Below are 56,507 nucleotides of genomic sequence, written 5' to 3'. Positions count from 1 at the left end.
ATGTATGTAGGTCTGTACAGAATGTATTATATAACAATGGATAGTACGTTCATTTTCAATATATAAAATTTAGATTGATTTATCGTTTATTTTTCTGTTTGCAAAAGGAACAATGTAATTTCGTCTATGCAACTCGGCGCCGGTCCAGTCCTCGAGCCTTACCGATTCCAAATCCAGGGCGTTTTTTTTTAAACACGTTCACTCTGTCGTGACCTTCCAATATTTCTAGGAAATTTTAGATTGTTCTGTGCAATCCCTCACACCACTAGCTCTCTTATAACCCACGGATACGTTGGGGAAAGGGGTGCTGTTTTTCAGAAAATATAAAAACCTTAAGAATTCAAACCCCTGTGTTGATATAGCGTACCAAAATGTCAAACCAATGCATTGTTGCATAATGTACACAAAATCAATATATATCAAGAAACCTGTTTGAATGTTATTAACCATACCATTTAAAGCACTTAAAAATTCGTTTGAAGTGCCAGTGTTCAAGTAGCAAATTTGTTTTTTTATTCAGGCGCGAAAGAAGAACACTTTATTTGTAGTTAACGCTCTCCTGAGAAAAGATAATCATTAAAGAACAGTACAGTTTCCCTGCAGCCTGTGATTTAACCGACGTTTTTGAAACGAGATACCCCACTGACACCCCATCACCACTCCGTCTGTATGTCTTTGGTATACCAGCTAGAGGACTCTTAGGCAAAGAAGTCACTTTTTCACGAAAACCATTTTCAACAGTATGAAGCTTTGAAGACTTCTCCTCATTATAGATATCACTTGCATCATGCCAACCTCTTCAAAAAATGCAATTGAGAGTGTAAGTAAGTTTGACACAATTAAAAAAATACTTATTGCATGTATATAGGGGAGACCGGGGCTAGTTGGCCCAGTTAGACACTTTTGGCCTTGTAGAGCCAACTAGGAGTGGGTTAGAGTAACAAAACCGGTTTCAAAGTAAGCCCCATGAACTAAGCAACGTATGCAACGTCATTATTTTTCAAATATAATGCCAGGTGACTCACAATTTGACAAAAAACGCAGTTGATGTCAGGGGGTCCAACTTGCCCCGCCATGGGGCAAGTTGGCCCCAGGTTCGGGGCAAGTTGGCCCCCCTATACGAAAATGAAGTATATATCCCATGTAAACGCCTTGAAATACATATTTATAAATGTTTAATTTATTCAATTGATTTTTGAGAGTCTTCGATGAATAAACAGTTCAAATGAGGCAGATTTATTGAGGTTTCCGTACGTCACGTTGTTGGGGGGGGGGGGGGGTATGTGTTGCAAGAACCAAAATATCTATCAATAAAATGTGTTTTGATTAATTAAGAATAAATAAATAATGGTATAAAGAAGGTTTTTAATGAATGAAAACGAATAATAAATTTTCTTTTTAAAAGAAAGTAACAAATCCAGTTTTAAACCATTGAGTTTGTTTCAACAATGGTCTCTAGCTAGGGAGGGGTGAAAAATCCCCTTGGGGCCACATATAACACTATATATACAAAGGGAATCCCCTTACAATGAATTAAGGCAAAATAAATGTTTTCTACGGAAAGTCCAATGGATTTGCTTTTAAATACTTACAATCAACAGAATATTTCTAATATAAATTTTCAAAAAGACACCAGAGAGAAAATTAAAAAAATCAACCAGACGGTAATAGACACCGGCAAGCTTTGTCAATTTCACCAACATGTTTATTTCAAACAGCGTTGCGCGCAAAGGTTTGTGGGTAACATGAGGGTCCAACTTGCCCCGAGTCAAGGGGGGCAACTAGCCCCGGGTGCACATTATTTATTTTAAAGGCTGGTAGCCATTTATGGTGCTAGAATGAGCAACGATGATACATCTCTGTGAAATTTGAAACAATGAGCTTTAGTTTGATGCCCTATACATATCTTACATTCGATCAAAATCCTATGATAAAAGTTTTTTAAATCTCTTAAATAAATTTACTTTTAGGTGCAAAAATCGTTTATTTCGACTCACCGCTTAAGTAAAACCTTTTAACGTCCGACACTTCCTTAGCATTGTAGGCTACGGTCACTTTGCAAGAGTAATATGTGGGCAATTTTTTTACCTCGTAGTTACTTTTTCATAAATTGACGGGGGTCCAACTTACCCCAGGGTCCAACTAGCCCCGGTCTCCCCTAGAATAGCAATCATGCAAGATACAGAGCGACAATGCAAAACCCTTCAACATTTTCTAGTGTTAGGCAGTGATAAGTAAGTCATGCCCGGTGAAGGTCAGGGAAAGCAGATGTTGTTCTAAACTCCTGGCCAGTCATTAAGAATTAAACTATCAAATTGAAAACGGAGTGAAAAATCTTATATTAATGTTAGAACGGGTAGACTAATGGTTCATGTGTAAGTAATAACGGGCATATTCCTAGAAATCATTTAAGCGGGTAAGTCCAATGCAGAATGCTTTTGTGCGGAATGAATGAATACAATAAATTCTGATGGGCATCATTATATTTACAACTTCCACAGTCATCACCAATAGCCCCTAATAATTTAGGAAGGAAACTCGTAGGAAACTCGTTTCTTTTATCTGTGCCAGTAGAAAAAAGCTTGCAACCCTAGTCAACACGTGGGTAATTGGTTATTATTTTATCATCAGTCTACATATGACTTTGAATTATGCCAATTATACCTCACGTAGCAAATGGTACTGATAACAAAGGATACATCATTTAAGGACGAATAATAAAATTGGTGTACATGTAAGAATGCGTTTCTGGTTTTAAAAACTTCTTTATCATAACTTATGTTATATCGTCTAAAATCTGTATATAAGAGCATCAAGGTAGGGCGTGATTTAGTAAGAAATACCGCCGTGGCTGACACTGACCAACCTCACAATGTTTAATGTCACTGGTTTTCAGTTCTACATGGCGCGACCGGCAAAGGCGCTTTCATCGCCGTCTCGGGAGATCCTACTTACGCTAGCTATTGTCGCCGTAACGATGAACAGTGTTTCTTTGGCAGCCTTGGGGCGCTTGAAAAGGCCCCTTACAACATTCCAAATCAATTTGGTGAATTTGGCAGTGTCAGACCTAATGCTTGCAGTGACCATGGCGGTAGCAATATGCCTCAACATCCACACCCGGGTGATGATTCCTCATTCCCAGAACCCTAGAGACTCAGAAGACGGTGTGACTGTCCTTCTTGAGACGACCAACTTCACTGAGAACGCTACCAGTGTGGCATTTGGTGAAGACGCGATCGTCCGTGATTCCGATGGGAATGTCCAATTTGGTTTAATAAACTTGGCTTGCTTTGAGAGGTTTATGGTTACTCTCACGGCCTATTTTACTTTATTGCCGTTGATTTCCACCACCTCCCTCGTCTACCACCAACTCACCACTGTGTGGCATCCCTTGAACTTGACCGGGAAGTACAACAAGAAACCAACGGCGGTTTTTGTGATCTTGTCCTACCTCATCCCAACGGTCTCCTTCTCCTTGGGAATCATCTACAACTGTATAAAGAGACCCCAGGATGGTTGCTTAGCTACGTTCATGTCTCAGTCAGTGCATTTAGCCCTCAGTGGAACTGGCAGTATAGTAACTGCCACAGCATTCATTGGCAACACGGTTATGCTGGCTTTACTCCTCTACAAAGCTCGGAAACAGATGACACAAGGTCCATCGAAGGGCATGGCAAAAAATACCTTCAAGACAAGCCAAACTATAGCGATGTTATGGGGTACCGTCTTCGTCCTTTGGAGTGCCGGCGTCGTGGTTTTTACCATGGATTTCTCATTCGACTTAATCTCTTTGCGCATCCCTGAAAGATTCGGCATTGTTCACGTCATTGTCACTTACTTGTATATGCTGAACCCGCTTCTGGACCCTATCATATATGGCCTGCGTATTCCGGAAGTCAGACAAGCATATACGCGTATGCTGCGCTTTTATAACTCACAAAAAGGAAACATCAGGGAGGCTCCCATCGATATAGCTACACTGAATAAGAGGTCAGTAGAATCTCAAGGCACTCAAAACCCGTGTGGCTCTTTTGAAGGTGTGGAATTTTAATATTAAGTTTTTCTGGTAAGACCTCATATTTCTTGAGTTCCAAATATAGTTGGGATAGGCTTGTGGTGTTTCTTCTTTTCACCTCTTTTCAACTTGTTTTCAATTTGAGTATTGAAGGTTGGTATGCGCACTTGGGAAGCAAATTTAATACTTCTTTGTGTGCTTGTGAGGGGGGTGGGGGTGGGCATTAAGAAATCAGAAAAGCAGTGTTTGAGTTTAAAGACATATGTTTTGGAAGCTTATATAAAGGTATAACAAGTGTTCGAGTAAGATTCATGTTTCATCAAAAATACATTGTAAACAACTCATAGAAATGTAATATATTCCATGTCATCTTTTAGTAAGCGGTTATGGCAATTATTCTGGAATCTATGCTTGCCATAGGACCACGAGGACTTTCATAGATGGCTTTTCCTTTTAGAAAAACAATATTTTTTAGAAAAACAACATGGACTAACTTTGAATGTAAGAATTGATTCTTAAACCATTGGTAATTATGGGGAAATCCTTTTTCTTCCAAAAGAAACAGTTGATATCCTTATAAGTAAACTCATTTTTGGTAAAAAGATTTAGACTGAGACCCTCAAACTACCACCTCCTGCACGTAGTAATGGTGTGGTTGGAAAATTTAAGAGGGGTGATAGGTAATCCCTTCAAATTTTGTGGAACGACTGCCTGACTAAAAAAAATCAAAACCACGTCAAATTTGAAGGCCAATTTGGTTGCCCCTTCAACTTAAATCAAAAGGGTCGGAGTACTTTACGCCTACAGAGTTGTAACAGATCAAATAATAATGGTTTTGTTTACGTTACGATTCCAGGAATTAGCTTCAAGTAGGAGAAAGACTGTCACGCGCTCAGCATGGCTAGATAGATATGACTGTACAGTTGTTTGTATTGGATATATTTGTACATTATATAGCATTTTTGGCGTATCAATTCTGTATGGATTCGTTGGGTTAGATGTTTTATTTAGTTCGAGTTTCTGTATTTATTAAATGAGTTTGGTATTTAGCAAAAAGAATATGGTTTATATTACAAGAAATAGTCAATCCACAGTTTATTTTCAATTAATTTTTTTTACTCCATACTTTTGATATGATTCAATTTTTTGTAAAACATTAAATGATGAAAAGAAAGGCATTATATAATGTAGGCACTATATTGCATTTTTCTTGTGAGGTTCAAAAACAACACACTTCTAGTATTTTCACATGGATGCCGTATGAAGGTCTGTGCATGCATGCAATAACTAAACAGTGTGTGGTACTGTATTAAAAAGTGAGTTTGATATTGCATGAGCAAATAGAGCCCATTATCTCTATGTATAATAACTCAATAAAAACTATGGTGTTTATTTATTGTTCATTTTCTTTATGAATTTTAGATTGATTTGTCGTTAAAGAGACACACTGTAAATTGCCCGGTCCATCTAGCGACCAAATTTGTGCTCACGCCTTCCCGATTCCATGCAAATCCAGCACGATGGCTTTAGCGGTTTTATTTACATGCACATATACCCTTACGTGACCTTCCGTTATTGGGGGAGTTCATATAGTTCTGTGATTTTGCAATCGCACACGCAAACGACTCGGTTATAACCCACCAATACATTGGGGAAAGATGTTATCTATTTCTAAAATAATAATAAATGAATAAAAATAATAAATAAATTAAAAGCGTTGAAACTCAAATCCTGTTTCTAATATCGTATTTGTCATCACTGTGTTACTCCATAACGTATTCACAATTAATATTGGTCATAAAAAACTATTTAAACGCTATTAACCACCTTTTTAACCGCATGACAATTTTGTATAAACCGCCAAACTCTAAATCATGTATTGGATGTCTTTATTTTGGTTCGAAGGAAGTAAATTTCAAGCACGTTTGTGAATAGGCAACGCTTTTTATGTTATGCATTCCATTGCAACCTGTTCCTTTAACTGACGTGATTAAAAAGAGTTAACCTCCTGACAACTAAAACTCCGTTGCTATGTATTTTGTTTGTCAAAAGACTTTTGGGGCAAGTGGCCACCATCATCATCAAACAAACAAACAAATAAAAGCTTCCATCTGTATGAAGTTATGAAGCTCAGGTATATAAACTATTTATTTCCAGTTTGCTTTATTGTGCTTGCTCTTTTAATCAACCTTTTTAAGGGGATAATTGAACGCTCATAAAGCAAATAAAGTTTAATCGTTGGGATTTCGTACCTAGATATTTCAACATTTTTCCTAAAGAATGACGGCGGTGAAGATATATATAATATGCATGTATGTAAAGCGCAATGCAGAAAAAAATGACTTTCTTGGATAGCAACGTCTGTGTTAAATTCGTGCAAATTGTCTCGCCTTTAGTGGCGGAATTAATCCAACTCTGTGTTTGTCGCTATCCACCAAGTAAAACCAGCACAGCAAATAATTCAGTAATATTTGAAACCATCCCGGCATTTATGGTTCTCAATTATCTCAGCATCGTTCGATTGATCCTATGACTAAATACTACATGAGGAAGTTCTGAAAACTCTTATTGCTTATAATATCACTTGCATTACGCCTTCTTCATCGAACAAAGAAATGCAATTTTGAGTATAAGTAAGAATATGGCACGATAAAAGAAAATGTATAAAATATACAAAATGAAAAATACCACGCAAGATACAGGGCCGCAATGCAAATCACCACTCCATTTTCTATGGTTATCAAGAGAAAAGTAAACCAAGGACGGTGAAGGTCAGGGAAATGAGATGTCGTTCTGGCCAGTCATTCAGTACTAAACTATCAAATCAAAATTGGAATAAAAACAGCGTATCTAAATGGAGAAACGAGTCGAACAATGATTCGTAAGTCGAAGAAAATTGCTATTTTCCTAGAAAAATCATTTGACGATTCAATCCCTGGCAGAGTGCATTTAAGCAAAATGAACGAATATAATATAGGGCCTATACTAATAGTGATTATCATAACGACTTCTTCAGTTAACACCAAATAACCCCTTATAAATAATGACGGAGACACATTAACTCTATTATGTTTTATCTGTGACAGTAGGAGGTGCTTGCAACCTTAGTCGACACGGGGGTTATTATCATCAGTCAAGATATGACTTTGAATTATGCCAATTATACCTCAGATAGCAAATCGTACTAAAAAAATGCCAAAAGACCTTCAAGGCAAGTCAAACTATAGCAATGTGGGCCACCGTCTTCGTACTCTGCAGCTCCGGTGTCATGGAGTTTACCATTGTTCTTTCATTCGACTTTAAATCTCTTTGTCCATCCCTAAGAATTAAACGGTCTGTTTTAGGAAAACAGAAAACCTAAGAATTCGAGCCCTTGTGCTGATATTGTATCCGAGAAGATGCCTAATCAATGTATCGTTACATAATGTACACATAATTAAAATAGCTCAAGAAATCTTTATAAGTGTCATTAACCACCTCATTTAAAGCACTTAACCAATTGAAAAAAATGGGCATCCCAAGTGTTAAAGTAATTGTGGGAGTTAACCTTGAAATGTGTCTATCGTTATTTACCAATTAAATTAAAAACATCAATATATTTTTTTTTCATTTCCAGACAAATATTTGCAAATATTGTTCTAGGGGAGGAAATAATTAATTGTGTTTACGTAAAAAAAGCTGTAAGTTTATAGGGGTAGTTTAAGTGTCTGCACATTTTGACCTATAAAATAGTTGACCGGGCATTGTGTGAACAGATGACCAGGGCAGTGAGCCTGTGTCTAGGCACGCTCATTTGTTTAAATTGTGATTGTCTGTGTTTTTTCTTCTATTGACCTAGCTCAGTGTGCAGTCAGTCAGCTTTTAGCTGCGGTGAAGATCACCAGCATTTTTCCTTAGTGGCAAACTTGGACAATTTTAAAAGCTACACTTTAAGATCATTTAATTCGTTATTCTTTCATTTTTCATAAGGAAACCCCCCACTGTCCCCCATCACCTGCGTAAAGCCTAGGTCCCAACCGAACGTACGGCCTGCTATGTGTGGTCTACGGCCAAAAAATGGGGAAAACGTGGGAGTTCGCGTGTGAAACTTTTCGACATGATCAACAGCCGCTACGTGCGATCTAGCTACGTCCTAGCCGGACGCAAGGAACTTAGCTAGATAGTTAGGACCTAGGCTTAAGTCATCGCTTTTTCTATATATATTGATTTTTGCAATACAGGGCAAGCGATCTTTATTTTTCATTTGTTTCGCTGCCTTTGTTGTTCACATATTTTATCCTATTTATTGTTTGACGCATTCTTTTAGAAATAATACTTTTGTGCCTGTATTTTTTTTATTTGTGCCTACGCTCCAGCATGTTGATCACATTATCTCCATTAATTATTGTTGCACTCATTATCCTTCCTTAGTTATTATGTATTATGGTAGTTATATAGTATGGACCTTTATTTGTCATTTGCGCCAACTTCTTGCTCCAGTAGCTTTTTTGTTCACATATTTTAGTAACTTTAGTTCACATATTAGTTAATGTTGGTTTCACTCATCATCCTTCTTTGTTATTATGTATTATGTTAGTTATATAGTGTGGGGGATGTATAATTATCTTTCGTTTTTGTTACTTTGTATCAAATTACTTTTTTGTCATTAATAAATGACAGATTTCAGTAATACAGATATACTTTAGTGTTATGTAATTATGAGGAAAAACAGCTTCGTTGTGTTTGTGAGCATTTAGCTATATAAATTCCATTTTGGTACCATTTATCATTAGTTTATTTTTTTATCGCCCAGGTCCTGGGGTCGGAAATACAGCTTTTCTTTTTTGTTAAAGACGGTTTCAGGAGTCGTGATGTAACAAACAGTATAATTTTGTGTAAAGTGGAGTCAAGATTTACTTTTTTCAAGATAGGTCTAATGATTGCAGTACTACATATAGTTCTGAAGAGATCTGGAAAAAATCCAGTTTTAAAAGAGATGTTAACATGATGATGTGAATAATAAGAGGCACAATCACAACAGTGATTAAAACAGCTTCAACCTTGCTGGATCAAGGGGCATGATGTTTCTTGGATTTGCTACTGATTCTCACAACTTCAGCATCTGCTGTTTCGTGAAAACAGCACATAAAATACAAGTGACGCTGGATATTTTATCAGTTTGAAAATGGAATAAAACTTCTATCCAAAATGCAGGAAAGTCCAAGCAATGATTCTCGAGTAGGAAGAGAAGAATGCCATTTACCAACATATACGAATAGTGATCATTATCTTGACGGCTTCTTCAGTTAGCACCAAACAGCCCTTGATTACAAAAACGCATAAACTGTGACAGTAGGATGGCACTTGTAACCATGATTGATGTGATGGTCATTGGTTATTATTTTCAGTTTACCGTCAGATATGACATTGAATTATTACTAATTACATCTCATCTGGAAAATCGTACGGGTGACAAAGGAAACAGCATATATATATAGAAGATTAATGTGCATTTGGCATAAGGTGGGTTCCTGTTTTTCATCATTGTCAATAAATGATTACTTTTGGTGTATCCTTAATAAACTCTATATAGAGAGATCACTGTAAAGAGTGATTCAGTACGGTATACTTCCATGGTTAACATTTACCAAACTCGGAATGTCGAATTCGTCTGATTTAGAGATCTTCTTCACACGGTTTGAACAGGTGCTTTTACCGCCGTCTCGAGAGATCCTTCTAGCGATATCTGTTGTCGCTGTAACGATGAACAGTATTTCTTTGGCAGCCTTGGGGCGCTTGGCAAGGCCCCTTACAACATTTCAAATCAATTTGGTGAATTTGGCAGTGTCAGACCTAATGCTGGCCGTGAGCATGGTAGTAACAATATGCGTCAGTATCTACATTCAGACGATGATTCCACCTTCCCAGAACCCTGAGAAGTCACTCGACTGTGCTTCTTTCTTTCTTGAGGCGACCAACCTCACCGAGAACGCTACCAGCAAGACATCTTTTGAAGGTGGTGCTGTTCATAGTTCTGTCGAGAACACCCCGGTTGCTTTATTAAACTTGGCTTGCCTTGAGAGGTTTACCGTTTGTCTGATGAGTTATTTCACTCTATTGCCTCTGATTGCCACTACCTCGCTCGTATACCACCAACTCACCACCGTATGGCATCCCTTGGATTTTACCATGAAGAAAAACAAGAAACCAACGGCTCTTTTCGTTTTCGTGTCTTATCTCATCCCTGCAGTCTCCTTCTCCGTGGGAATCATCTTCAACTATATAAAAGAACCCCAAGATGGTTGCTTGGCTATGCTGATGTCTCAGTCAGTGTATTTAGCCGTAAGTGGGACCGGAAGTATAACAACTGCCATAGCGTTTGTTGGCAACACGGTCATGCTAACCCTACTACTCTACAAAGCTCGAAAACAGATCACACAAGGCCCGTCAAATGGCAAGGCGAAAAAAGCCTTTAAGACAAGTCTAACTATAGCGATGCTTTGGGCTACCGACTTCTTCCTTTTGAGTACTGGCGTCGTGGCTTTTACAGTGCATTTCTCATTCGACTTGGTTTCCTCGCCCATCCCTGCTGGTTTCAGCATTGTTCATGTTGTCGCTGGTAACTTGCATTTGCTGAACATTCTTCTGGACCCTGTCATATATTGCCTGCGTATTCCAGAAATCAGTGATGTATATAGGCGTATACCGTGCTTTAATAATCCTCAGAAATTTGTCCACAGACAGGCGGTTATCAATATAGCTCCATTGAACAAGAGATCAGTAGAATAGGGGCTAGAAAATCGTGTGATTCTTTTGAAAGAGTAAAACATTTATATGAACCTTTCTGGTGTGAGACCTCATGTTTCCTGAGTAGCGGAAATAGTAGAACCAAACGTGTGACAATTGTTCTGGTCAACTCCATGCAAATGAAAAGCGTAGTGTGTTCAGTTTGGTAATTGTAAGTAGGCACTTCGAAAGCAAATTAAATACCTGCCTGTGTTTGCATGTGGTTGGGTATACATGGGGGTTGGGTGGATGCCGAAATTGAGAAGCAATTTCGTGTTTGTTTTTGAAGAAATATATTTTGAAGGCTCATTTACGTGAACAAAATTTTGGTAAAAAATATGTAGACTGGGACCGTCATCTCACTGCTTCCTGCACGTCGGGCTGGTGTGGTTAAAGTATTGGAGGGGGATAACACCCCATTCTCATAGATTAGATCGACCTACATTGGATCGACCTAACTCCCTGGGGGTTCACGCTAAATAGCTGTCAGCCGGGCGGACACGAAAGTTAATTACCCCTTAAAGCTTGTAGTAGGCGGGGACGGACACTTAAGGGGGATTATCTGACAGTAATCTAGTGAGACTCCCCGCGGTGATAGATCGATCTAAAAGTTGTGAGAACAGAGCCTAAGAGCCACACGCCCAGATATACATGTAGAACGATTACCGACCTAAAACTAGCCTTTTTCAACCCCACGGGTATTGGTAGGCCTATCAGGTATACTCTTTCGTCCAATATATCAACAAGGTCGGATTACACAACGCTTAGAAACTTGTAACAGAACAAATCCAAACAGTTGTTGTACTGTTTTCTTTAAGTGACAATTTCAGGAGTTAGACGTAAGGAGTAGAGAGACTCAGAGTTACAAGGCGAAGCAAGAAAGACTGGACAATGTTGACGGACTTTTTATCATGTGACTTTACAATTGTAGTTGGGCAACACAGTTGTACAGTGTATAACATCTGTGGCGTAAAATTTATGTTTGAATGTCGTGCTGCTATGTGTTATGAATGTTTAGATCGAGTTACTGTATTCATAGAATTAGTTTGGTATTTAGCAAATGGCTATTAAAATATGTTTAAAATTACAATGAATACTTAGTCCACAATTTATTGATGGTTTATTGTCAATTTTTACTTTTAAAATGAACCAATATTTTTTCTGTTGTTGAAAAACATTTTATGTAGTAAAGAAGTATAAATATATATAGCCCTTTTTTTGCTCTTTTCTTATGAGGCAAAAAAATACCTCGTCGTATTTACACATAATGTATAGGTCTGTGCATGCATGTAATAGACAGAATTACGCTGTGTGGCACTGTATTTATAAAGTAAGTTTAGAGCCAATATCAGAATGTATGATGGTCCAATATGTAGTACGAATTTAATTTAATGTTTATTTTTATTATATACTTTTCAAAATAATTTATCATTCATTTATCTGTTTACAAAATGAATATTGTCATTTGCCCGGTCCAACCCGAGTCCAATTTCGTTCTCGTACCATCCCGATTCCATATCCAGCACAATGACTATATAGCGTTTTTATTTACATGCACGTCTACCTTGTCGCGGCCTTCCGATATTGGGGAAGTTTTAGGTTGTTCTGCGTGTTTCCATAACCGACTCTGTTATAACCCACCGATACATTGGGGCAGGATGTTCTTTTTCAACAAAAAATTTAAAAAAACGTTAGACCTTGAATGCTTATATTAATGTCGTGCCCGATATAAAAGGTCGAATCAATCTAGAATCACTGCAGCACTAAATAATTTATACATTATTAATAGAAAAGAAACCTTTTCGTCTAATATTAAGCACTTGACAATTTTGTTATGAACCCCGAAAGTTTAAATTGCGCATTGATTGTCTTTAGGTAGGTAAAACGAGTAGGTACATGTAAATGACCATTCAAAAGAGCCACACCTTTTCCTCCCTCCTGTTCTTTTGACTGGCGTGATTAAAAAGATAAAAAACCCTGACCCCCCCCCCTCCCACTTGGTTAATTTCCAAGAGAGTTCCAATATTTTTACAGTTAGGACCTGCCATCACTCGATTAATCAAGAAATTTCAAACTTCCAGGATTATTTCTAACATGTCTTTGGGTCTGTAAAAATGTTTGTCATTAAACCCGGCCAAATGCCACCATATATTTTTCTGGTTTCAAATAGCATAACTAAAAGAAATACCACATGGTATAATTTCATACTCCAGAAAATAAATATTATTTGAACATATATTTCCTGCTTTCTTTCTATACTAGATATAGCCCTCGGTCGTTTTCGCCAAACCTCATTGGAATAAGTACTAAGCTCGCGGAGCAGTAACGCGTCATAGAGTGCTACGTCATTTGGCAGATTTTTACGAACTGGAGGTCAAGTTTACGGCCAGAAACGAGATGTAGTTGTAAATCTGTTTGTTTTTTGTTTTTTTAGCCGCTCGGGTGATTAATGTGTTTTTTCCTTTAGCATGTGGACTTGAGTCGCGTGAGATACTAGTAGCATGATGCGTTATACTTAGAGGGAATCTGCATAGCACATATTAAAAACTTCTAATTTCTGCTATAGAATTTTCTATAAAAAGTTACTTACCCTCCCCTGGCAATATCCTATAAGGAAATTATTCCGCAGGGAGCAAAGGAACAATTCATAAAGAAAACAATGGGCCCAAAGCATTCAAAAAGCGCTTGGGAACCCTGAGTTACAAAGGTATCTGACAACCCGGTGGCCTCTGAGCCTCGTGGCGCCGTCCTTCCACAAAAGAAAAATGGATATTAAAAAAATTATCTAATATTTACGTGTACAAGACTGTTATTTATCCCTTTCATTTTTTTATTTTTTTAAATGCATACTGGCTACCTGCACAATATAAAGTATGAAACAGAAAAAAAAATTATGCAATTATTACATAGAATGTGTGTCACGGACGCTACTCATATGCTCACTTTTTTGTGCTTATACCCGGTGTACAGGTGCAGTCATAGGAGAATATATGTAATCGTTCTCCTGCCTTGCGAATGTAAATCATACACTGTATATTTATTTGGAAACGTGACCTGGGGGATACCGTCACGTTCGGATCCTTATCTACAGAGTACCTACCGATAACTAAGGTAAACTTTAATCGCTTTAAAGATTTCACGTGCAACGAGAACTGCCCGAATTACGTGTGTGCCTCTTAGAGTGATTCACATAGATTTAGATCGATCCATCTAGATCGACCTAACTCCCTGGGGTTCACGCTAAATTGCAGTCAGTCGAGCGTGCACGGTAGTTAATTACCCCCTTACAGCTTTTAGTAGGCGGGACAGACGCTTAAGCCGACTAAGCTGAGAGTAATCTAGTGAGACTCCCCACAGGGTTAGATCGATCTAAAATCTGTGGGAATGGGGTCTTAGGGTGCTTTCCCAGAGATTTAGATCGATCTGAAGATTAAGTTTTAGATCGACCTAACTCCCTGGGGGTTCACGCTAAATTGCAATCAGCCGAGCGGGCACCATAGTTAATTACCCCCTTACAGCAATTAGTAGGCGGGAAAGACGCTTAAGCCGGCCAAGCTGACAGTAATCTAGTGAGACTCCCCACAGGGATAGATCGATCTAAAAATCTATGGAAATGGGGTGTTACTCTCTGACCATAGGGCCCGCTAGTATCGGTAGTCTGTTACAAAATAATTGTATTCTTCAATCTTCTATACTATTTCAGAGGCCACTCTGATTTCAGAATACACATTGTACGTGGTTCTCATTGGGATTATTCTGTGGACGTAGCAGATAAATCGAGTGCAGAGATTAGTATGTGACTCTGTTGTTCAAACAGCAGTGGAATCCGATAAGGGGAGCAGTTTATCAGTCTGATCGTTGATCTATTTGAAATGTGACGTTAGGTCGACTGCACAATATGTCATACATATAGCACAAAGAGTGGTGAAACTAGTGACACACTGCAGTTGCTACACAGGGACTCATTCCAGCCGTTTACATGTCCTTAGATGACCGAAATTAAGGCCACCCTTTTTTAAGGTCGACAAGGTAAAGGCTAGAAATAGCCCAACAATCCCAGACGGGTCGGAGCGAGGAACCCCTAACTACGTGGTCTACTGGGATTGATCGACATGTCTGAAAGGACAAACCGAACGCCGGTCACATGTATAGACAGTATTAAAGTGGCAATTTCGTAAAAAGCACTTTAAAACCAAGAGTGCGAAAGTCTAGTGCAGTAAAACCGACTAGAGGAAGATCATAACTCTGTCATTCGAGCGCTGTTATTTAAACACCCCGAACACGGAAGTTGTGTTGATAATACTAAGGTCAATGCACGGCGGGCAAATTTAACGCAACACTCCATGCTAAAGTAGACATTACAAGCGTTGGACTGACATGCATTCATTATGTTAATGGCTGAGAAGAATCTTAACAATAAGCAAATATTTCTCTACCAAGGATTATAACAATTCCACTGACACTACTGAATACAAAAATAAGCAGAAAAGCCCTCTGACTTGCAATTTGGTACCCTGTGTAAAAAGGGAAAAAGAGGGCGGAGGAGTTTCACTGCATAGTGACCGCTGGAGACGTGAGGCCATGTTCCGCAGGGTGGCCACTCGGTTCTCCCACGGGACCCACTGGGACCTGGGGATGGTGATTTATCACGAGAAGATGGTCGCTCAGTCCCTGCGTAAAATGATAGAAGCTAAGAGACAAGGTAGGGTTAATAGGCAAACAAAGACCGCTAAAACTTTATAGACGGAACAAAAGTTTAAATTTTTTGATTGAAAATTTCACCACTTTTACAATTTAATCAATTTAATTTTACAATTTAATCAGCGTTGTATATCATATTCAAAACCATTCCTAGAGTTACGAGTTCTGCCTTTCTAGTTTTGAATCACGTACTGTTGTAATGGAAATAGAGACTTACTACGTTCATTCGTGACGGCAAATTATGCTGAATATAGTATATTAATCTTGATTGATCATAATTTGTATTGCTAATTACCCTTCTGTAATGTGTCCTCTTCCTGCAAGTATGGGATACTTCGAAAGCTAAAGACGTATTCATTTTTCTCTATTCTGCTGTGACAGTTTTCACATTAAGTAATGATAGAGAAACAGATGATCGCAGTGGCGCACATTAGAAGTTATCCTGTGTGACAAATATAATCTGATCAGAATGACAGGTTAAATGTACTATTATTCCTGTCAGCGTAATTAAAATAAAATATTGTCCAGCAAAACTTGTACTAAAGGGTGATAGTGTTTTTTTATATCTGAAAGATGAGCTAATCATGTTGCGTCTGTCTTTTTTTAACCTTATCCCAACCAATCCACTGATATTCTGTTGAAATATTCCATACTTTGTAACAAGAATTTTGGCCGGTTTCATAGCGTATATATAAATTTTATGTTCAGTGTAAAGCCTATAAATATGATTTATAATAATCAACTCTTTTCACTGACAAATTCTGGGGATTTCTGGGCTGGGAAGGTTTCGCTCGGCAAATAAAAAAAAAACTTTGTCGAAAATAATTTTACTATAATATATAAGGTCCGAAGGATGGTCATATTGCCTGGTTTTTGTGTGGCTTGTTAAACTTTTTGGAGGCGAGTAGAGAGGTACCTCCTCCTTATTATTTTTTTTTGGGGGGGGGAGGGGATGAGAAGGCGTACACGTGGTCCACTTTGCTCCCTGGCCCTGTCATTCAGTTTCTATCTATTTACATTCAAGCGTCCACACACCTTGCTAAATGGCTGAAGAGTGAGGCCAACTCTGGACTGAGAGATTTGTTCATGACGATGTACGAAGTAGACACGCTGTGGACAGAGCTGCTTGATAACTATATGGAACAGGTAAGGAAACAGGTGCTCCCCCACATCCCTTTGTTATCCCTACACCCCCATTGTTATCCTTTCACCACCCCCCTTGTCAGCCTCTCTCTACATACCCCATTGTTACCCCTCACCCCTTTTTATCCTGTCCCCACACCCCTATTTTACCCCCTCATCCCTACCGCCACCTCTTTCAGCCGCACAAAGACAAAATAGACCATATAGGCCTATCGAAACAAACAAACACACGAATAAATAAATAAATAAACATGATCCTTGTCACCCCGTGTTTTTTGTTCAGAGTTACTATAGAATCATGTCATATAACAGCGTGATTCGGAACCAGAAGGCCAATTACTGCATCTGCATATACGATACACTGTATATACTGTACACGTGAAAACTGAGGGAACAAGGTGTTAAAGCTCTCAAGCACTTTTCATACCTAGAAGCCTCTAATCACGGAGGAACCCCCTTCACCCGCTCTCCCTTCTCCTCCCCCCCCCCCCCCAAAAAAAAAAAAATAAAATAAAATAAAATAAAATAAAATAAAATAAAATAAAATAAAATAAAATAAAATAAAAACGAACCGAGAGAAATTCAAGCAATTCTTTTCATACCTGTACCATCAGTAATGTTAGCCTTGCCCACTATTTCGTATTTTTATCCTCCCCCTTCCCCCTAGCAAAATTAAACCCCTGGAGCTATATGTACCAGCGTACTACTAAAATATAGTGTCAAAGCAGGATTTTAAGGTAAGGGAATGGTTAGGGTAGGTGCACAACACACATTTGTATTGCCCGCGGTACTCATCCAGGCGCTGGAGAAAGTATGTGACTTGTAGTAGAGAAAGGGTTGACAATTTAGATAATACGTATTTTTAAAACATCACTGGGGAAGGGGCAACTGCTTCTGTTTCCGCAGCCTGCGACCTACAATTGGCTTGTAATGTTTCTTTAAAAAAACCTTCATGTCAAAGTGTGTGCGTTTATGTATGTACGTGTGTGTGCTTATTAACTGTCGTTCGTATGTGTTACAATTGCTATACATTTAATCCATTATTGTACTTGCGATATCTTGATTAGAAACCATGTTATCAGGTATTATGATTCAGGCATTATCTAGATTACAAGTATATGAAATAGTAAGATAGGAGATTGTTGGAGCACAGTATGCCAATGTGCGAGTTAATATTGTCCACGCAATAATAGCTGGTATATTCTACTTCGCTGATGCTTAAACGTATATAAATCATTTATCGTCTAATAACTCTCAATGACCAAAATCACTTCATCTTCAAGCATCAAAATAATTTATTTATAAATTACAATGAGTCGATGTACAGACAGTACAATATTACATAAAAAATCCTCTGCTCCATCACCAGTCATTGCAGTAAGAGCTCCCGCATAGCCGAGTTCCAATTCTGGTACAGTTCTTACTTATATAATTCTGATAATTTTACAACGCATAAGAAACCCCTTATTTTTGTACAAATGTTTTTATACAAAAACTTTTATTAGGAATAAATTGGAGAAACAGTGTCCGTATTACTATAGAAGCGCTGATCGACCTCGAATGATCGTTTCCCCTTCTCACGTGATTAGTTTTGGGTTTTAGGTCAATGGCACAGAACCGTGTCTGATCCACAATACAGGATCGTCGAAAATCGGTCTCCGGAGAGACGATCAAGTTGCGTTTTACCAAAAACTTTCAATGCCGCTCACCTGTTTTTTTCTTTTCTTTTAAGAGTGCCCCTAAATCACTGTATGGTTTTCATGATAGTGATGTTTACTTTCACTGTAAATTAATAGTTTATTGAGCTGAAACCCATTTTTTTGCATCCTCAGTTGAATGTACATGAATTATTAACAAAAGCATTTTTATGAAAAATTAAAGGCTGCTACTCTCTTCTTGAAGGATATCGTGATAAATGGGTTGTATTATGGTGTCTTTAGCATTAAGGGAGAGCTTGATAATGGAAAAGAAACAACAAAAATCTGTTCAGCATCTTTGTTTAGATATTGTATATTAGTGTCTGTGTGATTTTTTTTTATTTGGAATCTTTTCCAGTACGAACATTATAGAAAACAGTTCAAAGAAATTTTAACGGAAACCAAAGAAGTTGACGAAGCCAGGAAAAATTACTTGGAGCTCAAAGGAAAAACAAACAAATTGGAGAAACAGGTACTTGAATACCTAATTCATGTCATTATGGTTTAAAATATGACAAATTAAAATTTATTATTCAGAAATTTTTTACAAAGCATTTCAATTATTACCATTAGTGCGCATGTATATATCACGGAGGTTGAGCAATTCTTGTGACATTTTAAATTAAAATTAATTAAAATGACACGTTTACGCACGAATTCAGTATAATGAATCAATTGATGCTGATGATAATATGATTCTTGCATTTTGTATAAGGCGGATCCGGGGTGGAATGAGTAGGATTACTGTTTTGCCGTGCTAATTGGTATATACTGTAGTAGATACATGTACATGTAGATGGCGAGTGATATTTGACTGTTACTAAATGAGCTATTTATAGGGCACTGGGGTATCCTTTTTTGAGGGGGGGGGGGACAAGAGCGAGGAAGGGGTTTCTCCGAAGCTGATTGACGAGTGTGTGTGTGTGTGTGTGTGTGTGTGTGTGTGGGGGGGGGGGGGGGGGGCGTGTTCCACTGTGTCCTCTATATCAACCAATGAGTAAAATGTAATTAGTATATTTATCAGTTTTTATCAGTATTAATGGACTATCTGCGGACGTCAGTAGGTGTCAGAGATCTAGTAAAGCATACTTCTCAAACGTTTGTGATTCCAGTTGGATCATTTGATGAAGAAAGGAGAGGGTCGGAAACTTGAAAGCACGCAGTTAGAATACATAAAGGTAAGAAAACTTCCCTGGCGATACGTAATTGGAACAAACTTAATGTTTTCATTTAAATCACTCTTTTGCCCACTACCCACAGTGAGTATTCTAAAGGCAAAAAAAAAATAAATAAAATAAAGAAATAAAAATAAATAAATAAATAAATAAACCCTTTGTCACCCTGAGTTTCAGCGAGTACTGAACACTCGTTCCCAATGCCATCATACCTCTGCCGTTGTCAGTAAAAGGCTGACTATTGGGGTGAGTTTGAAGTAATCTCTGGAACTTTGGACGACTTTAAAAGTTGACGGACGAAGAAGAGAGGGCGAAAACAACCCCTGGTCATGTGGGGTGCGGGAATGGGGTGGGGTGGGGTGTTGCCCCACGCCGTATGAGTCAACATAAGGAGAGATCTGATGTATCGCTTGTTGTCTTACAGGGCAAAATTGTTGAGCATTTGTCAAAAATTTATCAATGGAATCTTTTTTTAATGTAGGCTAAATCACTGGTAGAGGAAAGTCAGCTGGACTTGGAGGCCAAAACGGATGCTCTCAACATAAATAAGGTACGAGCACAGCTTCATATTGCTGTACAGAGATTAAAGGTACATTTATAATCAAGGAATGCACTTGCTTATATAACGTCATTACAATTTTATCTTCCAAACTCCTAATTTTTATGCTTATCAGTTACTTATTGTATTTGTGTTCAAAACTTAACCCTAACTAACCTTTTTATTTTAAGAGCTAAATTCCCTATGTATATGTTCTAAACAAGCTTACTGATGTTTTATCACAGCACTGCAAGGCACGTGAGGCAGTCAGGGTGCTGGCCGAAGCTAACCGAGTCCTGCACGAGAATGGCTTGCACGTGGCTATGGCCCAGCAGCAGTTGGTAACCGTGCTGATGCCGAGAAGTACACCTACGCGTCAGACTAAAGAGGGCTCCTTTAAAAGTAACGTGTCTCAATATATATATATTTATGTCTACTTGATCTTGACCAACTTTTAAAAATAATATGGCATACCTATTAAAAAGAAGAGAACAATCTCAAGTATGATGTTCGAAATTTGGCCGGTGACAGCCGCACACTCGCATTTTCATTGGTGGATTCAGGACTTTGGGGCACGGAGGTGTGTGTGTGTGTGTGTGTGTGTGTGTGTGTGTGTGTGTGTGTGTGTTTAATGTAAAGATGAAGACCCTGATGACGATGCTCTGGACAGACATGTGGAAAAGTTACTGGTTCATTTTGAGAAGACGAGGGTAATTTAAATGTACCGTGTAGGCCACAGGATGGAAATTTGGATGTTTTTGTTTCCATTTCGTAGTTATACTATTTTTAATGGAAAATTATGGAACCTGACTAGCACCCTACGTAGTTGAATTAAATTATACACTATGTACAGTATGCGAGTCAACCAGTTATATTTAACATAAAATAATTCGTATTTAAATCTATTACTCTATTTTGTTTAGTTGACGACGCATTCGGTATACATGTTTAATCTGTGTATCATAACAGTTTGACACAGAGTACGAAACAGGGGTGAGAATAATTCATCTGTATTCTAAGGGGAACGGAACGGCTGAGGGGGACGCCATGTCATCAACTGGACAAATTGTAAGTCCAGTAATAGATTTGTTAGTCTATTTCATGTAAGTTATACACGTTTATCTGTCTAATTTAGCCCAGATGTGAACGCAGGCTTCTTTTTCACCAGGTAAAATGGACAGTGCGCGAGTGGTCGGAAATTTATCGGACAAGATCGAGTTACCCAGGCCAAGGAAATACAGCGAGATAGACGTCGGCTACACATTCAAGGTAGAGGACCATTCCCACAGATATTTGGATCGATCTATCTCCCTGGGGACTCTCACTATATTGCTATCAAACTAACTGGCTTAAATGTCTGTCACGCCTTGTAAAGCTGTTAGGGGGTAATTATCTTTACCCCTAGCTGATTCGGTAGGCGTGACAGACATTTAAGCCTCTTGAGCTAATAGCAATTTAGCGTGAACCCCCAGGGAGTTAGGTCGATCCAGATCCAAGTATGGGAACCCAGTCTTATTTAGCGTTATCTCATACTGCCACCCTGAGCAACAGTGATTATAAAGCGGTAATCTAACCTCCGCTTTCAGCATGTCTTTACACTTTACACTCAGGGTGGCTCATGTTGCTAGGTGCTTCAATATGAAAGTCACTGGGTTATATTTTACTATATCTAGGCTTGTATTAAGACGATTATTTTTTGTGTACTAGGTATTTTTATTATAGTTTGTAATGCACGTAATAATACTTGTATGTGCAGCATCAAATTATGAACACAGGCTATAGGAAGCAAATTCCAAGTGTGTTTGCGTGTGGGAGTGTCTGTGTATGTGCGAGTGCCTATATGTGTGTGCGTGGTATGCGTGTGTGTGTGTGTGTGTGTGTGTGCGCACGCGTGTGTGTAGGGGTGGAGTAAGGTTTAACCATTCAGTAAAAAATAGTTACCTTAAGTCTTGTCAACGTATCATCCCTTCCAGACCCATCAGTATATTCCGAGTAAAGAGCTGTTGATGCAGGAGTTTTCCAGACCGGTTCAGAGGAAACACCTCAGCGGACGACCACCTCAACCTCTCCCTGTTAAAGAAAGATCTAATACCACGTGGCAGACCGGTATGTGATATGTGGCTGATTCCTTCGACTCTTTAAAGCTACTCTTACAACCGGTCGTGCGTGCTTCTACGAGCGGTTTGCGTGCAAAAAATTGGCCAAGTAGTAAGATACACGCACGTGGAACGTACTTTTTTTGGTGGACGCAAACACGACGCAAAGCACGCAGCCCGAAAACTGGCCGGCCAGTTTTTCGCTACGACCTGTCTGCGACAATTAAAACGCCTGGAGCACGCTCGTAGCACGCAAGACAAAAGTACTGAGTAAGTGCGCTAGGCGTGCGTGTAACGCAGGAAAAGCATGCAGAAATTCCGGGGTATTTTACCACGAAGACGTACTTACCACGCAAGAGACTCGTACGTTCAACTTGCTTTCAATGTACGTTTTAACAAAAAGGGGGGTGAGTGCACTTCCTCCGTGCGTTTATCTTACTTCCAAAGTGCGTGGCGAGTACTACTACCATACTTGTGAAGTGCGTCACACTAAGACGACGCACGTGCCCAGCACGATAAAAGTGCAGGCGATCCCGAGCAACCACTGCAAGCATTGCGTCGTGATCTTCGGTCTCCTGTAGCATTAGTAGCTGTAGAAGTCGATGGCGCATCCTTCTTGGAAGTGCCATTTTGGAAGCCAAAACAGTGAATGATGAAGATACTCGGTGCTCCCTTTATATTATTTATTATATATTATTATTTATTATATTATCCGTGCGTTCCACTTCCGTGCTTATTACGTTTCTCTTACGTTTCTCTTACTTCGTAAGTACGATTTCTGAAAACGTACGCTTAACTTGCAATACACGTTTGATTATCTCACTCACTGTGTGCGACACAAGTACAGATCGTACGTGCTCCTTACTTCTTTCTACTTCCAAAAAAGGGCGTACAGACCACTTGCGGGCCCCACGTTTAGAGCACGACACACCTACTCCTAAAGTACTTATTACTTCGTCCGCTGCGATTTAATTTTCATCCTGCGACAACGCTACGTCTGACAAGAACTCCGAGGACGCACGATCTCTAAGCACGCACGACGGGTTGTAAGAGAGGCTTAAATAACGTCAGTGAAGCTCACGGTTTGTGTAATATTTATACAATTTTGACTTGTCCCATGATTGATGCTATTTCATACAGTAGCATCCTCCAATGTGGCAAGAAACCAACAGTAATATTTTTTTTATAAAACAGTAATATTAGGCCTATATATTAAACAATATGTGTGCGTCGCTTACATGATAATCACCCACAAATACCGCCAGTCAGGTAAGTGTATAATATGCATTGGCTGTCAGACACCTAGCGACGAGTGGCGATCACCACGAAAATTAACACTCCTTTATTTACCAGAGATAGTCAACAAAAATGGCAGTATATTAAAGACTGAATGTAAAATAATCAATACCACCAGCATTTGGTTTAGGGGGCACAAGTATGAAGCAATGGATAGCGTGCGAAGGCAACTTCACCGCGTAATATAGGGCTTAGGGATGAAAGAGGTTTTTAATGGTCTCTATAGATAGGATGATAAAATAAAAATATTGTTATTATTATTGAAAATTGTGTATTTTTACAGCACCTTAATTATGTATTAATTAATTAGAGAGAAGGTACCTCTAAAGCCAAGGGCGCGGCACGTGCCCGCTGTCTTCTCCTATAATGGCTATTTGATATACATATTTTATTTGATTTGTTTAGAATCCTCAGGTTCAGGTGAATATGCCATACCAGGTGAACAAACGCCAGAGCCTCCCCCTAGACCCGATAAACTTACATTGAACCTGAAAATAAAACCTGGTAATGTTATCTCTCTCACACACACATGCACTCTCTCTCTCTCTCTCTCTGCCTCTGTCTCTCTCTCATTCTCTCTCTCTCACTCACTCTCGAAATATTTGTGTTGTTTAAAAATGAAGATGAAGAATGTTTACGGTAATTGCTCTTGCAGAGAAAACTATCAATATGCGAAAGTAAGTGTTTTCAGATATTTTTGCTCCAATGCAGACAACATAAGAAGTATCTGGGAACAGTATCAATGTATTTTGGACGCTGCACGAAGGGGATTATAACTAACAAATTACACTTACATTTATACCTTTGGACTTTAATAAATTAAAAAGAATATCGATTTGTCCATTTTAGTCCAAGTGATCCAGAGAAGACGTTCGATTGCGGAGCCCCGCCCAGTTAGTCTGGAGATGCCATCACCGTCAGATTTTGAGAACAAGACGGGAACGGGTCAGAGTTCAGGATCAGGAGCAAGTTATCTCTCTATAAGTCAAAGTAAGTATTTCTAACAGTATATTTTTTGCGTTCGGAAAGGTTAAAGGCATGCAATGTGCGTTAGATATGTACGTATGAAGTTTCAGCATTTTTCCTTAACACCAAACTTAGTTTTATGCATTGTTTTTTCACAACAGTTTTGGAATGGATATACCTTATTTAAAGGTGAAAACAGTTTGAATTCCAAGGAAAATTTTCATTCATTTATTACTATATGTCTAACTCGCACTGTATCCTTTTAAAGCTTTTTCTACGATAATATCTGTTCATTCCTGCGTCTCTTTCCCTTTATTGGAAGATTCTTAATTCAGAAGCATCATCCGTATTAATTTATTTCGGTCATAAAAAATTCATATTGACAGGCACTTGCTTTCTATGTACTGGTATTTTTGAAACGTTCAAGAACCGTTTTTGGTACATTCATGAATTTTTTTCAGTAAATGGTCGCATATCTGTAAGCCCAGCTCACATTCCTTCGTCTAAATCTGAACATCCCTTGAGCCCAAAGGAGCATCCTCTCTATAGGTCGTGCAGTGATCCTAATATTCTGGACAGTATTGGTAAGTTCGGAGAACCTCGGCTGATTCCGCCCTCCGTCTTGTGTGACGGAAGCGCACGAAGTTTGTCGCTTTAACTGCTTTATCTTGGCTGGTATTGCTTTCACACTAAAAACATGATCGCTGATGGTTTGAGATGAATAGATTTTATTCAGTTAAAAATCAACTAGATATTACTGAAAGAGAAAATAAAAATAATAACGAAATAAAGTAAGAAATATGGCTTCTTCGAAAAATACAGGGAAACTCGAATCCAGTTAAAACGGTGGTCTCTTTTTCCTTCCCGAATAAATGACTATCCCAATAATTCAATCACAATTTGAGGACTTTTAAAAGATATCTAGTCTACAAACTACATGTAGCGATGATGGAAATATAGCTTGGTTCGCTGGCAGAAGTAATATGAAACGGAAAATTAATCCGTTGTTTCATTGACTAGGCTCTTCTGACGAGAAAAAAAAGGGGAGCAAATCTTTGAAAGTAGCAAGTAATATTGCACATATGGTTATTAATCATACTAATCAAATATTTACTTGCTGTTTTTGTCATAAATATTTGAAATAAGTAATTGAACAAAAGGCAAAATAAGTGACTTTAAATATTTAATATTCATAACCACTTCAACTATTATCAATTTATACACGGCAATTTTTTGTTTACCAGAACGCAGCAGGAGACAGTGGAGTGTGGACAGTGACTCCGACGATCCCGATTACATGGTATTCAATGGATGACGGAAGAACTAGACTAATTTGGGGCGATTTCCGTATTGATGAAACGGAATGAGCCGAAACGATCTAAACCAGTTACTGAAGTTATCGTTCTTTAATATGGAATCAATCCATGTGACGCGAACCCGAGTTAAGACTAATGAAAACGGCAAAGTCCAACGAAAGTCCGCCAGTTGAATTATCTAATAATGATCTTATTTTTTCGTGAAAAGATCTTAACCCTCACAACTCAAGGCATCAAAATATTCTTTCTTCAAATATTTTAGAAACAACAGTGAATGCAAATATATATATTTATTGCTATTCTCTTTAAGAGCAAGGAAAGTCAGATAAAAACAGTATGGCAAGTAAAATTTCACAACTGTGCATGATTTATCTACCTAATGATGACGCCTTGAGATTTTGATACTCGAGATAAAATTCAGTGTAAATATATTTATAATAAAAATGAAACAACCTTTACCATCGTGCAAGTGAAAAGCACTGTACCCTTACTGTTACAATGGTTATCCTATAATACAAGGGGTTGCACTCCCAAGACATAAGTAAGTTGAGTCTATTGATAATTATGGCATTTTTTCTTTCACACACAGTGCAGTTAAAATAATATGTGCACTAAAGACCATATTTTCATACCAGTATCTTGACTTTCTCTATCTCAAATGTGTGCATGGAATACATTGTAACACAGGGGATGATCATACTTATGCCCCGATTTAAGACTGGGTTCCCATACCTAGATCGATCTAATAGGATCAATCCATCTCCAAGGGGTTTCTCGCTAAATGCTTTCAGCTTAAGAGGCTTAGATGTCTGGCACACCTACAGAAGCTGCTAAACGATAGTTAATTACCCTCTCACAGCTTCAGCGGGTGTGCGGGATATCTAAGCCGCTTAAGTTGATAGCATAGTAAGAACCCCCTTGGAGACAGATCGATCCAAAGTTAGCATGATAGTCTCTGGGAATGGTCTCTTAGACACAAATACTAACAGAGCAACATGATATGTGCAAAAATCTTATCACAGTTCTCCAGTCCAGCTTGGGCATGTTTGCATCAGAATTAACATCTGTCTGTTTTTGGTTTTAAATTAAACTTGGTGAGAACAGGTTTGTTGTATTATACATATTACTGGTTGAAGTGAGACTTGGTATGAACACCACTTTTGTCCAGCATCTCATCTCAAACTATACCTAAATTATTCTTTCATAATTTATATAAAAAGTGCTTTCTCTGCACAGTCATGTCAACTAAATCTCTATTCAATGCCAAATACACACATATAAATCTGTATAATCCACAAACAAACATATTCATGATCAGCTGTGTGTGATATACCTAAGTATTGCACAAAAATATTGTTTTGCCCATTATCTTTACACAGTGGCTTAGATCTATGAAAAAATCTTAATGTCTTCCAAACAAATGAAGCCCTAAATTATTTGCCAGCTGTGAAAAGCTTAGAAGAAAAATGGAAGACAGAGTAACAATATTTTATAACCTTACATCTTTGCAAAGCCCCATAAATGTTATCTGATGACTTAAGAATGATGGCAAGATAATGTTTTAGGAATGTATACATTGACACGCTCCTGTACTGACTGTTCTAATAAATAAATAAATAAATAAATAAATGAATAAATAAATAAATAAATAAATAAATAAATAAATAAATAAATGTCAAATGACTCAAAAATACAAGCTGATAACATAAAATCATCAATAACCCATATTCTATTCCCTTTTTCCTATCAAGGATTATTATATAATATTATAAATTATTACAATTTCACTTCTTGAGAAAACATTATATAAAATACTGTTCTTGCTCTAAAATACCCAACTTGCATAAAAACCACTTTATCCCCAAACAATTTTTTCTGCTTGTCAACAAACTGATAGATATCATAGTAAAACAAAAAGATGTAGCAATCAAAAAACATAATCTAATACTCTTATTGCCATTTCCCAATCTTATCTGTACATATAGTAGTTATGTCACAGCAAAGTCAAAAATTGCAACTGAACAGCAGGAAAATATCAGGATAAAACCCTGCTACCACTCAATTATTTTTAAATTTATACTCTTAATTTTTCCAAAAAGATTTCATCCTGAAGCACTTTTTTTTTCAAAATAAAATCTCTTTCAATCTCCTTACCCTTTTACCACACTTATATTTACCCTAAAAAGATGAAAATATAATATGCACATCCATCCAATATGAGAATACTTCATAAATGAGCAAAAGTTCACTGGCTAGTTAGTTGGATCATAAAAGATTCTTCCTATTGTTTCCTTGTGGCTAACCTGGTCTTAGACTTTCATGAGACTGACGTGAATTGCTACTCACTGACGACTGATGCAAGTCTATGACCAAATTGGCTGAATCTAATGGTAGGAAGAAAATTTTTACACTTCTCAGTTCTTTGCTTTTTTCCAAATGGAAGTCATCTCGTAACCACCCAAGTCATATGTGATGGCGTCCTTGGCACCTGTCCAATAAAATTCCATTATGTCCTGGTTGGTATCTGGGAAGAAAAGGTCGGTGAAGGTCACAACGCCTCCGTTAACGAAAACCTCCACGGAACACCAGTCGAGAAAAATTTGTGCCCACATTCGGCCATCTTGATTCAGCGGAACCTGTGTACAGTTCACCACAGGAAAATGAGGCGCCATGTCCACGATCCCTGATGCTGTGCGGTTTATGAAGAAAGATTGGTCATCAGATCTCCATCCTATCACAAGTTCCTGGCTAGGACCTTTCATGAGCTTTAAACCAAACTCCTTCAGCTTGTCTCTGGAGAGCACCGTCACATTGAGGAAAATTTCAAGAGACCTTACGTGATTTGTGTTGAATTGCACTGCATAGCCATCTGCCTGAAAGAAGGGGAAGGAGGACAAAAAAAGTTTAAAAAATGGCTAATAAATAAATTTGTCTAGTAAAATTTGACAAAAATGACAAAAACATAAACTAACTTAGATTGTTTTACTGATTACTTTTTAATGGGATTTACCCAATGGCTGTAATGGCAATAATGTTTTTGACACACAGTATTTTGGTAGCATATTATGTGAGTATCAATCACACCTTTCTGGTAAATCTAGCATGAAGACTGTCATATTAAACTTTCAGCTGTTTATAACAAAGAGTGGGCATTATCTATTGGACTGTTCTTGATTCCAAGGGCATCTATTTAGTAATATTTTAGTGATAATCATAACTTACTTTGGAACAAAATATTTTCAAGGACAACCATGAGAGAGAAACTTTTACAGGGCATCAACAAACAACAACCAGCTTGATAATGATGTTGTCACATAAATTTATTAACAAGGCAGCAAAGCTGTCAAATGTACAGACAAAAAAACAGAAAATAAAGATGCAAAATAGGTCATTTTGTCAATTTTGATGCAATAATAAATAATGCTTATAATAACACAGTCAGTTAACACTGATTTTTAATCATGCACAACAGATAACATGGTCAATAACAGGAGCAGATCCAGAGATATTTTCTGACAGTATTCCAAAGTATCTTTGTTGATCCATCCTACACTTTTGATGGTCTTCCAACACAAAAAAATTGATACCAGTCAATGTAAACTTTAAAATCTGACCGTCATCTGAAAGACCCAGAAGGCGGCCTCAATCTACCCCTGCAATAAGATAACAGTTTCTGGACTATGAGAGTTCAAATTCACATAATGAAAATCCCCATATTTGAAAAATGTTGACAGTGCATAAAATAATATTACATAATGTTTAAAGACATAAAAACCTATGCAACTGCTTATGTGGAAATACAGAAAATCTGAAGAGCTTCAGGTGGATGGGAGTTGAAAATGCCAGTGTTTAGAAAAAAATTAAAAAGAAAACAAAAAAAAAAAAAAAATTCCAATAAAGCTGCTATTCAAACTTTTAATCTTGCTGTATTAACATGATATGAATAACCCCAATGTGTTTGAGGATAATAAGGCACTGTTATTCATCTGTAGCATTAATGTTGGCATTACAATTTTTTTTTTCTTTTGTAAACTTATTTGCAATATTAAACAAGATTTACCTGCATAATTATCACCAATTCCTAATTATGTGACACAGTTAAGAGAGCTTAACCTATAGGACTTGAATGGGAAATCTCAACGTGTGTTTTATGTAATCTTATTTAATGGGCACTTGAAAATCAATTAGGCAAGTAATTTTATAGCTCTGAATTTAGCTAGTGATTATCCCAAGGGACAATTACCACCATCCATAAACAGTAGCCCCATATAGCACTCCATACAGCTGCAATGCTTACAATACAGAAAACAATCACACTGATTTCCAACACAAGCTACACTTCAGTCCTATGAAACTTTTCAGTAAGTTAGAATATCATAAGTAAAATGGTTTTTCCTTAATGGTCATCCTAGCAGCGATGTCCAAAAAAGGTTTTTTTTCATCTTTTATGCAATTTAACATAATGCTTAACAGCACAATGGCCATCAATTTTTAATAATAAAGTAAATGTATCATTGCTATTCAAAAGATGTGACTAGCAATGGTATTCAAGCCAATGGAAGTTCAAAGACTAAGTCACACCTTGAAAATGTTAATATGTGAAAATTTTAATTGTAACAAAAAACTATATAATTTCCAAGAAAGTTAACCGATATAACAGCTTTTCCAACTGAAGCTATAATTTAGTGCTATACTACATTTCTATAAGTTTGAGAAGAGTAAGTGACTTGGTTTTCCTTTAATGGTCACTATGGAGGCATTGTCTAAAATGGGGTTGTCTTAAATTTTGATACCATATTACATAATGCATAACAGCATAATGACCATCAATTTTTAATAATAAAATAAAAATATCATGGATATTCAGAAAATTTGATATGGAAAGGTCTTCAGGGCCATGGAAGTTCAGAGTCACAACTTCAAAATGCCAAAATGTACACAAGAGATAACTGTACTGAAATGAATTTCTTTCCACTTTCAACACTTTTTTTTACATATATCAAAATAATCAATTTACTGTCGTTTTTAAATGATCAACTAAGAAAGTTGTTGACATAGGAAAAATATCAATAGAACAATTTTAAATGTCCAATTTGTTCCATTCTGAGATTCTGAACATGGTGAATGATTGAATCTGACAAACTGTAAAGATATGAGTTTATTTCCATTTTTGGCACTTTATTACACAATGCACAATAACAGGTTTACCATCATTTTTATATAATCAACTAACAATATTGTTAAGATGCAGAAAATGTCAAAAGAACACCTTTACATTACTAATTAGTTCACAAATGAGATTGTTAACATGCCTAAGAATTAAATCCGAGGAAAAAAGACTCATATACAAAAAAAGGCACAATTTCACCAAAACTGAACCGATCAAGCTTATTTTCGAACCTCATCTGTATTTTAGAATATTTGATCACCCTGTGAATTTCAAGACGATTGGCCAATTAATTTTCCTTGAAATGTGTTATCGGTGTTGCACATATGCTGAAATAGTGAAAAAGCAGCATAACTTCCACAAATATGGCCCGATCATGCTGATTTTCGAACTTGACCTGCGTATTAAGAATATTCATCAGTTCTGTAAGTTTCAAGCCAAAAGGTAAAACGGTTTTTCACTTATCGTGTTATCGGTGTTGCATTTATGCTGAAAAAAATGAAAAAACCGCATAACTCCCCTAAAAATGGCCCGATCATGCTGATTTTCGAACTCGACTTGTGTATTATGAATATTCATCAGTTCTGTAAGTTTCAAGCCAAAAGGTAAAACGGTTTTTCACTTATCGTGTTATCGGTGCTGCATTTATGCTGAAAAAAGTGAAAGAAACCGCATAACTCCCCTAAACATGGCCCGATCATGCCGATTTTCGAACTCGACTTGTGTATTATGAATATTCATCAGTTCTGTAAGTTTCAAGCCAAAAGGTAAAACGGTTTTTCACTTATCGTGTTATCGGTGCTGCATTTATGCTGAAAAAAGTGAAAAAAAACAGCATAACTTCCCTAAAAATGACCCGATCATGCTGATTTTCGAACTCGACTTGCGTATTATGAATATTCATCAGTTCTGTAAGTTTCAAGTCAAAAGGTAAAATGGTTTTTCACTTATCGTGTTATCGGTGCTGCATATATGCTGAAAAAAGTGAAAAAACAGCATAAATTCCCTAAAAGTGACCCGATCATGCTGATTTTCGAACTTGACCTGCGTATTATGAATATTCATCAGTTCTGCAAGTTTCAAGTCAAAAGGTAAAATGGTTTTCCACTTATCGTGTTATCGGTAAAAGTGCACGGCGACGGCGACGGCGACGACGGCGACGACGGCGACGGCGACGACAGACGCAGATGATGGCTATATGTACAGACACATCTGTGTCTGTACATAAAAAAAATGTTGTCCCACTCAGTGGTTCTTATCGCTAAAAACTTAATTAAAGAGACTGAACAGTAGTGAGATTTCTCCCACCTCCACAGTGAAAAAGTAGCACATTATCACATTAGACACAGCAAACAATTCAAACTACATATCTGTTTTTGTTTGAGATAACATCAGTCCCCCACTTACTGTGACAACTGGGTTAGGAGCAAACGTGATTGGGTCACCGCGCAGAGATTGCAGCTCCTGTATTGGCTGTTGTGCCAGGTGCAGTCCATCCCCATACGGCAGCAGAGACAAGACCCGCGGAATACTCATCATGCCTCGGAAAGGAGAGGTGGGGATGTTCTCTGAGTAATACCAATTGCTAGTAGAAAAAATGAAAATAAATTTTTTAATCAAATCATGATGGTTATTCTATTACTGCTACACAAAATACGAAAAAAGCAAAAGAAATACCTTATTGCACATGCGTGTTGCACACACACACACACACATGCACACCCAGGATGAGACTGTCTCACTTGTAAACATCTGCAAATGCACACACACAGATATACAAACACTATATATATATATATATATAGCAAACATAATTAAAAACAGATAAACAGACACAAACACACACACACCCTACAGACTGACACTCACACACATACACACTAAAAAACTACACAGACACAAACACACACAAATATACATATGCACCAAAACAGCCCTACTGTAGAAACCAATCAATGTATCTTTCATGATGACAAAGCACTTACCAAGCCCAGCCAATTATAATCATCCTTCCATCATGGCTGTACCTGTTGTTCCAGGTATTGGACGCATAGAAATCCATCCCAGAGTCCAGCCACTGAGACTTTCCTGCTGCCACAAAGTGGGTACCATTAAATTCACCTAGGACAAAATATACAGGGCTCATGTTTGGGCCATTTCCATATCCTCGTCTATGGCTTTCTGTTTCACACCAGTTTGAGAGATTTGAACCTTAATGGTCAGGCTATTATGTAAGAGTGGTTTGCCGTCAACCTATTGTACTTGTAGGATCGATCTTACTCCAAGGGGGTTCTTGCTAAATTGCATTCAGTTTAAGTGGCTTAAATGTCTGTCACGCCCACTTAAGCTGCTTGGTGGTAATTAACTTTTGTGCACGCTTAAACTAAATGCAATTTAGCAAGAAACCCCTTTGAAATAGAACAATCCTGCTAGTATGCTATGGGAATGGTCCCCAAGGGAGTTATCTAAACAGAGACCTCCCCCTTCCCCAGTTATCATAATTATATGTTAATGGTTAGAAACAGAAAAATGAACTTCACAATGTGAAAACGGTCGATGATACAAAATGTACTATCAACTTTTAGTGTTGACTTATTTATTGCATTTTCAATGTGTTAATGGGAGTAGACAGAACTGGTCGCCAAATTCTCAAGTGGCATCCCCATGGTTGACCAAACTAAGGGATAGCATAGGATATGATAGCATAGGATTATGGTAAGACAGTATAGGATAGGATAGCATAGGATAAATAGAAAACGATTGGACAGGAAATTGTCATCTTATGGTATATTAACACTTACCTATGAAGTACTGGGCTCCAGTTCTGGACATTTCTGTGCGGTTACCACTGGTGTCCACCTTAAGAATCCACTTTATTTGATTGGCTATCAATACAATACAATGCAATACAATGCAATACAATGCAATACTGTTCCACTGAAATTATCTATCCTAAATATTTCATCAAAATTTGTAAAGAACTTTTTGACACACCATTTCTACTAACAAACAGACTCAAGTGATGTAAGCAGAGATCATACAAAGGCAGATCCTGGATTTTTATTACGTATTTTAATTAATTAATTAATTAATTTATTTATTTATTTATTTATTTTTTGTTTTCTTTTAAGGGGAGGGGGGTAGGAAGACAGACAAATATTAAAGAGTAGATCATTTTTTATAATAATATGAAGGACATGAGTTAGTAAAATTTACTTAGTTAAGTCTCATTTTGAAAATGCTGTAATATAATATTTTTGACTTGTAATCAATGTGTGATGACAGCAGGGAAATATCTTAATAAATGTATTGTAATGATTTCTAAGCATGTCTGTAAATATTTTCCTTCTGTGGATGATATATTCCATTTCTTTGTAGAATGTTCTAAAAATTCAAAAATATGGAAACTGACCAATTGTGATAAACTAAGTAAAGCAGAAAAAACATTAGGAAAAATACATTCAACAAAAAAGTTAACAACAGTATAATAACATGATTGTTAAATAAAATTATATATATATTAATATACCTGTATTTATAATAGAAGGAAAAAAATTAATCATTTGAGGTATTATTTGATCCAAACCATGCTTTAAAATTATTTCAAATTGCATACAACTAAAATCGCTAAATAGATTTTAATCTAAAAAAGTCTTGTTTTGCTTCATTTGGTGCATTTTTAGATGTGAGAAGAGGGAGAGTAGGAGGGTGGATACCCCAGAGCTGAGGGAGGGGCCCTTTCCCACTGTGCACCTCCCCTCTCCCCCCCCCCCCCCCCCAACCTCATCATAATAACTGTTCTAAATACCTCCTTACCTGCCCCTATCACCTTCAGCGGGAACACATCAGGACATTCCCAGTTTCCCTCAATGCTGACGCCAGTGCTGGGAGATGGGATGAACTCTGACGTCAGGGTCCAATCTATCAGGTTTACTGAGGTGTAAAAAAGGATGGTGTGTTTCTGGGCCAGAACAGCTAACATGCACCATGATTTAGTGGGAGGGTGCCAAAACACCTGGTGAAGGAAAAAAAAAGAGGTATTAGTTTTGTTCGATTATTAGCACGTTTATACCAGCACCCTGTTTAACAAAAGTTCTTAAGTCAGTTTTTTAGCTATAATTGTAGTCTGGTAAGAAGTAGTCAACTAAGTTGCACTTTCATAAAGAATCAAAAAGGCAAATGACCTTTTTCTTTGTTGGCCTCTTAACAAAGCCCCTTGAGCAAATTTTGATTGCCTTGACTAAGATTTTTATTTTTTTATTTTTTTATTTTTTTATTGTCAAAGGTGATAAAAGTCTGTTGATGAATGTCCAATTCATTTACTGCTGGTCAATCATTTTTGTAAACCTTCAGACCAATACTGCAAAGCTGACTTTGCATAGTTGCCTCTTTGATTTTAGCTTTCTAAGCTTAGCAAATGAAATTCACATTTTCGTGAGAAAGGCCCTGCATACAAAGATATCATGTTAAACTAATTGCATGTGCATTTTATATATCAAGATATATGATTACCATTCATCATATATCAAGATATATGATGAATGGTAATCAATCTTTTGAGAAAATGCAAACTAGATAACAACTTTACACACATAAACACACAAATGTATACTTGCACATTTACACACCCATGAATGCATGTGCAGAAAATGCACATCCTCTACACACACACACACACACACACACCTATACCTATGTATGTACACATACTTGCCTTTGGATCCCTAAAATTCTCACTGTGGCGGTCTAAAACTGGGTTATTTTCATAGTTGACCCAACTCATGCCATTGTCATTGCTGTAAGCTACTCGCTGATCTTGGATTTTATCTGACCTGTGATAATAATCACACTAATTTATGAAGCTTATATTTATGGGCCGTATACTTGCACTGTACAAACACTGCTTGGTAAATGTACCCTAGGTTTAACACATCCAAGAAACTTGGATTTTTACTTCATCTATTTGATGTGAGGTCACTGGACAATGTTGTATTTCGATATAATTGATCAAAATGGATTTTCTGTCAGGATTATTACATTTTCCCATTTAAAAAATCAAAGAATTACACCATAAAAAATACATCAGAAATTGGTTTCTGTCTGAGCTCTTAAAATTGATACATAAACTATTCAAAGATGAATGTCTGATGTGAAAATAAAATGATCCATTTTAAAATAATTATAAAATGACAAATAAAAAATAAGAGTTAAAATGAGAACAAGTGGAAGGGTAAAGGGTACAGGAAATAATAAAGCTTTGTAAGCTAGCAGAGCTTGTTTCACAATCAAATTTTAGCCTGGAAACTGGTCCAACTTGTACCTTTACCAATCCAGAATACAAATAAAGGGGTGTCTTTAAAAATAAATAAATAAATAAATAAATAAATAAGAGGAAAGAAAGAAAAGAAAAAAGGAAAAGAAAAAAACTTACTCTACAAATCCGGTATACAAGGCTACAAGAGGTGGATGTGTTTTGTTTCCAAACCCAGAAGTATTGTTTGTGTCAACAACGGCGCTGCCAGAAAAGATCATGACTCCGTCTGCCTCCATCAGCGCCACTGGCTGCTGTTCCCAGTGCACCATGTCTTTACTCTTAGCATGGCCCCAACTCATGTGACCCCAGTGACTACCTAGAATAACAAACCATGTCTTTACTCTTAGCATGACCCCAACTCACGTGACCCCAGTGACTACCTAGAATAACAAACCATGTCTTTACTCTTAGCATGACCCCAACTCATGTGACCCCAGTGACTACCTAGAATAACAAACCATGTGTTTTCTCTTAGCATGACCCAAACTCATGTGACCCCAGTGACTACCTAGAATAACAAACCATGTCTTTACTCTTAGCATGACCCCAACTCATGTGACCCCAGTGACTACCTAGAATAACAAACCATGTCTTTACTCTTAGCATGGCTTCAAGTCATGTGACCCCAGTGACTACCTAGAATAACAAACCATGTCTTTACTCTTAGCATGACCCCAACTCATGTGACCCCAGTGACTACCTAGGAATAACAAACCATGTCTTTATTCTTAGCATGACCCCAACTCATGTGACCCCAGTGACTACCTAGAATAACAAACCATGTCTTTACTCTTAGCATGGCCCCAACTCATGTGACCCCAGTGACTACCTAGAATAACAAACCATGTCTTTACTCTTAGCATGACCCCAACTCATGTGACCCCAGTGACTACCTAGAATAACAAACCATGTCTTTACTCTTAGCATGGCTTCAACTCATGTGACCCCAGTGACTACCTAGAATAACAAACCATGTTTTTACTCATAGCATGGCCCCAACTCATGTGACCCCAGTGACTACCTAGAAAAGCAAACCATGCCTTTACTCTTAGCATGGCTTCAACTCATGTGACCCCAGTGACTACCTAGAATAACAAACCATGTTTTTACTCTTAGCATGGCCCCAACTCATGTTACCCCAGTGACTACCTAGAAAAGCAAACCATGTCTTTACTCTTAGCATGACCCCAACTCATGTGACCCCAGTGACTACCTAGAATAACAAGCCATGTCTTTACTCTAAGCATTACCCCAACTCATGTGACCCCAGTGACTACCTAGAATAACAAACATTGTCTTTACTCTTAGCATGGCTTCAAGTCATGTGACCCCAGTGACTACCTAGAATAACAAACCATGTCTTTACTCTTAGCATGACCCCAACTCATGTGACCCCAGTGACTACCTAGAATAACAAACCATGTCTTTACTCTTAGCATGGCTTCAACTCATGTGACCCCAGTGACTACCTAGAATAACAAACCATGTTTTTACTCATAGCATGGCCCCAACTCATGTGACCCCAGTGACTACCTAGAAAAGCAAACCATGCCTTTACTCTTAGCATGGCTTCAACTCATGTGACCCCAGTGACTACCTAGAATAACAAACCATGTTTTTACTCTTAGCATGGCCCCAACTCATGTTACCCTAGTGACTACCTAGAAAAGCAAACCATGTCTTTACTCTTAGCATGACCCCAACTCATGTGACCCCAGTGACTACCTAGAATAACAAGCCATGTCTTTACTCTAAGCATTACCCCAACTCATGTGACCCCAGTGACTACCTAGAATAACAAACCATGTCTTTACTCTTAGCATGGCTTCAACTCATGTGACCCCAGTGACTACCTAGAATAACAAACCATGTTTTTACTCATAGCATGGCCCCAACTCATGTGACCCCAGTGACTACCTAGAAAAGCAAACCATGCCTTTACTCTTAGCATGGCTTCAACTCATGTGACCCCAGTGACTACCTAGAATAACAAACCATGTTTTTACTCTTAGCATGGCCCCAACTCATGTTACCCCAGTGACTACCTAGAAAAGCAAACCATGTCTTTACTCTTAGCATGACCCCAACTCATGTGACCCCAGTGACTACCTAGAATAACAAGCCATGTCTTTACTCTAAGCATTACCCCAACTCATGTGACCCCAGTGACTACCTTGAATAACAAGCCATGTCTTTACTCTTAGCATGGCCCCAACTCATGTGACCCCAGTGACTACCTAGAATAACAAACCATGTCTTTACTCTAAGCATGGCCCCAACTCATGTAACCCCAGTGACTACCTAGAATAACAAACCATGTCTTTACTCTTAGCATGACCCCAACTCATGTGACCCCAGTGACTACCTAGAATAACAAACCATGTCTTTACTCTTAGCATGGCTTCAACTCATGTGACCCCAGTGACTACCTAGAATAACAAACCATGTCTTTACTCTTAGCATGGCCCCAACTCATGTGACCCCAGTGACTACCTAGAATAACAAACCATGTGTTTTCTCTTAGCATGACCCAAACTCATGTGACCCCAGTGACTACCTAGAATAACAAACCATGTCTTTACTCTTAGCATGACCCCAACTCATGTGACCCCAGTGACTACCTAGAATAACAAACCATGTCTTTACTCTTAGCATGGCTTCAAGTCATGTGACCCCAGTGACTACCTAGAATAACAAACCATGTCTTTACTCTTAGCATGACCCCAACTCATGTGACCCCAGTGACTATATATACCTAGAATAACAAACCATGTCTTTACTCTTAGCATGACCCCAACTCATGTGACCCCAGTGACTACCTAGAATAACAAACCATGTCTTTACTCTTAGCATGACCCCAACTCATGTGACCCCAGTGACTACCTAGAATAACAAACCATGTCTTTACTCTTAGCATGACCCCAACTCATGTGACCCCAGTGACTACCTAGAATAACAAACCATGTCTTTACTCTTAGCATGGCTTCAACTCATGTGACCCCAGTGACTACCTAGAATAACAAACCATGTCTTTACTCTTAGCATGGCCCCAACTCATGTGACCCCAGTGACTACCTAGAATAACAAACCATGTCTTTACTCTTAGCATGGCCCCAACTCATATGACCCCAGTGACTACCTAGAATAACAAACCATGTTTTTACTCTTAGCATGACCCCAACTCACGTGACCCCAGTGACTACCTAGAATAACAAACCATGTCTTTACTCTTAGCATGACCCCAACTCATGTGACCCCAGTGACTACCTAGAATAACAAACCATGTCTTTACTCTTAGCATGACCCCAACTCATGTGACCCCAGTGACTACCTAGAATAACAAACCATGTCTTTACTCTTAGCATGACCCCAACTCATGTGACTCCAGTGACTTCCTTTTATTACAAATAAAGGTGTAAAATTTTTAAAAATTCATAAAATTTGAATATATATGTTAACCATTTTATAAAGTTGACTAGTGTTCTAGGACAATGCCAGTGTGAAACAATACAGCAACATGGGTTCTCTGTTATTGAGACATTATAAGAAAAATGAGTGTATACTGCTAAAGCAATATGGATAAACTCATGTGGAGGTTATACCTGAAATTACAAGCTGTGTATTTATGATATTAAATATCTGGGAATCTGCTGGTAGAGATGTTTGTGTGGTGTGTGTGTGTGTGTGTGTGTGGGGGTCCAATGACTTTTTCCCCTTCCTTTGCTCCACAAATAAATGATAGGCTTCTTTTTGCATTGCACTAAATATGTATTCACAGCATAATGTGTGTGTGTGTGTGTGTGTGTGAGTGTGTATATAAGTGTTTATAACTGCATGAAATACAATGATCTTTAATCATATGAAAAGTTATTATCTTCAAAAACACGAAATACAATAAAAAATCTTAAATGAGAAGGATATCAATAATCTTCAATTACCATAAGGATTGTACTGAAAGTACAGCTCATATTCCCCATTGTGATAAATCAGTCCATTTGGGTCATTCATCCAGTTTTTCTTTGGGGTGTAGTGATATTGTGGCCGGAACCATGGTGTCTCATCATAGGTAGCACTCTTGGACTTTCCACTGAAGACGATGGCCAAGACAAGAGCAACAAGACAGCAACAGCAGAAAGTGACCACACACAGCAATGTCATGAAAGAATTCAGCTTACTCCTTCTGTAATAGCTAAAAAGGAAATAAGAAAAAAAATTATGATTGTATTTTAGTTAATATACCTAAATTTTAATATTCCACCATACCAAAATTTAACATGCAAAATGTAAGTATTTTTGTTTGCGCATTTCCTTACCAGGACCATCCTAGCCTCTTATGGTGAGATCACTCATTAGAGAGATCAGTCTGTACAGATTTTAACTTAAAAGTCTACTGAGATTTCAGCCTGTGGCCACCAATGATAGAAATCAACTAGTCCAAAGCAAATACAAGGCCAGTGGCTGAAAATATTCACAAAATTTGCAAACTGGTCTGGCTTCAGTTTAACTGGCAGTGGGTATTGGGTGGGGTGGGGGGGGGGGGGGGAGGGGGCAGTGCTGACGTAACAGTGATTTTAATCTTGACCTAGTCACATCAAATTATGAGTGTACTGGTATTTAGACTTTAAAGATGCATTCAATTAATTAAATAAAAATATATATACCATATAATAATAATAGAATAAGAAAATCTTTATTTCCCGTAACACCCGTTTTGCCTGAAGACACTTATCATGAAATTTGAAACTTTGATTTAAAAAAAAAAAAAAATATATATATATATATATATATATATATATATATATATATATATATATATATATATATATATATATATAATATCGGAGAATAAAGTCAATACACCATGAAAAAGTGCTCCACCCATGGGGGCGGCCCGTGGGGAGCTAGTATATAAAATCAAGGATACGAATAAATAAGACTTATCTCTCCATTTTATTTAAAAATGCCCTTTGGCCGTTTCGGCCCTGAGGCCTCGTCAGGGGCGGAAACAAAACAAAATACGAAACGGCCAAAGGGCATTTTTTAAATAAAATGGAGAGATAAGTCTAATTTATTCGTATCCTTGATTTTATATAGAGTGCTATATATATATATATATATATATATATATATATATATATATATATTTGTGCCCCAGATGAGCCTTTGGGTGAAACAACATCAGGGAGAATAATATGTCCCTGTATAAATAATTAATCATTGTTCTCTTTCGTGACTTGGCTCCTCATGTAGAGAATTATCAAAATCGTGAAGTTGAAATGACAAGATAATACTACTCATTCTTTAAAATTCATTTCAATTGCTTTTGTTTGTGATACTACAACACAGCAAGGATACTTATTCTACAACTCAACAAGAATAGAACAGTCACAAGAACTGGGATCACAAAATAGCTGTGATAAATTATTTTCAGACGAAACTCTAAAACATGTTCAAATTTAAATACATAATTAAATAACAAACAAAGAAAGAAAAGAAATACCACTGTAACAATACACTCAAATAAACAAAAACAACAAATAAACTACTCTACCAAAACAATGAAAGACACAAGGATAAATTTAAACACATAAGATGAAACCAGCCCCTTAGCAAAAGCAGCTGTGCAAATTGTAAACTTAAACCAGCAGTATTCTCAGAAAAACAAAAAAATTTAACTGGTCACAAAAAAAATAAAGGAAGACAGCTCAAGAGGGACCTCTGCAGTATCCAGAAGGAAAAAGTTAATTAAATGTGGATATCAGCCCTATGTCAATCCTGGGATTCCACAGAATACACAGGTAACACAGGTGGTGCAAGGCCCGTCATGTGCAGCCAAATCCGTGAACACAGAGGGAAAAACAAAGTCAACAAGCAGAGAAGTGTTGACAAGATTATTTGATGTGAAAACTGAAGACGATAAACAGCAGAGATCAAAGTAAATTGTGATCTGATGGACTTGTTAAACATCTACCAATTGGTTAAAAATGATGGATTAATTAGTGGTGAAATAATGTTAACTTTGCATCATACACTCTTACCTTATTTTCCGTAAGCACTTTTTCCATTTACTTTTTCTGCCAATCCATGGACTACATAAAGTTGCAGAATATCATTGCATCTTTCTTGTAATTATATTAAATGCGATGTGCATGTATATAATCTATCTTGGGTTATAGTTATTTTTAAAATGTACTGGTATTGGAATAAATAACACATTAATTATAAAAAGCCACCTAAAGCTGTTATACATACAGACAGCACTTATCTATGAAGACTAAAAATAAAATTATAGCAATATGCAAGCTTTAAAGCAGTGACAGACTAGACTGAGATATTCACTGGGAAAAAAGAAAAATCAAAACTACCCCCCAGTATAAAAAAAAACTCTGTCCAGTTTTGAGTTTGACTGTCACATTAGAATAAGGAGTTATCCCTCAGTGGTGAGTCTGAAGTAAAACAGCACCATTGCTTCCCAATTATTTAGGTAATAAGAAAAGCGCATAGCAAAAGCTCTGGTAAGTAAGACAGACTTAGATTATCACAATGTGTAATTATGCTACTGTGGCTGTAAATTATAGAAATTATAGTAATCATGATAAATGGTATATATAAGCAATGCACTAAAAATCAAATAATAATCAACGTCAGACATGCAAAAAGGCAGAGTGAACACTCACCAATCACCAATTGCATTGTACTCAACACAAAGAAACTTGTATGAAAGTCACAGGTCAAACCCACCTAATCTTGGTCTCTTTTGGTACAGAACCATCATCCTCACTGGCGGCCAAACGATGATACTCGATGTTCTCCATTATGTTTGTATGTCACATTGATCCTCTAATAAATGAGCCACACATATGGTGTATTGCTTCCATGAACTATATACAATTCTGTATGGTGCAGCTCCCCAAACTGTGTAATCTGCAAAAGCATCAACAGTGAATATCACTTTTTAAAGGCAATTTGCCTGACATCATGTGACATTAAAGAGAAGACCAGATGACAAGCTGTGTAGAGATTTATATCTAACTCCATTAAGGAGGTTATGTTTTCATGGTAATAGGTTTGTCTGTCTATCAACAACATTGCACAAAATGTTATGAAGTCTTGACCTTTTTTTCTATTCCAGCTATATACATTGTAATTATGTGCTACTGCATGCCATTTGTGTAAAATTTGCTTTAAGTTAGGTCAATCACCAGAGATCGCCCTTTGCAAAACAGGTAGTCACTAGTATGTTGAAGTGTCAGGTCAGATATAGAGCAGGATCCCAGACGGTTGAGCATGCCCGGAAAGATCACCAATTTTCTTGTACCTAGCAATGACCTACATGGTTACCTATATATGAAAATGGCAGTCTGCCGGATTTCCAGTGGTGGGTGTGGTCAGGGGGGTCCAAAACATAGACCCCTCAAATCCAGCTAGCAGAACTTTTTAGGGGAACCCTTAGAAACCTATTGGGGGTCTTTCAGCATGGTCTCAGGTATATCAAATAGATACTGACAGACAAATTGAGTGGTGGGGTGTGGCCGGCAGACCCTGATTTATAGGGGGTGGAAATCCGGCTAGCAGGACCTAAAAGTTAACCCTACAAAAACAACTGGAAAATGTTCCTTAGAGTCCCAAGAAAGATGAATGACCATCGACAGACAATTTAAGTGGTGGGTAGTGCCCAGCAGACACACCCAAAGAGCCACACCATTAATGTACAGCTAGCATGCCTAATGTACCTCTAGCATTCCCCAAAAGTTAACTCGAAAACAAATAACTGGAAAATGTTTCTTAGACCCCATTTCCAGAGATTAGATCGATCTACTTTAGATCGACCTAACTCCCTGGGGGTTCACGCTAAATAGCTGTCAGCCGGGCGGACATGAAAGTTAATTACCCCCTTACAGCTTGTAGTAGGCGGGATGGACATTTAAGCCGGATTATCTGACAGTAATCTAGTGAGACTTCCCGCGGGGATAGATCGATCTAAAAGCTCTGGGAATACAGCCTTAGAGTTCCAGGATGCTAGAATGACCATTGACAGACAATTTAAGTGGTGGGTACTGCCTGGCAGACACACCCAAATGTCACACCCAGGTGATTTGTGTATTAATCAGGGTCTGCCGGCCACATCCCACCATTCAATTTGTCTGTCAACTGGTATCTATAGATTTAATATACCTGAGACCATGCTGAAAGACCCCCAATAGGTTTCTAAGGGTTCCCCTAAAAAGTCCTGCTAACTGGATTTGAGGGGTCTATGTTTTGGACCCCCCTGACCACACCCACCACTGGAAATCCGGCAGACTGCCATTTTCATACATGGGTAACCATGTAGGTCATTGCTAGGTACAAGAAAATTGGACATTAATATTATTTTAAAAAAACTTTAAAATTTGAATTACAACATGCGATGGTGGATAGACATTATTATAGGATGTGGGAATTTATAGCAACTACAGTTTGAAACAGCAGCCGTGAGGCCTTACCTGCGGTAAAGGTACTACCTACACATGCAGCATGTAACTGAAGGCCTAAAACTCAGGCAATACTTTTCCCATTCATAAGCCTGGTGCGTCGAGGCACTCAACTCAAGTTTCTCCACTCTATCTTTGGATAAAACAGGAGCAGATCGACGCCGGTATTTATATCTTCGCCTGAAATGCTTCTCTACAAGATGTCTTAATTTTCAAAATGATTTGATCTGCCAGCAGGTTTGTCTACTCACGGTCTAGCACACAAACACACAAACATCCTCAGAATTGCGTTCTCTAGTACTTAGAGGTATATTTATAAACGGGGTACTATAATAAAATGATTTGGGTGTGGAACAAAATATTGATTCTATCAGCAATTATTTAAAAAATACACACCAAATATTTTAAACACATCAAAATTTCACTGCATATTAAAACTTATATTTTTTAAAGTTCTTTTAGATCCAAAATCCAATTATATTAATTACGACGTAAAGTGTTCATAACCTTTACAGCCAAGATAAGCCAAAATGGAAGCGATGCTTGATGAGACAGTGTCGACGGAAGATTTAAAGGTATATTTATTTTTCACTTTTGACTTATTCTTGACAGTACAGATGCAGTTTTATGTCATTACATTGACAGTTTTAAATCTTCTCCGAATTTATGATTGAAACAATTTGTTATCTTTGCTGAAATAATGATATTTGATGTGCACGTCATATTACCCCATAGTGGGGATAAACACAATGTTAACGCTAGCTTACATATGGTGACTAACACGTCAGCTGTTTGTTGCCGCGTCAGTCGTATAAAAAGCGACAAAACATTCTTAAGAAAAATATGAAGTATCTGCATTTTTACTCTCTTGGGTGTTTGTGAAAAAGGTTTGAGATGGCGAATTCCGGATAATTAAATTAAGCTGCCCACTCCTCCCCTTAACCCACCAGAATATTCTCTTTAAATTGTGGATTTCATCATGCCATTTAATTTAATTCTTTAATGAAACAAAGAATAATGAAGATTGTACTATCCCAGCAGTCTGACTGCATGTTAATGTTGAATAAACACTATTAATTGACACAATCTTGGCTGTCACTCTGATTGTTTACTGCGGGTATTAATGATTTATATAAACCAGGTAACTTTAACTTAACCTAAAAATCACATACATGTAATTTGATGTAAAACAACTTTAGACTATCATACTATACTACGAGTCTACCATAATGCAAATAATAATGAAATAAGAAAATTAATTAAATATTTCAAAGGAATTTCATAAAATCACCACCAACCCCAATAGAGATGTGTAATTAAATAAAGTAAACTTGTGAAACGGAATCACGGAAAATAAATCATAAAAATCCAAACAGAATAGAAGCAGACATCAGATTAGACCCAAAATTGATACAGCTACCTTTAATTTTCCACATCACATTTTTTTTCAGTAAATCTGATGTATTAGATTCTCAGAATCAGGCCTACATGTATATGCCCCTGGCTTCAATGTTAGCTTTATCATTTAAAAACAAATCAAATGAAGTGCTGATTGTTAAAATTTTCTTTCATCTTTCAGAAATTTGAACAGAGGTACAATGAGCAGATGACAAGAGGCAGCGTGAGTCCAAAGACTCAGTTTGAATATGCTTGGTGCTTAGTGCGTAGTAAATATGCAAGGGATAATCAGAAAGGAATTATTCTCTTAGAAGGTAAAAATGTATGAGCAATAAAAATGTACATATGTTGTGTTGAAGAATACCATAGCATATCTTAGATTACTGCCTTGTTGAATTTATTAACTTTTCAAGCTGAATCTCTTTTTCCACATTAGGTAAAATAATTTTCCTCTTCTTTTCTTGATAGTAGAAAAATTTTGAAAATCATTCAATTGAAAAAGAAATATATTCAATAAAAGTTAATATTCACTATGATATTTGTCAGTTTTACTTCGAACAGCATTTAAACAACATCTATAGCTACTTCCAATACATATTTTACTTTTATTTGTTATTATCCTTTTTTAGTATGAAATATGTATAACTTTACTTTTTTCCATCAGTGTTATGCCAACTTTTATTTTCAGACCTATTTCATAAAACACATGATGAAACTGCAAAGAGAGATTATTTATATTACCTGGCTGTCGGGAACACACGTCTCAAAGTAAGTACAGCTCACAGGGTTTGTTCAACATCTACTACACCAAGCACAGCTGCAGAGCCAGTCCTTTGTATCCTGTGTCTGAATAGAAGGTGGCCTGATGTAGTTAATAGACTGGGTTAACATTGTTGGTTGGTAATAACAATGACCCCTTTTCCAGAGATTAGATCGATCTACTTTAGATTGACCTAACTCCCTGGGGGTTCACGCTAAATAGCTGTCAGCCGGGCGGACACGAAAGTTAATTACCCCCTTACAGCTTGTAGTAGGCTGGACGGACATTTAAGCCGGATTATCTGACAGTAATCTAGTGAGACTCCCCGCAGGGATAGATCGATCTAATAGCTCTGGGAATACAGCCAATCAATCAAATACCCCTGAAGTTGGGATATATGGCGTGGCCATTAAAACTCTGGCTGCTAATTTATTTTTTTAATGCAAAGTAAAAGTGCATGTGTCAGTTTATTTAACTCTAAGATTTGAATGACCTTATGGTCCTGTTTTTTTTTTTTTTTTTTTTTTTTTTTTTTTTTTTTTTTTTTTTTTTTTTGAGTGGATAAAATTTCTAAAGTTACATCAAATATTCTAATTGAAGATCAACTTAATTTGACTTTATTATTAGTGGAATTATTTCTTTTATTTCTAAAACTAATTGTAACAGTATTTTTTCTCTTTTCATTTTATTATTATTTCTTTCCTTCTCCAGGAATATGACAAAGCTCTCAAATATGTAAATGGCATCTTGCAAGTGCAACCTGGCAACCACCAGGCTGCTGAGCTGAAGAAAATTATAAAGAAAAAAATGGAGAAAGGTGAGGTGAACTCTCGAACTCTCTCTCTCTCTAATAGACAGAATATCTGAACACTTATGATAAGTCTTGATGGTAATTATGCTGTATACTTTCTTTAATTTAGAATTAGTATTTTGGTACAGATATGTGCACTATCATGTAATCCATTTTGTGAAAATGACCTGCAGTTTCATAAGCACCAATTTACGCATTAAATATGGTAAATCATAATATAACATGATCACATGTGCAAACAGTAAACAATAATCCTTTAGTTTTTGGCATTTCCACAGAGGGTCTGCTAGGAATGGCAATAGTTGGTGGAGCAGCTGCAGTGGCACTGGGAAGCATTATAGGACTGGGCGTGGCACTTACTAAGAAATAACTTGGAGATACTGTACAAAGACACCCATTGAGCAGAAGACCTGATTAAACAAAACTTTCATTTTCCTGGAAATTTCAACACTTCTCTTAAACACCAAAGTATGTTATCTCCAAAGCCATTTGCAAATTACAATCTATAAAATGTTGCCCAATTTTGATTTCCAAGCTACTAGATTGGTGAATTTCACTCACAGAATTTTAGAACTGGGAAAAGGTTAATTTTATAAATTGTAATTTTCTCAATGGAATTTAATGGAATTAGCATGTAAGCTCACTTGGTGATAATAAGGAGATGCATAAGATTTCCAGGAAATCTTTTTATAATTATCACTGTAATAATTATTAATATTTATCATTATTTTGCTTCCAAGGGGGTCTAATGCACGGTAGTCTATAAACAGAAAGTTGTGAGGCATACAAAGATCCTGACACTTTTAAACAACATAGAAATAACTAAAATATACCAAGTATCAGTTTTACACCGATACATCAAGAAAAGACTAAGAGGACATAACACTCTTATACCATTTAGAAAAACTAAGAGATATGCAGCATCGGTTTTATAAATGTACCCGAAAGAAATAGACTTAAATGTGGCTTACTAGCAAATAGTAAAGGATTCTTGTAAAATGACAGCCAGTAGAGAAATTATATACTTCAGAAAGTTGTGTAAAATATGGTTTTAAGATGGATTTATACAAGAGGACAGTTTCTTTGGTTTTCTTTTTGTTTATGTATTTGATCATTTTCATAATGTTTTCAGCGTAATTTATAAAGCTGCCTTGACTTAAACTTTTTGGCAAGAGTTTGTACTAAATATTGTTACAGAACTTAGTTTTTTGTGTTTATTGTAATTTAGAAACAGCTGTTTTCCAATAGTATCCACTTGTCAGTTTTATTTTGTATGGGTTTACCGGTTGAATTTTTGTGAAAATTGCTTTTAAGGTACGGATTAAGTTATTCATAAAAATTCCTCGTTTAAGCAGAATAAAAAAATGACCTGGCATAGTTAATGCTATTAAGAGACAGGATCTTTTTGTTCGAAAATTGCAGAGCAATTTCATTGATTTGATAAATGAAGCAAAAGAAGCCATTTTGCTTGCATTTGGTTACAAACACAGGTTATACCTATTTTGTTAAAGTATAATATTTTTTTATTTTTAAATTCATTGTTACAGTGCCATTATAATACAAAATGGTTATTGTGAAAAAATAAATGTTGCATGCATTTTACACACTCGTTTGTGATTTTGCTGTTAATGTGAAACGACAATTATTGGGCAAAATTGCTATTATATAAGCAGTCTCACCGAAACGGTCTAGAAATGATGAATAACCAATGGTGGTGATAGAAATGCACAGAATACTCTTGTCAGTTTTGATGCTTAATAATATTAATATTTATTTGAAGTCTAAAAGCCTTAAAAGTTCAGTAGATTTTACAATGATAAAATGCTAAAATACTGTAGTATAAAAACAAGCTGTAAAACCATTAAAGCTATGACATTAAAAAGTATACTTCAAATTACATTTTAAATAGTTTAAACTTCAACTATAAAATTTCTTTGAAAAAAAAAACCCAGCAATTTCTCCATTTTTAATCATACATCAGTGTTCTTGTGGTTATCCAAAAAAGTAAATAGCATGAGACTTCAGCCAAATCTTGAAAATGACAATTTGAGGAAAATAAAATCCCCGAAGAAGGCCCAGGGGCCGAAAGCTCGGATTGTATTTTACAAATGTAATATAGATCTTCAAAGGTGCATCAATATATAAACTTCTATATCCATTAAGATCTATACGGTGAATTAACATGAATCCTCAAATTTGAGGAAAACTAACCGCGCAGTATACTCTTTATTCTGAAAGTGACCACATGATGGCGACACAATCGCCAGAAAATAAGCAACTGTGAAAAAATTACATTTAATTAAAAGTTGACAACTTTGGCGCCCATGTTTTATTGTTCTCATGGGCATATATCTGTCAAGTACTGACATTGCGCAAGGCGTTAAAAAGTTCTCAAAATTCTCTGTACGTACCCCGGGGCAAAGTGGCCTGCTTGCCATTCCTGGTGCTGACGACCAGCAAGGGACGGCACAGTTATCCCACGTCCTGTCTTAGCTCTCTTTGCCTTGAAGCTCTGTCACGCCTAGCGTGAAGAAGTGCGTGTGATTACCACTATAAAAATCGATAACAGGCACAGCTTTGAGCGTATAAAATAACCCCTTTTCCATCGCATGAAAATGAACATAGTAGTACATTGTTCAGACTAGTAAAATTTAACATTAATAAAAATGAAAATTTATTCGATCAGAGTCGCGGGGCTTGGGAGCGCGACTAGTAATAAGTGTCAATAGAAGTTCATTTCTCTTATCTATTTTCTCTAATCTCTTTTCTTATCTTCTTTAATTATAGTGAAGTCTCAATAAAGATATGTCTGTCACGCCAAGTTAGGTATAAAATCAGGCTGCGACCTGGCAATAAAGAAGATAAGATAAGAAAAGAGATTCACGTTATATAAGAGATATAAACTTCTATTGACACTTATTACGAGTCGCGGGCTTAAAATTTAACATAAATAAAAATGAAAATTAATTCGATCAGAGTCGCGGGCTTGGACGCGCGACTCGTAATAAGTGTCAATAGAAGTTTATATCTCTTATCTAACGTTAATCTCTTTTCTTATCTTATCTTCTTTAATTATAGCGAAGTCTCAATAAAGATATAAGTCTGTCACGCCAAGTTAGGTATAAAATCAGGCTGCGACCTGGCAATAAAGGAGTGTTTGATTTTGGTAACTAAACGGTGGTGTTGCTTTACTCTTCTCTCCGGGCATAACCCAAGTCGGGAATCGCGTACCGTACCTAGAATCTTCCAGCGTAGGATTAGAGCCCCTAGCGTCTAGATTATACCCGCGGTATACACTGTATCTAAGAACCTAGTACAACACGTGTAAGAAACGAAAGAAATTGCTTTTGAACATGCTAAAACACTTTATCTTCGCTTACCCGATCTCGAACGTACAAAAACATTTGCCAACGTACTAGAGAAGTACATCTAATGACCACTTGCATTCGTCTGCGAATAGACAATTTATGTCTCCTTGATCTAAACCGACTTATAATAATACTTATAATAATATGATACACCTATTAAAAGAATAGAACAAAGTCAAGTTTAGAGTTGTAAGCTTAAGTGTTAAACCGTCGCCATAAATTAACGTTTGACTAGTAACGCCAAACTTCCCTTATCTCATACTTTAGTGCACTACGCTTAAAGTGTGACAGTACTCTCAGACAAAACAGCTCTTTTTATCAATTCCTGTCCCTTACATACCCCCGTGAACTGTCCTTGTCATATCATATTATTACACCAAAAACGAGGGACATATTAATTTTTGAAACCTCTCTTCTCTAGCAAAATCCTTTATCCGATCCGTTAGTGGATACACATTAAGCGCGCCACTGACTATCCCCTACTGACGTACGTACTCGACCGCCGTCTACGTGGTCCCTTAAAGCGTCGACAGAAGCGTTTTACGTTACGTAGTCCTTTTTGAGTTTGCTCAAGTAACGTCCGGGCGTCCAGTACAAATATAGTAATACTGATGCCAAGCAGGAGTCCTATGGCAAACGTGCTACAGGGAACCACGACGCTCAGACTCGCCTCTTTCGGTGTGGCGAAAAATTTTCGTTGACGTTGGGTGACGCTGGGAATGGAGGCTGAAGTGCAAGTGACAAACTGGTGTGAGACACGAGACAACGCACTCAAATAGGTTATGAATTTTCATGAAACATGAAATCCACTGCAAAATTTAATAGCATGTCTTAAACTAAAATCACCTTTACCAAAATCCTTACAAGGTCCCTTACTTAATATCAGATGACTGAAAGGAAATTAGCTCAATATCCTATAGGGCCCTTTGGAGCATAATTCTTAGACAAGAATCTTACAGAAGGTCCGATAGAATTGCTATACAGTCATGTAGGACTTCTATAGAGTCCTATAAGAAAAAATAGGTAAGGGCATCTTTTCCCTATATACCATTTCGTTTAAATATAATGTGAACACATAAACAAACGCAAGCAAGAGCTAGCACAATCAAGAGCGGGGAAAAAAAAACGCACACGTACCCAGTAAACATACAGTACATCCAGGATAATAAATATTATGAAAAATGATAAGATCCTGAATGTATGTTTATTGGGTACATTTGCTTTTGTGTTCCTGCATGTGTTTGTTCTTCTACTCCACAAATATCGCATACTTGCAATGTTCATGTAATTGCTAGTATTCATTTTGTTTCTCTATAGTAACTAATTAACTGTTTTTTGTTTTGTTTTTTTTTTTGGCAGGGTCGGAGGTGGAGACGTATAGATGTATCTCCTGGTGAAGGAGGGCACGTTGCCACTGTGCTCCCTGGATTCCCTGCTGTCCACCTACCTGTACATGTAGGAGGGAAGGCCGACCACACCCCTCTCTGAGTACACCTTGAGAACCGAGATCTCTTGCCGTCAGGGAGATAGGTGCCGTTAGGACAGCGGTACTCCACCGTGGAGTTGAACTCGTATTGATCTTGGGTTTGTCTTAGTAGAATAGCTGAACCGCTTTCAGGTGGAGGGGGGCATTGTACCGCTGTAGGACAAAGTGAAAATGTAAACAAAAACTGTCTCCAATAAAGAAATGAAACTGATTATTATGAGAGGAAACTAATTTATGTATTTATTTATTTAAAAATGCTCCTTCCCAAGCGATTTCATATCTAAGTATTTTGTACGAAATTAAAATTCCTTCATATTTCATGCAACGAGGAAATTGTTAAAATGATAAAAATGCTATTATTTTAAGTTTTTTTTTTCATCCATTTGTTGAAAATATAACCGATTTCCATGTGTGTACCTGTGCAAGGCGAGACAGTGTGCCAGTGACTGCACATGACGTGCCGTTCATAGGTCCTATTTTCCTGAAACCAGAAGCCCACATCGCACCGAAAGATGGCGACCCGGTCGGTAGGAGCAGTTCCAATGTCACTGTCCACCAAGGTACCTTTCGTATGCGGTATAATTGGCGGTTCGTCACATAATGAGACTGAGGCACTCGAAGTAAATGTAAACGTCACATCAGTGGATGGTCCTGTCGTTGATTCTGGAATTATAGCAATAAACCATGATTAGTACTATATCAAAGGCTCACAAATAAGGGGAGTTAGGCCCTAATGTAGGAACAATATTAATTCCCTTTCCTGGAAACTGTAGTTCATTTCCTTCATTACCTAAGTACCGCGGTATATCATATCCAAAATCAATAAAAAAAATACGATCGGAAAACCCCTTTGCGAGTTTTAAGTTTCTATATTATTATTTTTATTATTATTATTATTATTATTATTAGAGCCTGCACTGTTGCCATGGCAAAGAGACTGATGGATATATCTCTTGACGATAGCAATTTAAAGATGCATACAAAGTCAATTTTTTGTCACAAAAACCAACCAAATGCCAGCATATAGTTTCACGTAGTATAACTAAGAGAATAACCAAAAGGCATTGTTTAATTTTACCCGAAAATGATGTTTGAACGGATTTTTCTGCTGGCATTCTAAGCTGTATGTCAATGGGGCAGGAAAGTAGGTCACGAAAGTAGGTTAAATTTACAACCAAAAATTTAAAGAAAGGAGCAGTCTAAAGTTCTTTTATGGCTGATCGAGTTATCTATTCAGTTTATCCCTTGGCATGTCGAATATATTTGAGTCATATAAGAATCTAGTAGCAGTGGTTGACATGTGTTATTGGGAATCCACGCTCCACCGATGCTCAGTTCGTGTGTACCTTTAAAATACAAAGCTCAAAACAGGTTTTACATCGTTATTTTGTCTATAGAGATGATCTTTAGATCATCTAGAGATGATATTCTGTCTATAAATATCTAATTTTTCATTTCATTCTTTTGTTATATGGAGGCCTATTGAATATCGCATGCCTTTAATTTAAAGGATTCGGTACCAGTTTCTTCATGACAAATAGATAACACAGAACCATTTCAGTTGATCTTATAACCTCATATCATTTGCAGATATGTGTATTTTATATAATGACTGATGTTTTCTTATTTCAATCTTAATTCAAAGCTTTCAAACAAACCTATCATACATGTACATGTGTATTGATGAAGGTTTACAGCCAACAAAATAAAATGTTCATCATAGACATTTTATTGAAAAAAAGTACTTTTTCAGTAATGCTATCATTATTACAATGCATCATTGAAATCGGTATCATTTTGGCTTAAAAACTATTAAATCTGAACTGAAGCTTTTAAGAAAAATCACTGATAGGCCTAGGAATGTGAAGTAGTCAGTGATGTCATTAAATTGGCGTTAAGATAAAATGGTCACGGGTGCTCAGATAAAGGAACACCAGAATCTTACCTGAGCAAACCAAAGGGTCCCCTGACCAGTCGAGAGTCCATAGACAGGTGCGGTTCCAATCTCCACCAATTTTACCGTGCCCCTTAAGACACTCATAAGTTACCACAGTTCCTATTTCAAACACTGACGTCACATTGTAATGTGCGAAACTGTGTGTCGAATTAGCTCCTAGCTCTGGTAGGCCACATCCACCACACCTCATTGGATAGCCTGACCAGGTTAGATCAAACTGACAAGTGCGCATGTCGCTTCCATTCACTTTAACAAAGTTTTGGTCGCAGCTGTACGTGATGGTCTCATTTACACTATACATGTGCATTGGTTCTAACGCTGGACTGTAGGTGGCCCTGGTATCGGCATCATCTGGCGCACTGCACCCTGCGCACGTCGGCGTTCTCCCGGACCACGTGAGACTTTCCTGGCAATAGCGGGTCAGGTCTCCAAGTGTGTGCTGAAACCCTGCTTTGCAGGTGTAATTTACAGACTCCCCTATTCTGTATGTGTTCTTTTGTGGCATGATGACGGTCCTTCTTTTGTTGAACGGTGGTTTGCAACCGCCACATTGTAGAGGGGTTTCAGACCAAACTGCACGCTCCGCACAGTGAATGGTCTGATTGGTGGAGACAATGGGGCAAAATTCATTCTCATTATCATTTGACATATTGGTGCAAGAGCAATTTGGTCCCACAAAATCACTGCCCATTATGCAAGTTCGATTGCGGCTCCCATTTTTCGACAGGAATCCTTCTTGACAAGTGTACTTGACGACCTGACCCAATGGGTAATATGGGCCTTCGCTCAGAGAGTAAATGGAAAGATACCCGATTTCGGGCAAGGTGCACCCTCGGCATTCAGGGGCGACGCCAGACCACGTTAGGGAATCAAGGCATGTGCGGTTCATATCTCCACTGAAGAGGAAGAAGCCATCAGTGCAAGCATAGTGAGCAGTTTCACCTACTCCGAAAACCGATCCCAAAAGTGATGGCTTGGCAAGGGTTCCATTTTCTGGAGCATCGCACCCCTTACATGTTGGCGTTGTTCCATCCCAGTTAAGAGAAGGCATGCACGTGAGATTTAAATCCCCTTCCACCCAAACAAACCCATCAAGACACGTGTACTCCACTACGTATCCGATTTTGTAGTACGTGACGTTCAGGGCGCTGTACGTGGCCAATGTGGCATTCTCTGGGGGCGGACACCCGGCACATTGTAGTGAACCATTTCCGGTCCATTCTAAGTTAGAGCCACATGTTCGTGTTATTTCTCCCTGTATAGGAACATAAGAACCAATACAAGAGTAAGAGATGGTTTCATTTAATTGATATTCCTCTTTGACTGGTTCGTATAAACTAAGAGATTGTGTATCATTGGCGGGTGGCGAGCATCCGGAACAAGACAGCAGTGTCCCGGACCAAGTCCTGTCGGCTAGGCAGGTGCGAATGGTGTCTCCATCAATTGGCAATAGACCTGGCAGGCACTGATAAGAGACGGTGTCTCCAACGGCAAAAGGGTCGCCGTTATCGATGAGGTCGTGAATGGATTGGTTTCCATGCGGAGGGAAGGGACAGCCGCCACATCGAGGCTGCAAACCAGACCACGTCAAGTCGGTGAGACACGTGCGCGTGAGGTCGCCGGCCACGTGCACTAGTCGGCTGTTTGCGCATTCGTATGTCACTGTGTGGCCGACAGGGTAGGTGTATACAAACGACTGGTCTCTTACTAGAGTGGTGTAGTTTCTGTCAGAGATAGGGATTGGACAGCCACCACAAACAGGCTCTAATCCTGACCAATTGAATGCCCCCATACACGTGCGCTCTAGGTCACCCTCTACCAGCCCCTCTTCAGGCGATTCACAGGCATAGGCGACTGTAGTCCCCATATTGTATCTTGGGGAGAACTGATTGAAAGTGGCACGGTTGCCTGGTTGTGGAGGTAAACAACCTGGAATACAGAACTTTTCATTTCAGTGCCCTCCAGCAGGGTTCTCCTCAGGCATCTGTAGCTGCTACAAATTAAACGGGACGAATTTCGTCCAATTTTGTAACTTTTACAGGGGCACCTTCCCAATCCTATTTGGTT

The 56,507-nt window shown here is 37.7% G+C and overlaps 4 protein-coding genes across 5 annotated transcripts; 2 read left to right on the top strand and 2 right to left on the bottom strand.

The window, feature by feature from the left end:
• Positions 1-14,440: 14,440 nt before the first annotated feature.
• Positions 14,441-25,957, top strand: LOC106169769 (uncharacterized). The gene is made up of 12 exons (XM_086997223.1): positions 14,441-15,482; positions 16,506-16,627; positions 18,680-18,793; positions 19,434-19,499; positions 19,978-20,046; positions 20,280-20,436; positions 21,203-21,303; positions 22,008-22,140; positions 23,832-23,930; positions 24,276-24,416; positions 24,854-24,976; positions 25,637-25,957. The coding sequence occupies exons 1-12, from the start codon at positions 15,362-15,364 to the stop codon at positions 25,705-25,707; spliced, it is 1,317 nt and encodes a 438-aa protein (XP_086853349.1). The 5' UTR covers positions 14,441-15,361; the 3' UTR covers positions 25,708-25,957.
• A 26-nt stretch (positions 25,958-25,983) lies between these two features.
• Positions 25,984-44,976, bottom strand: LOC106151601 (uncharacterized). Of its 2 annotated transcripts, XM_086997221.1 has the most exons (11): positions 44,673-44,976; positions 42,931-43,113; positions 42,228-42,278; positions 40,128-40,378; positions 36,307-36,505; positions 35,590-35,707; positions 34,692-34,890; positions 33,677-33,760; positions 32,861-32,996; positions 32,283-32,460; positions 25,984-28,581 (listed from the first exon to the last, which is right to left on the bottom strand). In XM_086997221.1, the coding sequence occupies exons 2-11, from the start codon at positions 43,002-43,004 to the stop codon at positions 28,123-28,125; spliced, it is 1,749 nt and encodes a 582-aa protein (XP_086853347.1). In that variant the 5' UTR covers positions 43,005-43,113; positions 44,673-44,976; the 3' UTR covers positions 25,984-28,122. The 2 variants fall into 2 exon arrangements, with proteins under 2 accessions (XP_086853347.1, XP_086853348.1); XM_086997222.1 differs by lacking the exon at positions 42,228-42,278 and having other exon boundaries at positions 44,673-44,975.
• A 97-nt stretch (positions 44,977-45,073) lies between these two features.
• On the top strand, positions 45,074-49,231 carry LOC106151595 (mitochondrial fission 1 protein-like). Its single transcript, XM_086997224.1, has 5 exons — positions 45,074-45,235; positions 46,240-46,372; positions 46,747-46,826; positions 47,530-47,635; positions 47,908-49,231. Exons 1-5 carry the CDS (start codon positions 45,191-45,193, stop codon positions 47,997-47,999), a joined length of 456 nt encoding a protein of 151 aa, XP_086853350.1. The 5' UTR covers positions 45,074-45,190; the 3' UTR covers positions 48,000-49,231.
• A 2,750-nt stretch (positions 49,232-51,981) lies between these two features.
• On the bottom strand, positions 51,982-56,307 carry LOC106151596 (sushi, von Willebrand factor type A, EGF and pentraxin domain-containing protein 1-like). The gene is made up of 4 exons (XM_013524937.2): positions 54,429-56,307; positions 52,901-53,146; positions 52,445-52,636; positions 51,982-52,004 (listed from the first exon to the last, which is right to left on the bottom strand). Exons 1-4 carry the CDS (start codon positions 56,305-56,307, stop codon positions 51,982-51,984), a joined length of 2,340 nt encoding a protein of 779 aa, XP_013380391.2.
• Positions 56,308-56,507: the final 200 nt, after the last annotated feature.

The sequence above is a fragment of the Lingula anatina genome, chromosome 10 (assembly GCF_051362555.1).
Source record: "Lingula anatina isolate TDL-2025a chromosome 10, LinAna3.0, whole genome shotgun sequence".
In the NCBI taxonomy this organism is placed as follows: Eukaryota; Metazoa; Brachiopoda; class Lingulata; order Lingulida; family Lingulidae; genus Lingula; species Lingula anatina.
The sequence above is the reverse complement of the archived record's forward strand: the minus strand, read 5'-3'. Positions and strand labels throughout refer to the sequence as shown.

Excerpts from the sequence above, each read along its gene's own strand:
- LOC106169769 (XM_086997223.1), top strand. The coding sequence starts at position 15,362 with ATGTTCCGCAGGGTGGCCACTCGGTTCTCCCACGGGACCCACTGGGAC. Across the intron at positions 21,304-22,007 it reads ACGTCGGCTACACATTCAAG|ACCCATCAGTATATTCCGAG; the intron begins GTAGAGGACCAT and ends CATCCCTTCCAG. Across the intron at positions 24,417-24,853 it reads TTATCTCTCTATAAGTCAAA|TAAATGGTCGCATATCTGTA; the intron begins GTAAGTATTTCT and ends AATTTTTTTCAG.
- LOC106151601 (XM_086997221.1), bottom strand. The coding sequence starts at position 43,004 with ATGGAGAACATCGAGTATCATCGTTTGGCCGCCAGTGAGGATGATGGT. Across the intron at positions 34,891-35,589 it reads AGAATTTTAGGGATCCAAAG|GTGTTTTGGCACCCTCCCAC; the intron begins GCAAGTATGTGT and ends TTCCTTCACCAG. Across the intron at positions 33,761-34,691 it reads GCTGAAGGTGATAGGGGCAG|CCAATCAAATAAAGTGGATT; the intron begins GTAAGGAGGTAT and ends TTGTATTGATAG.
- LOC106151595 (XM_086997224.1), top strand. The coding sequence starts at position 45,191 with ATGGAAGCGATGCTTGATGAGACAGTGTCGACGGAAGATTTAAAG. Across the intron at positions 46,827-47,529 it reads TCGGGAACACACGTCTCAAA|GAATATGACAAAGCTCTCAA; the intron begins GTAAGTACAGCT and ends TTCCTTCTCCAG. Across the intron at positions 47,636-47,907 it reads AAAGAAAAAAATGGAGAAAG|AGGGTCTGCTAGGAATGGCA; the intron begins GTGAGGTGAACT and ends GCATTTCCACAG.
- LOC106151596 (XM_013524937.2), bottom strand. The coding sequence starts at position 56,307 with ATGGGGACTACAGTCGCCTATGCCTGTGAATCGCCTGAAGAGGGGCTG. Across the intron at positions 53,147-54,428 it reads GGACCCTTTGGTTTGCTCAG|AATCAACGACAGGACCATCC; the intron begins GTAAGATTCTGG and ends CTATAATTCCAG. Across the intron at positions 52,637-52,900 it reads CACTGTCTCGCCTTGCACAG|CGGTACAATGCCCCCCTCCA; the intron begins GTACACACATGG and ends TTTGTCCTACAG.